The 71778-nt window shown below is 44.1% G+C and overlaps 1 protein-coding gene and 1 pseudogene across 2 annotated transcripts; one reads left to right on the plus strand and one right to left on the minus strand.

Annotated features, from left to right (window-relative positions):
- Positions 1-26220: 26220 nt before the first annotated feature.
- Positions 26221-57098, plus strand: CD34 (CD34 molecule). Of its 2 annotated transcripts, XM_066261466.1 has the most exons (9): positions 26221-26353; positions 36052-36234; positions 37647-37900; positions 38943-39023; positions 47155-47290; positions 47517-47569; positions 47887-48051; positions 48714-51992; positions 56470-57098. In XM_066261466.1, exons 1-8 carry the CDS (start codon positions 26275-26277, stop codon positions 48897-48899), a joined length of 1137 nt encoding a protein of 378 aa, XP_066117563.1. In that variant the 5' UTR covers positions 26221-26274; the 3' UTR covers positions 48900-51992; positions 56470-57098. The 2 variants fall into 2 exon arrangements, with proteins under 2 accessions (XP_066117563.1, XP_066117564.1); XM_066261467.1 differs by lacking the exon at positions 56470-57098 and having other exon boundaries at positions 48581-48856.
- On the minus strand, positions 35847-35944 carry LOC136327363 (U6 spliceosomal RNA; annotated as a pseudogene).
- Positions 57099-71778: the final 14680 nt, after the last annotated feature.

Genomic DNA, 71778 nt, shown 5'->3' on the forward strand with positions numbered 1-71778 from the left:
CATCATACATATATTACAACTAGAAAGCCCGGCGGTCATACGAAATGACCGCTGTTCTAGATATTATAAATTGTAATTAAAATGATTTGTGCAAAGGTGTCTGCTAATTCAAACTGAATTACCCAGGGCAGGCGGCGAGGACGCCCCTTTGCTTACTGCCCCACGGGGTTTCCCCCTTCTACTTGCTTAATTGCTTAAAGTAGAGTGCAATGAAGGAAACCACTGGCGGTACATTTCTTAAGAGCCACCACTAGCTCAATAAATAAAGGTGATTTAAATAATAAAATATTAATTCATATGTCAAAGATCTCTTTGTACACAACATTTCTTGTGTAGATCTTTCCATCATTTTTAAGCTCGCCTTGCAGAGGACCATCAGTTATTTTTAATTTTACGTCCATTCTTTCACGAACTCTTGAACAGGCAACATAAAGTTGACCGTGTCCAAATGCAGGCTCAGGTAAAAAAATGCCAACACACTTAAGCGTTTGGCCCTGAGACTTATTGATGGTCATAGCAAAGGCAAGTTTTACAGGAAATTATCTCCGTCTCAATTGAAACGGCAACCCTGTTTGAGATGGAGCCAAATCAATTCTTGGAATGACATGTATTTCACCTTTAGAGGAGCCAGTCAAAGATTTAGCTATTATGACATTATTTTTCAACTGGAGAACTTCTAGTCTTGTACCATTGCAAAGACCCCTTCTGGTGTTAAGATTTCTTAACAGCATAATAATTGCTCCAATCTTTAACCTCAATTTGTGAGGTGGCATGCCAGAAGGTGGGACTATTTAAATGCTGTGGCAACTTCACCCCATTGGCTAGTATAGTTATGCAAGCAACTAATAAGCTATCGGCGACAAACAGACACTTAAGCCGCATATAATAAAGATATTAGTGACTATATTCCCTATGCTGCACTTTACATCCCAATGACTATTTTGTTACAACAAATTTGTAATTCTTAATCTCTTCACCTTTTTCACCCATTCCCCCAAACCCACTCCCATCTAGCAACTGTCAAAATGTTCTATCTACTAGTATGTTTCTGTTCTGCTTGTTTACTTTGTTTTGTTGATAGATATGTATTTATTGACATTTTATTGTTCATATTTTTATATTTTCTTCTTCTCTTCCTTCTCCTCCTCCTTCTCTTTCTTAAAGAAGACCCTTTAACATTTTATGTAATACTAATACAGTGGTGGTGAACTCCTTTAGCCTTTTCTTGTCTGGGAAGCTCTTTTTATGTTCTTCAATTCTAAATGACAGCTTTGCTGGGTAGAGTAATCTTGGTTCACCTATAAATAGAGTTTGTATAGTTAGTTTAATACGGGAAATAGAATATATAGAACAATATTGGAATAGAACTACACAAAATAAACTACTCATTGTCTTTCCTGGAACTAACCTTGTGGGGACCAGAGTGAATGGGATAATGGAGGAAGTGGAGTGAAAGACAGCTAAGTCTCGTCTGCGTACCCAGGGAATTGATGTGTAATGACTAAAATGAGAAGTCTGGAAGGAGGAATGCAAACATGTTGTTTAGAAACATGGAATTAAATACCAATTGAATTAGTGAAAAGAGAGGAGGATGCCTGATCTGAAGAGGAGAAATAGAAGGCAAGCTACACTTCTTCCTCCATTTTGTTCCTTTATTTTTGGCAATAAGCCCTATGAAATACCAGGAATCTTTAAACTATGTAGAGATATATTTTGATAAAATCTTTGTGTGTTTGTGTTTATATATACATGTAGGTATGTACATATATTTATACATGTGTACATGTATGTGCAGTTTGATTGATCTATTTCAACTTCTATTTCTATCAGCTTATATACAAATAGAAATTATAGGAGAATTTTTCTATTTCTCCTGGACTTTGAGTCTTGTTGGGGTAGGGGTAGGATGGACCAAAAAAGAAATTTTTTTTCCTAAAATGCTTAACTATAGGCCTATGTTTGTAAGGATTTGGAGTAAGAAAATTCTTATTTTGGAAAATTTTTCTTACTGATATATTTTGGAATATTTTGCTTACTGGTATATTTCATGTTACTAGAAGAGTGTTGCAAATAATAAATGCTCAATATATTTTCTGAATAAATGAATAAATCTATGAAGATAAAATTAAATTACTATATATAACATGTAAGACAAAAGGGGAAATGCTTATACATACACTTTTTAAAAAATTAATATAATTGTTAAAAATTTAATGTTAACTTCTTAAAATAGTTAAAATAGATTCTAAACCTTCCAAATTAGTATACAAGATAAAATTGAATTAAGAAAAATTATCATTCTAAAAGAATGAGAAAAAAAGTAGTCCAAAACCAAGAAAAAGTAAGACAAATCAAAAATATAAAAAATGATTGCAGAAATAAATCCCAATAGATAAATAATCTTAATATAAGGGTTAAAGGACAAATGTACCAGTTAAAGGACAGAGATTATTAAAATGAACTTTTAAAAATTCAATATTATACTGTTTAGAAAAGACAGGTCTTAAAGTAAGGACACATGTATGACCTGTGGTGGCATGGTGGATAAAGCGTTGACCTGGAACACTGAGGTCATTGGTTTGAAACCCTGGGCTTGCCTGGTCAAGGCACATATGGAAGTTAATGCTTCCTGCTCCTCCCCTTCTCTCTTTCTCTTTTCTCTAAAATGAATAAATAAAATCTTTTTTAAAAAAAAGGACACAAAAATGCCAGAAGTAAAAGGATGAAAAATGATATTTCAGGCAAATACTAACACTGTTGAAAGAAAGCTCATGTAGCTACATTAATATCAAGCAAAATTCATGTTAATGCAAAAACATTACTGAAGAATTAATATCACTAAATATTGATGTTTTCATGTATAATGAAAATATAACAAGTCTTTTCCATATCTAATAGTTTCAAATACATAAAGCAAAAGGTATTACTACAAAAAATGGCAAAAATCCACCTATTCATTGGAAGATTTTAATATAATCCCCTCCAAAATAATAGACCAAATAGGCAAAAATTATCTTAAAAAGGAACATTTAAATTACATAATTAACACTTATTTCAGTCCTTATATATAGAACTCTGAATCCAACAGTGGCTAATAACACATTGTGTTCAAGCACAATGGAACACCTATAAAGTAAACTTGTATTATGAGATCATTAAGCAAGTCTCTATAAGTAGGAAACTTGTTATATCACAGACACTATTATTTTGACTAAAATTAAATTGTGTAGTCTTTTTTTAAATAACATAACAAACCCCATATGTTTGAAAATTTTAAAACATACTTCTAAAAAACATTCATGAATCAAAGACAAATCATGGTAAAATTTGGAAAATACACAAATTCAAAAGGTAATAAAATAATACTTATTAAAATATGTGTCAAGTGCAAAGGTGATATCAGTGGAAATTTTATAGACTTAAATATTTATATTAGAAAATAAGAAAGAATAAAAATGAATGAGCTATGTGTCTTAAGAAATTGCAAAAAAAAAGCCCACAAGAGAATGCATATAAAGAACAAAGCCAAAGTTGATGTTTATAAAAATTTTAAAACTAATTCTCTTTTGACTAGATTGATTTTTTAAAAAGAAGGAAAAAATTAATATTAAGATTTAAAAATCATTTATAACTATAAATATAAGACATATTTAAACTATTAAGAGAATAGTATGAACACTTATATCCCTTTAAATTTGAAAACTTAAATTAAGGGGAAAACTGAAATACTAAAACTTACTCAAGAAGAAAAAGAAATTCTTCATATTACTATTAAGTAAATTGAATGAAGAGTTAAAAATTGACCTACACACATACTCACTCTCCTCCAGACTCAGACATTTCTATAGAACATTCAAGGAAAAAATAATTCCAATTTTATATAAACACTTTTAGATAATAGATAAAGAGGAAATACTAACCAACTTATTATATATTTTCTAGTATAACTTTAAAGCAAAAGTATACTACTACAACAGTAAGAGAAAGAAAAATAACATATTAACCTATTAATAAATACAGGTATAAAATTTAAGATAAAAATACTAGCAGACCAGAGCTAGCAATATATTAAAAACTTGCACTCACCCTCACATAGACACACCCACCCACCTGAAAAAACCATTAACATCATTTTTTATGTTAATCCATTAAAGAATAAACATAATATTACCTCAGTAGATGCTGGAAAGAATTTAATAAAAGTCAACAAAGGCCTGACCTGTGGTGGCGCAGTGGATAAAGCGTCGACCTGGAAATGCTGAGGTCACCGGTTCGAAACCCTGGGCTTGCCTGGTCAAGGCACATATGGGAGTTGATGCTTCTAGCTCCTCCCCACCTTCTCTCTCTGTCTCTCTCTCCTCTCTCTCTCCCTCTCTGTCTCCCTTTCTCTCTCCTCTCTAAAATGAATAAATAAAATTTAAAAAAAAGAAAAAAAATATTTAAAAAAAAATAAAAAATAAAAAATAAAAGTCAACAAAGATCCATGAGAAAAAGAGAGGTGAATTTCCTCAGGCTACTAAAGTGGGACTATGCTGAGACCACCATGGTGTGATACGGCCAAGCCTTGTAGAACAGCCCTAGAGGAGGAGATACCCTGTGAAGAGAACCCAAGGAGCACAGAAGTTCCGGACATATGAATGAAGGCACCATCTTGTAGTAGATGCTCCAGATCTCCTAGAACCAAACCCTTCTTGAATCCCTGACCCACAAAATGTGAGCCAAGTGACATATTGGCTTTAATCCACTATGCTTATTGGTGTGCTCAACAGCAATATATACTCTGAGCACTTCTCTTTGAAGGAGCTTTCCCACACAACTCACACGAACTTGGATTTATATTTTGTGTCCCTCACTTAGTCACGTGATAACACCTAGCTGTAAGGGAGTCTGGGAAGTGGCAGCTTTTCTCTGGGCTGCAATATTCCCAACCAAACATTGGAGTCTTGTTACTAAGGAGGGAGGGTAGAATAGATGACAGGATCTTAAATAACATTCTCTGACAAAAGTTATGTCTAAATCAGTGATTTACAAAATCTGCTCCCAAGACAGCAGCATCAGTATCACCTGGAAACTCGCTAGAAATGCGAATTCTCAAATCCCGCCCCAGATCTACTGAATCAGAAATGCGGGGGGGTGGGCCCAGTGTTCTGTGATTGCTCCAAGTAATTTTGAAGTTTGAGAACTATTGGCTTAAATTAAGAGAAAATGATTCTTCCTTGCACAATGTCAGAAGTATTTCTTTTAAAATAAGAAACAGAGCAAAGAAAGATGTCTAGTATCGCTGCTTCTACTGAACACTGTTCTTGTTCTGGCCCGTGCAGCAAGTAAAGAGAAATAAATAAATATTATAAGAAATCTAAAGAAAGAGATAAAACTGTCATATTTACAGTTGATATGATTGTTTATATAAAAAGTATATATAATTAAAAACCCAAAATATTTTTTCTGGGTAAGCTAATTCTAAAATTTATATGTAAGAGTAAAAGTTCAAGAATAGTCAAGATGTTTTTGAAAGACAAGAAAGAAGTGGAGGAGATGAGCTCTACCATTTCTACATCAAAGTTTATTTTGAAAGTATAGTCATTAGGAGAGTGAGGTATTGGCACAAGAATAGAAATATAAGTGGTGAAACAGAGAACCCAGAAATTCATATATATAGAGAGAGTCTGTATCGAAGATTGAAGTGGCATTTAAGGTAAAGGAAAGAGAGACAATTAATTAGTGTTGTGTCAGTTGGCTTTATGCAAAATAACAATACTGGGTCTTAATATCAATACAACACCAATATCAATTTCAATTGGATTAAAGACTCAATGTGAAAAGCAAAATTTAAGATGGTTGGACAAAAGTATAGGAAGATGTCTTTAAGACTATAATGTAGAGAAGAATTTCTTATACAAAATATAGGGTGAAAATGATAAAGAAAAATATCAATAAGTTAAACTACTTTACAAATTAAAAGTTCTATACAACAAAAGAAACCATTAAAATAAAAGGACAAATTATATAGACTGGGAGAGATATTATAACACATAAGCAATGAGCAGTTATGATACTGAAAATATTCTCTTGAAGCAACCCAATGATTCTCTGTGCTGGTATATTTACAACATAAAAATAAAAGCTTGAAATTATTAAATATATAAATCTATATACTTTAAATATATAAATCTATATCCATAGTAATTTAAAATAAGATGCAGCTATATTTTTATGAATAAGTGTTTTCAAATTTTTTGAGAAGATACTCAGAAGAGGGGTTGCTGGATCATTGGTAACTCTTGTCTTAATATTTTTAGTAGCCTGCATACTGTTTTCCATAGTGGCTGTATCAGTTTATATCACACCAGCAATGAGTGAGGGTTCCTTTTTCTCCACAGCCTCTCTAATTCTTGTTGTTACCTGTCTTGTTGATGATAGCCATTCTAACAGGTGAGAGGTGGCATCTCATTATAGTTTTGATTTGTATTTCCCTAATAGCCAGTGAAGTTGAGTATCTTTTCATGTATCTGTTGGCCATTTGTATGTCTTCTTGGGAGAAGTGTCTGTTCTGGACTGTTTGTTTGTTTGGTGTTGAGTTGTGTGAGTTCTTTATGTGGGATATAAAGCTAAAACAAATGAACAAGGAAAATAAACAAAAACTCACAGACACAGACAACAGTATAGTGGTTACCAGAGGGAAGGAAGTGGGGTTAGTAAAGGATAAAGGGGGTCAAATACATGGTGACAGAGAAGATTTGACTTTAAGTGGTGGGTACACCATGCAATATACAGATGATGTATCATAGATTTCTATACCTGAAACCTATAGAATCTTATTAACCAATATCAACCCAATAAATTTTTAAAACTTCAATAAAATAAGATGCAGCTAAAGAGAGAATTAATGAAACTAATTGAATGATAAACTATAACTTAAAAATGGTTTAAATGCAGCTCAGAGATTTAGAGAGTTAGAAATATGAAAGAAAAATTGATAAATTAATTAGTTCTGATAAGTAGCTAATCAGAACTTGAGAAAGAAAGAACGGAGCATATGGGATAGGGGAAATATTTAAAGAGTGAATAGCTGAGACTTTCCCAAAACTCTTAGATAAGAACAATCACACTGGAGAACAATTTTCTGATATTTACTGAAGTGGAGCATGCTTATTTCACAATAATCCAGCAATCTTACCCCTAGGTATGTCTGTATGTACCATAAATAACTTCTTGCACATGTGTACAAGGTAACGTGTAAGGATGTTCATCATGTCAGTGCTTATAATTAGAAAATACTTGAAATATTCATCAGTAATAGAAAAGATAAATAAATTATGACATAGCCATATAATGGAATACTATATATTACTAAAATATAATCAACTAGAGTTACATGTATCAACACAAATAAATGTCACAAACGTATTGAAAGACAAAACCAAGTTACAGAATACATATGATACAATGTCATTTATCTAAAATATAAAAACTGAGGGTTTCCAGATGGGGGTGTTAGGGACTGGGTGAAAAAGGTGAATGGATTAAGAAATACAAATTGGTAGTTATAAAACAGTCATGTGGAGGTTAAGTTAGCATAGGGAACAGAGTCAATAATATTACAGTAACTATGTATAGTGTCAGATGGGTACTAGACTGTTGGGGATAGATCACTTTGTAAAATATATAATTGTCTAACCGCTATGCTGTATACCTGAAACTAATTATAAAATAATATTCAATATCAACTTTAATTTAAAAATATTTTAATAGGTAAAATAAAATATACAGATGTGTAAAACAATATTTATTACTTAGAGATCAATACACATGCATTATAAGTACGAAGAAATGCTCAGCAATAATAAACACCAAACTCAGGATGGTGATTTCTTTTGGAGAAAGCAGGGAGGGAGGAGTTATGATCAGAAATGGAGTCCTAAGGGATTTTTAATTCCATTGATAGTGTTCTATTTCTTAAGGTGAGTAGAAGAAGTCCCTTACACTACTCTTTATAGCCTTTTTTTTATACCTGAAATATTTCAAAATATATTTTTAAACCGATAAAAGGCCGTTGAGATATAACTGAAGATGTCTAATAATTGGAGCTATTTTAACTAAAATGTCAATAGTTTCTGGAGACATTTAAAGATTCATAAAACGCAGTTTAACCTTGTGTTATTCTTGACACTTAATCTTCCTTCCTCTCCTGGAATCCAGTGAATTTCCTCTGGACTAGCAATATAATTTATCTCCATGCATGTCTGTTCTACTTTTTCCTGTCAACTTTCACTGTGCTCTCAGCTTTTAGACATACACAAATTTCTACTATCCTTAATAAATAAATAGGGAACACTTGCCGTGAATTCCTTGCCTTTCCTTCCCCAGAGTTCTTGGAGGAGCAGCCTAATACTTTCTATCTCTAACCCATCATTTCGACTTGTTCTGTAAACCACTGCTATCTGGTTCATAACTGCACTGCCGGAAGAACTCACACTTGAGTTACAACAATCACTTGAAAGTCAAATTCAAAGTAACTTTTTAGTTTAAAGGACAACTGCTATACTTGACATTGTCTATTTCTTCCTCTTCCCTGAAGCTCTTTTGTCCTTTGGTTCTGAGATACTGATACTCTTTTCCATATTCTTCATCATCTCTAAGTTGTCACCCTTGTTACAAATCAGGTGACCAAATGCGTGTGGGTGCATTTCTGAACTCTCCCTTTGTTTCAGTTCATGACTTTGCCTCTCCTTGTTCCAAAACCACAGGATTGTAATTACTACTTCTTTATCATTTATTTTGCTTTTGTTTTTCTCCAAGATTGTGTTGGCTATTGACTCTTTGAATTTACATATACATTTAGAAAACTGCCTTGTTTTCTTGTTTGATTTTTTTTTGTTTTGATTCTTCCTAAATCTGTCCCCCAAAGTTTTTTGGAAAGTTTTTAAAATTCTGAAGTTTGAGAATAACTAAGCTAGTTATTCTTATTTATTTTATTTTTTATTTTTTTATTTTTATTTTTTGTTTGTTTTTTGTATTTTTCTGAAGCTGGAAACGGGGAGAGACAGTCAGTCAGACAGACTCCCGCATGCGCCGGACCCGGGATCCACCCAGCACGCCCACCATGGGGCGACGCTCTGCCCACCAGGGGGTGATGCTCTGCCCATCCTGGGCTTCGCCATGTTGCAACCAGAGCCACTCTAGCACCTGAGGCAGAGGCCACAGAGCCATCCCCAGCGCCCAGGCCATTTTTGCTCCAATGGAGCCTTGGCTGCGGGAGGGGAAGAGAGAGACAGAGAGGAAGGTGCGGCGGAGGGGTGGAGAAGCAAATGGGCGCTTCTCCTGTGTGCCCTGGCCAGGAATCAAACCTGGGTCCTCCGCACGCTAGGCCGACGCTCTACCGCTGAGCCAACCGGCCAGGGCCTTCTTATTTATTTTAAAGATTAAGTTAAGGGCACCTTGTTCATAAACTTTCCTATCTCTCCTACCACAAGTTGCTTATATGCACTTATAATTCCCAAGGCACATTTTTCTCCAGAAATCTTTTTTTTTTACATAATAACTATTATTTATGTGCTATAATTATTTTCATTCTGTATCTTCTACAACCCCTAGTCAGTAGGCATTATTATCCCATTTCATAGATTAGACAACTGAGATATAGAAAAGTAAGCCCACCTACCTTTCACACAACAAGCAACTTTGAAATTTAGAATTTAAATCCACATCTGCCTAATTCCAAAGCCTATTTTTTTTTCTTTCACTATTCACTCCTCTTCTAATGGCATGATATTTAATCACAGAATTCAAATTTAATATGTTGGAGAGTTGATGTTTACTATTTAAAACCTAATAAATTATTAATTTTACAGCAAATAACATTTAACATCTGTAAATAAAGGTTCATGATAATATTTAATTTTTAAATCTTTCTGTATTTTCTTTTTCTAAATAAAAAATGTTGCTTATGTTTGAATTATTTATTGCTGAGTAACAAATCCCCCCAGAACAAACTGGTACTAAACAACTAGCATTCTACAGTATTTGCGAGCTCTGTGGCTTCTCTGTGGCTTAAGGCCCAGCAGGAAGGGCTTGCCCCTGCTGCACCATGTGTGGGGCCTCAGCTGGGAAACAGGAATGGCTGGAGGCTCCTTCATTCCTATGCCCAGTGCCTGATCCAGAATGACTGAGAGGCTGGGCTCAGCTGAGGCTGCTACCCGCCAGTCTAAATAGCCTGTCCCCCCGCATGGCAGCTGTGTTCCAAGGGAGGGAGCATGTTAGAGAAGCAAACATTCCAAGAGAAAAAGGGAAAAGTTACAGGCTGTTTTCTGATCGGGTCTCAGAAGTCAAACAGAAGCACTGCCATCATACTCTATTGGTCAAAGCAGTCACATCAAGAGGCAGGCTCCATGTCCCTTCCCTTTGAATCTGAGCTAGCTTATGAAAAGGACTGGCCTACCTCACATGGTACCCAACAGATGTAACAGGAAGTGTTTCTCCCACGTATGAAATTTTCTTTAAATTATGGTAATAAGTAATCTCGGAAGATATTGAAATGAAGATAAGTGAACATTTTAACATTTCATTTGAATAGTAACAGTACAGTTATTGCATTTATTTAACATTTATTAGCACTGTGCTCAGCACTTATATTTGATCCTTTTTAAATTGAATTTATTGGGTGACTTTGATTAATAAAGTTCTATAGTTTTCAAGTGTACAATTCTCTAATACATGACCTGTATATTGTGTTATGCGTCCACCACCCCAAGTCAAGTTTCCTTTCATCACCACTTACTCCCCCTTTACCTCTCCTACCTCTCTCAACCCCTTTTCCCTCTTGTAATTTCCATTCTGTTGTCTGTGCCTATGAGTTTTATTCTTTGCTTAATCCCTTCACCTTTCTCACCCAGCCCCTCCAACCCCCAACCTCTCTGACTGACAGCTGTCAGTCTGCTCTCAGTGTCTATGAGTCTATTTCTATTTTGTTTGTTAGTTTATTTTGTTCATTAGGATCCAAGTGAAATCATAAGTACTATGTTTGATCTTTAAACGTTCTATGCCCCTGCTGCTCAAACTGCGGTCCTCAGACCAACAGCATCGACACCACCTGCGAGCCTGTTACAAATGCAGAATTTTGGGCCCCAGCCCAGACCTCTTGAATCAGAATCTGTATTTTAACAAGATCCCCAGACGATTTGTGTGCACATTAAAGTTTTAGAGATCTTGCATTCTGAAATCGGCACTATTCCTCTCTGCCTAAGGAAACATGCAGAAGAGTGCACACCATGTGAGCTAGCATAACCAGAACCCGAACCCAGGCCTGACTGCCTCCCAAACCCACTTTCTAAGAAATACTGCAAAATGCCTCTTGGTAAATTTCATCATCATATTAGCAAGGATTATGCTCTGTGGAAAACTGTCATCAGTTTAAAGGGATGTTGTGTAAGTTTCAGTGATTCTGAAAAAGAGGTTCCAGAACAGGGTTTCTCCACCAAAGCAGCATTGGGCATCGCTCGGCATGCCCTTAGCCCAGGTCCCCCTGCTAAATTTGAGAGTTCCTTAAGAGGTAAGACCATCGCCCTGTTTGTTTTTACCTTCCCAGAAATTAACACAGAAGCTGGCACATAACATAAGGATCTATTCCTGATGTGCTCATTAAATGCATCAGCAATGGACCTGTCTGTTCAAGTGAACAGTAGAGACTGTGGACAGTTCTCTGGGAGCTGACGTTATTTGGGAACTGAAGAAGGTGCAGGTGTTATCTTCGAGGCTGGCTACAAGCTCAGGATTTCAGCTTCAGGAAAACAACGAACAAGGCTGCTCTTGGCTTGTCCGTGCAGCTTCTCTCTCCATCCAGGCAGCCCCCGCCCCAGCTGCGCAATGATCTTCCTGAGAAAGGTCCTGCTTTCTTTACCAGTTGTGGAGCCTGGCTCCTTTGAGATTATAATTAACTTCCACTTGACTTAAGAAAAAAGGGACCTGTGAAATGAAACGAAGCTTGATCATCATCTCCTGATTTCTATAGTCCCTCAATTTCTTTTTCTTTCCTTGTGTGTGTGTGTGTGTGTGTGTGTGTGTGTGTGACAGAGACAGAGATAGTCAGAGAGAGGGACAGATAGGAAGGGAGAGAGATGAGAAGCATCAATTCTTCGTTTCAGTTTTCTCGTATGTGCCTTTACCCGGGGGGCTACAGCAGACTGAGTGACCCCTTGCTTGAGCCAGCAACCTTGGGCCCAAGCTGGTGAGCTTTGCTCAAACCAGATGAGCCCGCGCTCAAGCTAGCGATCTCGGGGTCTCGAACCTGGGTCCTCGGCATCCCGTCCGAAGTTCTATCTACTGCGCCACCGCCTGGTCAGGCAGGCTGTAGTCCCTCAATTTCTAAAGCTTCTTTTTAATCTATTCCATCTCATCTCTTTTTCTGGGGAAATGTAGGGAGAGGGACATGTGGACATCCAAGCTGTTGGAGCAACCAGACGTCCTGATTTTCCAGGGACAGTCTCTTCTCTTGCTTGTTGCCCTGCTGTGGTTATTAACAATGTCCTTTTTCGCTGTCAAAAACGTTCGTATTTGGGTGATAAATTATATGCTCACTCAGTCACTGGGTATGTGTGTGCAATGGTCTTGGAGTCACCTCAGGAGTCCGAATGATGGACTGGCCAGTCCATCACACGGCAATCTGTTTTCTGGACTGGTGACCATCCATGGTTGGTTGTTTCACTGGGCCAACTGCTCAGGCATCCGTGGAGCTGGGTGTCCTGCAGGTGCCCAGGCCCCACCAGGTCCGCTCAGTCAGAACCAGGAGCTTCTGTTCCCTCAGGGTGCTAGTGTGACATGCTCTGCTGGGAGTTAGCTTACCTGGAAGACCCCTGATAACCTTCTCTTCCCGCAAACACACATACTCTCAACCCTTGGCACCTAGATCGGTCGTTTCCAGTTCCAAGGCTCCCAGCTTCCCAACACCCTTCGGCCGTGGCCTGAAAGCACAGCGCAGCACTATTATTAGGTGGTAGCATCAGAAACTGGAACAGCAATCCTTAGCAGCCCTTTGATCCCCGGAGCGGAGGAGAGAATCGCCGGAAGGGACAGCCCAGCCTGGGGTTAGATAGTCCAGCTCGCTTTCCTCTGGGCTCCGGAGGAGTGCGGGCCAGCAGGAAGGAGCTGAGCTATTCTTAGCCAAGGTGTGGGAGCCTGGCTGGAGACACAGGCGCTGCCCCAAGGGTCAGAGGCAGGAATTAGCCACCCACTCTGGCTGCTTCCCCTCTCTCCCTTGTCTGCCCCTCACACAAGGAAATGACCACCACGTGCCCTCACCCAGCAGCAGCTTAGGGCTCAGACACAGACCACCCTTTTGGTCCCCTCAGCAGCCAACATGGCTCAACCTCCCTCTTGGAGGTCAGTTTGTGCATACAGGTGGAGCTGGGAGGCGCCTTAGCAACCACCTCAGCTCTGTCATAGAATGCTATCATTCCACAGACGCCCGGACTGAGCCCCAGAGAGGAGAAGTGATCTGTGAAGATCCAACCGGGAGATCTAGGGTCTGACTCAGAACTCAACCACTGCTGCCTGGGAATAAAGGTCGTAGGAGCAGTAAGATTGGGCTCAGGTTTCCAAATGCCAGACGGAGGTCGTGGGCTGCCTGTGAAAACGTTTCCACAAGTTTTCGGTAAAATAAAAGAAATTAGGATAAGATCACCAACTTTGCTTTTGTAGAAAGGACTATCTTTTGAGTTTATGCTCTTCTTACCTTGAGGTAGTAAAAATAACCTTGTTTTTTATTAAATGACTATAATAGTATATGATAATCTTATGTTAGTCTCTAACATTAAAACATTGTCTTCCTGACCAGGTGGTGACGTGGATAGAGCGTTGGACTGGGATGCGGAGGACCCAGGTTCGAGACCCCAAGGTGCGCAAGCTTAAGCACAGGCTCATCTGGTTTGAGCAAAGCTCACCAGCTTGGACCCAAGGTCGCTGGCTCGAGCAAGGGGTTACTCGGTCTGCTGAAGGCCCACGGTCAAGGCACATATGAGAAAGCAATCAATGAACAACTAAGGTGTTGCAATGAAAAACTGATGATTGATGCTTCTCATCTCTCTCCATTACTGTCTGTCCCTATCTATCCCTCTTTCTGACTCTCTCTCTCTGTCCCTGTAAAAAACAAACAAACAAACAAAAAACCAAAATAAAAACCATTTTCTTTTACTGATGTGTAAGAAAATAAACCAATAAAGTGGAGAATATTTAAAGCAAATAAGGATATTCTTTATCTATTTATTCAGTAAATATTCAGAGTGCCTATTTGCACAGGGCACAGAATACACGTGATTCTGCTGTCATGTTGTTCACAGTCACATGGGGGTGAAAAGTAACAAAAAGTAAACATATGACTATAAAACGTGATTTGCACGATAAGTAAGCTTTTAACAGGGGTGCTATGAGACAGAATAGAGGGGACTGGAAAGGGACTTATTTTCATGGGGTGACCAGGAAAGACCGCAGGATGAGTAGCCAGTTTACAAAAAGTGAACAGGGAAGAGGAGGAGCTGTGACAAGGGACAGCAAAGGGTAAAGACTCAAGGTTGACAAAGACCTAGGCAGCCTGAGGAATCGAAACAGCCAGCATGGTGAAAGACTGGGCAAGGAGGTGAGTGAGCCTAGAAGAGGAGTTGAGAGGCAAGGTGGGGTCCAGCCCCTTCACGTCTTTTTGGGCATGGGGAGGGGTTTGGATTTTATTTTGGAGCAAAGGGAAGTCACTGAAGAGTTGTCAGCAGGAATTGGAATGGCCCAGTTTTAATTCTGAGCACTTCATTTTTGCCTGCTATCTGAAGAATGCGAAGGAGAAACTTAAGAATGGTCACAGGGAGGTCATATTAGAAGTAACTAATCTTTCAGGTAAAATGCAGGAGCAATGGAGTGCAGAGAAGTGACAGGCTCAAGACCTCCCTAGAGAAGACTATGTTCCACTTTTCAAGCAAACACACACATGTATACACATACATGCACACAAAACACGATGCACACACATGAACGTATGCAGACACACATGCACACACACATATATACCTACATGTATACTCACTTGCACTTGCACACATACACATACACATACATACACATGCATGCTTATACACACACATACCCACATGCCCACACACTAAATAAGTTAGTCTTCTGGCAAATGTTATAAAGTCATATGTTTGGACTCAGATTTTTGGAGAGAAAAACTGAGAACACTCCCAGACCCTCCCATTCCCTCTCCAGTTCTAACCCTCTGGCTTTACTTTGGGGTCTTCAGCCGCCACTGCGCTCACTCCCCTTGGTCAGAATATGCTCACAGGACTCTCCCAGGCCCTGTCCTCACTGAACCCAGCCACTTTTCCTGAAGTTCCTCAGTTTGAATATGACCAACTCTGGAGAAAACACACATCTGGGAAGCAGCTGCCTGGCCACTCTCACAAAATCATCTTCGTCTAATCCAGTTGAAGCTGGAAGAGAGAGGAGGCATGGAAAACTAAGGGAAAACATGAAGCCTGTCCAATATGCAATCTGGGTAGAGCGTCAGGGCACCACCCCAAATCTTTGGAGACATGCCTCCAGGGTGGCCATTGGGATTTCAACTGGCCTTTGCGCCTTCTTCCGATTCCTGCAAGACCAGATGTGTCCCACAGCTGTATACCATCTGCTACCTCCACCCCAGAGGAAGCTACAGTTTGGAAGGTGCAGAGATACTTCATTGGCTCTGGAGTGCGAGTTGTGGGTATAAGGAGTCTAGACTTCCCACAAAGTAGGCCAACGGCCTGGCATCTGTCCGCACAGTGAATGGCTCCCCCAAAACTCTCCTGGCATGGGAAGAATTTTCAAAGAAAACTCAATGTTCTGAAGCTTCCAAAGTCCTCCCCTACTAAATGTTTCACAGACTCTAGCTTAGAAACTTCATCTTCCTTATTTACTCCACTCCCTGCTCTCTCCCTTCCTCCACACCCCAAACACTTGCACCCCGAGTTCCCAACCTGGGTCACCCTGAGTCTGACAGAATCTACTCGAGCGGACATGTAATCTTCCCCAAAGGAAGAGAGCTGTACTCCCATCCAGCAGATGATGTTATCGGCCGCCTCCCTGAGCTCAGAAGTTTGGTGCAGCCCAGACATATGGATCTTTTTAGAGACTCATGCAATTTGGCAGCCCTGTTTCACACCCTCCGTGTCCTGCTGTTCTCCACTGCTTCGCTGGGAGTGCACCAAGAGCGGGAAGGGAAGGAGTGGGTCCGTGTGGGCTCTTTGCTTCTTCTCTTCTCTTGTCATTTCTCCTGGCAACTCTCTACTCAATCTGGAAAACAAAAATCGTTTCTCTCCTGGCCCAGACTTTGGCTGAAAACAGGGTGGGGGAGAGAGAGAGAGAAAGAAAGAACACAGAACTAATCTGGTCAGTTTTCCAAGGCAAAGACAAACATGGGATCCCCTTAACCATCTACACACTTGTCTTGCTCTTCTGCCTCTTCTTCACCAGCTCCAGCCACTCGAGGGGGAGCCATTTACAAGCCAGTGTCTGTGAATCTGCTGCTGAACCCGTGCAGTGCACAGCCTGCGTGCTATCTGCTGCAACCTTGCCTCCTCCTTCAGGGAATCCATCCTGAGCTTCTGACAGGTAGATTTAGCCTAGCTCTGTGAGCTCAGAAACAATGGGAAATGCTTCTGCTAAGGTAAAAAGATGTCTCTGGAATATTGCAGGCTCACACTGGCCCCTCTTTCTCCAGCCAGACACACAGGAGGCTGGCATGTCTGGAGGAGAGGGTCCTTTCTTCCTGTCCCTGCAGAAAGAACAACTGCTCAGAGACCAGCAACCAGAACCGTCAAGGAAGTGTCTGGAACTCAGAGGTCCTTTTGTCCCTGCATGAGGTTTCTGGTGACCCTGAGCTGGGGAGTCTGCAAAATTTAAACCCTAAAGGGTGGTGCCATCTTGGATGAAGATGCTGAACTAGGAGGGGTTCAAACTTTCAATGGAATTGGGCTGTGCTTGAGCCATCCCCCACCCTGTGCCTCCTAGGCGGTCACTCCCGGGTCATGGTCCAACTTTGAAGATAAGAAATGGGAGAAACAAAAAGTGAGGAACACTTTGCCTTTTTCTTCCAGAACCAGGCCTGGCCAACCACCTTATTTTATTTTTGATGGTTTCAAGACAGAGAAGACCTCTATTTAAAGCACAGGAGTCAATAGTTTGGGACAGATGTTTCCTTTCCAGCCACTTTTTCCTGCCCCAAGTTAAAAATAACCACCCTCTTTGCTTTGACGTCCATAAAATATATGTCATTAAAGCTCTGCATTTGGGTTTCCAGAGGCAAAGACTGATAGGGCCTTGGATTTTATAACCTGTTGGCTCATGAGTTAGATGCAGTGTCAGGTACAAGATGACCCAGCCCCTTGAGGTGAATTCCTGGACTGTCTAAGTGAGGGAAATCGCTTCCCTACACATACCTTCAGGTAGCACCAGAGAGAGTTTCCAAGTGAGGAAAGACAGTTTGTCAAGTAGATCTACTTTTGTTGCTCCGAATTAATCCTTCATCTTGGAATTTTATTGAGTCAATTATTCCTCCAGTCCTAGCGCAGCCTGGACCCCCTTTGATACTCTGGCTTTAATGGAAATACAAACGCTGTAGGGTAGCACTCATGAGCAATGGTGAGGTAGGCAGGCACAGTCAGGAAGATTTATTGAAAGCCTAGAAAAGGCACAAGGGAAACAAGCAGGGACAATACCAGAAGGTACAGACAGTCTTGCATGCACAAACAATGGGTTTCTGATCCATTCTCAGAGCTGCTTCCGGAGGCTTAATGGATCTTCTCCCAAGTCACCCTCATGGCTGACTTTTTCACTCTGCAGCCCAGATGTTCTCAGCTATCACACTGCTGCTCCCACAGACAGCCCAGGTCCTGACAAATCTAAAAAAAATGACTACAATAACTAATAGACGCCACATCTTTTTCCTTTTCAAAATGAAAATACCTTTATTTTTCCTTTTTTTTTCTTTTTTTAGCAAGCGAGAGACAGATGGACAGACAGGTAGACAGGAACAGTAGACAGGGACAGACAGATAAGAAGGGAGAGAAATGAGAAGCATAAGTTTGTAACTGTAACTCCTTAGCTGCTCACGGGTTGCTTCTCATATGTGCCTTAATGGGGCTGGGGGAGGTTCCAGCTGAGCCAGTGACCCCTTGCTCAAGCCAGTGACTTTGGGCTCAAGCCAGCGACCATGGGGTCATGCCTATGATCCCACACTCTAGCTGGTGACCCATGCTCAAGCTGGTGAACCCACACTCAAGCCAAATGAGCCTGTGCTCAAGCCAGCAACCTCGGGGTTTTGAACCTGGGTCCTCAGCATCCCATGTCGACACTGCCACCACCTGGTCAAGTGAAAATAGTATTATTAATTATTTTTATTTGTAAAAGTAACACACAGTTACTGTGAAGAAAAATGGATGCGCTATATACAGAAGTGAAGAAGGAAGGGAAATGTACCCACAACTCCACCACTCAAATATAATCATTGTGTGTGTATGTGATGCTTATTATCACATCATCATATGACAGCCTTTTCTCCCTTCCCACAACAAAACAGCATCATACTGTGGTATGCTTTCCCCCCACTCATATATCATAGCACCAGTTTCTAATAGCTATAGCAAGGCACAGAAAAGCCTTGTGTGTAATTCTAGCTGAAATGTCACAGCTTTCTCTCTCATCAGAAGCTTGTCTCTTAAGGGACAAAACTGGGATAATAAACCTGGGCCAATGTTTGAGGGGAGGGGGAAATGAGGTATTCCTTCTCTGCTGCTTTTCTGAACATCATTACATTTTTGTCTTTAATGATCTCCCAAGGGGCCTGTGGAAGACGCCAGCAGATTATCGTGAGTGTCCGCACTGATGATCAGCCCAAGCTCACTCCCTTCTAAGAAACAGCCCAACCCACCAAAGGTCAAGAGGGGGATATCCCGACCTAAGAATAATCTCCAACCCACTTGAAGTTACATATAGGTATATTTAAATACACACACACACACACATCTATACTTTGAAAACTTTTGTAATTTAAATATTTGTAACAAATTAAGAAAAATTATTCACAAATAAATCATGAGATAGATAAAAAAAGGGAGGGGACAGACTAGATAAAGTACAGATTAATGAGATGAAAGAAATTTTATCCACAACAATTTGAAAACTTTGATAAGCACATAATTTCCTAGGAAAATAACAAAATTTACCCAACAGGAAATGAAAAAAAAAAAAAAAAACAACCCAAAAACCTGAGAGGTCTTAGAACAATTACAAAAATAAAAACAGTATTTCAAAAGAGTCCCACACTAAATACCCAGCCTAAATGACTTCATAGGCAAGCTCCAACAAAACTTAGAGGAAGTGATCATCCCAATCTTATAAAAACCTTTCCTAAGAACAGAAAGAAAAAATACTCTCCAACTCATTTTATAAGGGCTTCATATCATAGTCATTTTATAAGGACTACCAAAATCAGACAATGACACAGTGATGAAAGAAAAAATACAGATCCATTTCATTTATGAATATAGAAGTAATACTCATAGGTAGAAGATTGTATTAGAGAAATAAATTCTACAGTGTATAGAAATGATAATAAGTCATGACAATGTTAAGTTGAATGCAAAGTTGGTTTAATGTCAACAAAAAAATAAATGCAATGCACTATACTACCATATTAAAAGAGAAAAAACATATATTTCAATAAATATAGATAAGACCTTTAAAAATTATTAAAGAAAGGAATATTTTGATAAATTAGAAGTAGAAAGGACTTACTTTAGAATGATAAAAAGCACATATAAAATTAAGTAAATGTAGTCCTAAATAGGGAAACATTAGAATTTTTACTTTTAAGATTTGGAATGAGGCAAAGACATACAGGATCACCACATCTGTCATCCTTGAAGTGAATGTTCTTGCCAGTATATAAACTTAAAACAAAATAATTCAAAGGGAAAAGGATTGGAAAGAAAAGCTACAACTAACACTATTTGCAATTGCTTATAATCACTTTCATAGAAACCCCCCAAAGGATCTACAAATACTTAGAAATAATAGAATTTAACACAGTAGCTTAGTAAGATTAAATAAAACAATAAACTGTATTTTCATACACTAGCAACAAAAATAATTAAAAATAAGGTGCTATTTACAATAACATTAGAAGAAGACATCAGTTAGCTGGAAATGAATCTAACAAATAATGAATTAAAACCACTATAGGTAAAATCATAAACTTTAAAGAAAACTCAAACAGAGGAGACCTATGTCACACTGATTGAATGAAAGATTCAGTTCTCTCCAAATAAATTTACAGAGAAATTTTAATCAAAACCCAAAAATATTTTGGGGAAGAACCTGATAAGCAGATTGTAACATACAAGAAAGGGAAGAGTAAAGGGTCAAGAATAACCAACCCACTTTCCTGAAGAAAATGAGTTTTCACTTTCCCAACCCATATTAGGACTGATTTGAAACATCAGTAAACAAGGCAATGATAAAGGCACTGGGGTATACATGGTGACCAATGGATAAAGAGCCCAGAAACAGTCATACACAGGTACGAAATGTTGGCACATGACAAAAATGGCATTTTAGATTACTAGAGAAAAGACAGACTACTGAGTAAAGAGAACTGTTGAAGTGGTTATATCTTTATGAAAAATATATGAAACTGGATCAGGTCCAGTTATAAATAACTAGTGTCTCCCAGTCCTAACCCCATGCTTCTATACTCTTCTCTGAAATGCTGGATAGAATGTGTGTTTGCTTTATTATGTGAGAATATTCAACCCTGCTACAGAGGACAAGGAAAGCAAACAAGATGGGCAAAATTTATCATATGTACTAACTATAGATAATAAGTTAGCAACTCCCTTGTGAGACATAGGCAGGATTCAGATGTGCTAAAAATAGGTAGTAAGTTTGTAATGGGTAAGACATGTAAGAATAAGTGGAATAGATTATAAAGAAAATAGAGTGAACAAGAGTGTTCATTACAGGTAGAAAAGGATGGAAAAATCAAGCCATAAGTTATATAGTACATGCCACTTCAGTGCTGATAGCCAGGTCATCCCTAAGTCTTCTACCTGTTAGTGACACCATTCTGGCCTCGGTATACTCTGTCCCAGAAATGCTGACAAAAAGGATAGCTGCCCAGAACACTGGTGTGAATAGACCTGTGGCCAGTCTTACTCATCCTTCCAATAGAGTGAGTACAATGGTGGGATTCAGCCAGTCACACTGGTTCGGCAGAACCGAAACCTAATTTTTTGTTGAGTTTGGTGAACCAGTTGTTAACATGACACTTGTAATCAGGGTTCTCTCTAAGGTGATCCTACCTCTAAAAAAAATGGGATCCTACTCCTACAGTGAAAAGATGGTTAAGAATAAATCACACAGCCGATGGTGCTTGGAAAAAAGCTAAGAAAATTGCAAGTAAGGACATCAATCAAGAAGCAATATGGAAATACCTTAAAAACAATTTTATTGTTTTCTGTCAGGTATTATTTAATATTTTTTCATTAATATTTTAAAACTCTTTCTTATAACATAATCTAGTTTTTTTCTGTACCTCTTTTATTGTTCTTATTTAAGTATTAAATGCATAAAATAATAAACTTCCTTTTGGTATATCTTTTTTATACTTAAAACAGTCATCAGGGCAGAGAATTGGTTGTTAAATTATTTGAATCCCACCAATGAATAAGTATACATTGGTTTCAAACAGCTTCCATCTATAGATCCCTTATTTAACCTCAATTCCGTCCTTATGACTGCACTATAAGAGCACAACACAAGATTCAGATAGTGTGGTCTTTTCACCCTTCTTGCACCCTTGCCAAATGTGCTAACCTACCCCAACTCCTTCCTCTTGGCTCTGGATGTATGTTTTAAATAGGCTCAATAACCTTTGTGCTTTAATCAGCATGTTTTGGGTTGAGCCTTCTTAGTCTGTGGCCATTACAGCTCGCCTATAGTGTACTTGGAGGCTACCACTTCATGGAGCTAATTTCCCACAGGACACAGGGGCTGGGAATCTCCATGCCACATTTCTCAGACTCCCTTGTCAGCTGGTTTCTGATTAGGTTCCAGCAAGAGGAGGCACTGGCGAGAGTTTGGAAGGCAGGGAGAGGAAAGAAGAGACTAACTTCTGACTTCAAGTCCTCCTTGCCTCCCTCTAGCATCTGAACATCTCTGCTGCCAGACACCCCTCCCTGCCAAACTGGGAGCCAAACCCTCAGAGCTTTCAAAGACCCAAAGCAAGTTTGCAACGTGGGGGAAAAAAAAAGTCTTCGTTCCAAAATATGAACTTGAAAAATCAAAATGAACAAAAGTTTTATTAAATGCTTTCAAATGGCAAACTTAGCCAACTTGTAAACTGCAATTCAACTCTTTAACAGTTTTATATAAATGTAATAAAGTTTGAATTACAAGAACAAAATGAAGAATATATTTTAAAACTCAAAAAAATTTAAAATCATTTCCCTTAATGTTTTTTACGTCAAAGTTATATTTAACATGGGATTAGAATCTATTTTAAATTGATCCATATGACATGTGTGTGCTTGGGGGCTGGGGTGGGAGGATGTTCAATGGTAAGGGTAATCATGACCTGGAGATCTATAAAGAGCCTGAAAGAGCCTCACACTCTATATATTTCTGTTGCACCATCCACTATGTGCAGTGTAGTTAACATCTTATTCTGGCAACAGCTTATGTAATGAAGTAGGAAAGCAGAGACTTTGAGGATCAGCCAAGAAAGGCTAGAGCTTTGAAGAGAGTTGCTAATTCAACTCTATACGGCCTATGAGGAAACATAAGGCTGGGCTCCCAGGGTGGACTTATGTCCAGTGGCCAAAACCTGAGTTCATGGGTGGCTGTGTTACTGGCAATGTCAGCTTTCAGTTCTTGAGTTTGGCAAAGAAAGAATTCAGAGCCAAGAACTCTAGCTCAAAAGGAATTTTTATTTAGCATACAAAATGAATGTACACTCAAGGAGAAGATTTGAACAGGCTGCTCAGAAAGCTGCCTTGGCCTCTTAGAAAGAAAGTCAGAGAGACAGAAGAAGTGAGCCAGATGTGCTGTGTGGATTCAGGAAACAAGTTACAGAGGCAGTAGAAGGGCCATTAGAGTTTAGGAGAAAGAAAGCAAAAATACACATCTGAAGAAGGAAGGCATGGGTATGCTCTGGAGAGAGAGCACACACTGGGTTCTTTGTCTTAAGGGTTTTTATCTGCTTTTCAAAGGCAAACATTTTAGGGGAGATCTCAGGAGAAGATCTCAGTAGAATATTCATCAGCTTTCCAGGAGTGTCCTTTCAGGGAAGTGGCCTGTGCTGATGGGTCAGCCCTAGTGTAGGGTGTCACTGGTCATTGCATCTGGTCCTAATGTCAGCCATTGCTTCACTTCATCTGGTTCAGTTGCTTTTCTATGCCTGGAGCTAAAACACAACGGAAGCCTAGAAGTCCCTCTAGTTTAACCAAAACTCTGTCTTTGTGGTCAACAGGCCCAAGACTTTGTTCCTAAGATGATCAGATGCTGATCAAAACCTCATTGTCCTGAGGGCTTACTGCTTAAGAGAGTGGTCATGGAGGGGAGAAAGAGGCGGGTGTCACAGTGCTGGATGAAGCCTGTTTGAATCAGCTATCTTTCTCAGTTTCCCCATTCCACTTGCCAAGGAATTCTCCTGGTTTCTTTTTTTTTTTTTTTAACCTTTTTTTTTTTAAATTTTTTTTTATTCATTTTAGAGAGGAGAGGGAGAGACAGAAAGAGAGAGGAGAGACAGAGAGAGAAGTGGGGAGGAGCTGGAAGCATCAACTCCCAAATGTGCCTTGACCAGGCAAGCCCAGGGTTCCGAACCGGCGACCTCAGCATTTCCAGGTCGATGCTTTATCCACTGCGCCACCACAGATCAGGCTCCTGGTTTCTTACTATCCTGCCTCAGCTGGTGATAAGTTGTGTGTGCTTCGAGTGATGAGTCTGAGGGGCCCCAGAAAATAGGCAGAGTAGCCAGTTATCACCCAGGGGCATCCATAGCCTTGCAGGCCAGAGAAAATCAGTCCTAGCTCTTAGAAGAGGGGATTTGTCAGACTCCCTTCTCCCACTTCTACTTTCCCTCCCTGAAGTCCGGCCTCCACTTAGTACCTCGTATAGCTTCTTTCTATGCCAGGGCTTCGGAAACTTTAGGGTGCATAAGAATCACGGAGAGTGCGTATTAAAAGTGCAGATTCTTGGACCAGACCGTCCCCTTGATTCTGCACATACCATGGTTTGAGAAGTTCTGCTCAATAGATTATCCACTCTCTCTGTCCTCTGTCCTCAAAGCTAGTTAAGAAATTTGGGAGCTAGAGACAACTTCTTTCCTGCTTCCCGTGGTCCAGCTAGGGAAGACAAATGGCATTTGAAGTAACCAGGAGAAATTTTATGGAGAAGGAAGGAATAGGCAAGTGGACCAAACTGCTTTGCAGTGTGAAGCAGATCCAGCAGCCCCCTGGAGCTCAAGTGTGTGTGTGTGTGTGTGTGTGTGTGTGTGTGTGTGTGTGTGTTTCGGGAAGCTGGGAGCTAAATTGGGAGTCCCAAGGACAAAGGCCTTGGGATTTAAAATGTATACTGCTCACAAAAATTAGGGGATATTTTATCACTTCATATTCATTTTGAAATACCCTCTAATTTTTGTGAGCACTATATTTTGCAGCTCTTTTTGCCCCAGGCTGCAGGCCCTTGAGATCACAATGTGGTCTGATTGGAATCACCACTTGCACTTTGAAACAGAATTATACCATACCAATGTTCTATCAAATTTGCATCTTTAAGCCTTTGGTTATATTGTGTAATTGAAGTCTTTGTTTCCTATTTAAAGGAAAGTTGAGGAAGAGGATCAGAATAGGGAGTTTGGGGGTTTGTTTTTAGACCTTGGACACCCTTCTCCTGTGCAAACTCAATTTATAGTAGGTCAGACAAGGACCACCAAGATAAACCTACTTTCCTAACGCAAGGGAGTCTGCAGAGAAGTACATCAGAAAGGATCGGAGGGCGCTGGTCGGCTTTCTTTCTCCCCCTTTGGGTTATGTGGCACAGACTTCATGAAAGAGACTGGCCTGGGTGTTTGTAATCCTGTGACCCCACTCAGGATCCCCGAGTGTGTTCTCCCAGACTGCACCTTATCTAGTCCCCTCCCTGCTGCCGTCATCTGCTCCTCCTGGCTCCTCTCTCCTCCAGTCTCCACCTCTCCAGTCCAATCTGTAACTAGGCTGCCTGCCCAGCTCAGTATCTGCAGTTCGGTTTACCGACATCCTGAAGACTAATGAGGAACAGGGCACTCCCGGAACAACCAGGTAGTGGAGGAAGGAGTCAGGGAAGTCCTGTTTCTGATGGGAGAGCAGGATGAAGCCCCTAGAGTCTGGGACAGAGGGCTGGGCAGGGGATGTCTGGAGAGCGGCACCCAGGTGCTGAGGGAGTCCTTTGTCAGTTAGGATGCAACCATGTGAGAGAATATTTTTCTGTCCCTGAAAAAATCCTTCAAAAGAACACAAATAGACACATTTTGTAGGGGGGGGGGGGAAGAAAAATCGACAAGGACGGTTTGGATGGGTAAAATGCATAATTACAGTCATTTATGTGTCCTTCCCACTCATTATGCCTCATTAACATGCAGCAGTCTCCAGATGACTATCATTAAATGCATCGGACTGGACACGTGGCAAGTTTTACCTGATTAGCAAAATGCTCACACTTGTAAACTCAGGTTCTCACGGTAGATTCCTTCCGTAAGATTGTTCTTGGCATTAAACTTTAAAATAAAGAAAAGCAAAAGAGAATGGAAAGTCAAAAAAAAAAAAAAAAAAAAAAAAGCACAAAGGAAACTTACCCCTGTCCTGGCCACCGGCAAGACTGACACAAAGGGGTTAAAAGTTAAGGAGAAGTCGAACTTGAAGTAAGATGGGGCCTCTATGTAAAGTTGAACAAGGCATCTGGGGCCCCCATAAACCTCCACCTTTTTTGGCCTCGAAGGCAGTAACCCCAGCCTCCCTTCTAAAGTCCTCCGCCTTTGGGACTAAGCAGGGAAGCTCACGTTAGTGGCAGCCAAGGAGAGGGGCTGGCCTTGCCAGTTCTCGAGAAGGAGGGGAGGGGAAAAGCAAGAATCGCCCACCCCGCTCCCGGGCGGAGGGGCGGGAGCAGCGGCCCCCGAGCGCGCAGTGTCTCGGGCTCTGTGCATCTCTCCGGAGCCGCGCGGGAAGGATGCTGGGCCGCAGGAGCGCGCGCGCGGAGCGCGGGATGCCGCGGGGCTGGACCGCGCTCTGCCTGCTGAGTCTGCTGCGTGAGTACCCGCCGCGCGCGCGGCCCGCGGGGCTGGGCGGGGAGGGTCGCCGCTCCCCCGGAGGCCGAGCGCGCTCAGCCAGCTACAAGGAGGGAAGGGACCTCTGCTTCAACCCACGCTCCCACGCCCAGGGCTGCTCCAGGCTTTGGTGGGACGAGGGCCGTATGAACCGGCTCCGGTCCCTCACCTGTGAATCGGCGGGGGTGGGACGGGGAGAGAAGGCGACCACGCCGCCAGTGTGAACTAGCCCAGGTGTGAGCCGAGGCGAGCCCTAGGCGTCTCGGAGTCCGACAACACTCCTTGCAGGAGTTGTCGCTAATATAAACCGCTTTGAAGGTGCCAGGGTCTTCGTTTTACCAAAGGCGCGGAGCGCAAAGTTAGAGCCACAACCAGGAGAGGGGGGAAGAGAGAAGCAGCAGAGTTTTGCGGCTGGTGGTTGATTCAGAAATCCGGGGTATGGGCGCGCGTTGTGGCGAAGGGAGCCAGGTGCCCACCGACCCCCGGGACAGGGGGAGCCAGAATTGTACATTTAAGGAAAAGGAGCAAAGCCGGTGGGGCGAGGCCGCAGGAGGCCCAGGAGACAGGCTGAGATAGGTGACCAGGGGAGTTTGGAGCAGAGAACAATCCGTGCAAAAATCCTCGCATTTAGGATAGCAAAGCTAAGTTACAACACGCTCTTCCGACACCCACACCCATTCCACTGGAGAGAAGGTGGTGGTGAATGGAGTTTGTTCTCCACACTGCCTTCCTCTCCCTGGCACCAACTCAAGATTGTTAGGTTGTCAGGTTTTCTTTCCCAGCTTCCCTCCAAGTTCTAAAACTAGTGGACAGGTCAGAAAACCCTCCTTCTCATCTACAATGCTTACATTCTTGCTCTCACTTTTCGTTAAAAAAAAAAAAAAAAAAAGAAGCACTCAAATAACATTTATTCGTTATTACTTTCATTTGGGGATAACAGTCTCCATCTCATTTCATTGCACTTAGAAGGTTTTAAATATTGTAAGTTGTCCTCCCTTTTGCTCAAGTTTCTGCTTTTAGCCCTCTAGGGCTCCCGCTTTCCTACTCTTACTAAAGGCCACCCAGCTTGGCCCCGCACAGCGATCTCCCCCAGCCAGCTAGGCCTCTTTGCTCTTACACTCCTCTGCTGTCCCCCTTTGGATCCACCCGGTTGGAGAGCGACTCATTCAGGGCTGGAGGAAGCTCTAGGTTAGGCTCTGGGTTGACCTGTGTGGCAGCCTCAGACTTGCGCGTTGGGGTAAGGAAAAAGCTGTCACTGAGGCGACAGATCCCTAGAAAGGGGGACTTGACTATTCTGGGGGCTAGCCTGTGCCTTCCTAGCAGGGGTGGGTTGACCAGAGGCTCTGGTTCGGATCAGGTGCTCCTCTGTGCTTTGACTACACAGCTTGTGCTGGTGACCTGGTCCTGGGCCGAGCGAGGCCCACCCTTTGCTTATTTCCTCAGCTGGCCAGTCTCAGTCTCGCCTGCAGCAGTTGTGGTGGGAGAGCGATTTAACCTTTTCAAAACCTTAGGTTGATACGTTGAGAGTTCCAGTATCTCAGCTTGGGGGTGAGGGGTGGGACATGGATCCGAAGTCTCCATCTTGCCAGGCTGCGTGGGCCAGTTTGTTAACTCTATGCCTTTGTTGAGAACTTTCTAGGGTGTGTATTTTTTTAATACTAGGAGTCGTTTTCTGTCCTGGGATATAATGTGGAATAAATGAAATGAGTGACTGTAGCTTGAAATGCTAACAAAGGGACATTGCAGAAACTCTGTGCTTTTACTACTATGAAATTTAGGGCAGAAAGGAGCTCTGTGGATTCTCATCACTTACCCCAACACAAAGCTTTGTTCTGGGAAGGTATTTTTTTCTGTCCCTGGGAGAAGTTGTCATAGGGGTGGGCATAGCAGCCAATCAAAAGTAGACTCTTTCTCTGTGGGAAATGGGGAGGCTCTGGGTGGTCACCAGAGTCAGGGTGGTGATGAGAGGCCACCCGGTACCATTGCCACACCGCACCTGAGACGAGGAGCCTTTCAGATCATTAGGGAATCTCGTCTGTCAGACTCAGGGTTTCCTCCAAGCCCTCCGTAGCCTGTCCTTCTGATCTCCCCAACGACACCCGCCAGTCCCACCCCTTCACATTCCTCTCCTTCCTTTGGGTCCTTCGTGCCTGCAGACCCCACACCCATATCCTGTCTGGGGCTACGTGTGTAGGGGGAAAGAAGAAAAGGGAAAAGAATTTTATCAGCTATTTTCCAGAGGAGAGAGGACTCCACCCTTTGAATCTCTGCCACATGGCAACTGAGGAGCAGCCTTGGGGACCGCTGACTAATCCAGTGGCCCCCAGTATTCTGGCTTGTAGGGCCAACCCTGATGGCCAACCTTTGCAAATGCAAGTCTTCAGCAGCCTTGCTGTTTGACTGAGAAAACATGCCACCAGGGCCTCTTTTTCTCATCCCTCTGGCTCCACCTCCTGGGAGCCTCATTCACTTGTCCCCATCTCCTTCATTCTCTGAGTCTTTGTCTTCAAAAGCTCAGGGCAAAGAGTGCCAAACTGCAGCAGATAAACCCCTGCGCAGTCTTACAAAAACAAATAAGAGGGAGGAACGAGTTCTACGTTTTCTGGTCTCACTGCCTGATTTCCTTTAGACCCCGGGCAGGCAAGCCTGGGCTGACTTTCAGAGCTGGATGCTTACCCAGCTCCACCCGCCCTCAGGGTGCTGGGCCTCCCTGTCTCATTGACTTTGCTTGATCTAACTAAATGGCCCGAGTGTGGAGAACCGAAAATGTGAGGTATGGAAAAGGAACAAAACACCACCCTGCAGAAGAAAATGCTCAAGAGTTGCCAGGGTAGAATTTCCATAGTTTTCTGGCTTTGACTTCTCTAATGAGAACATTTCCTTCCCTCCTTCGCAAAGAGATAAAAAACACATTATCTATGACTTTACTCCCAAGGGCCTACGATTTTGCTAAAGAGAAAGATGCATCTTGGAAGGATGAGATACAAATGAATGGGGATGGATCTCAGGACCTCTAAAGCCTGCTCTTTGTTGATTTCAAGGAGTAAAAAAAAAAAAAAAACTACCAGAGGACCCATAACTCATACCTTCTAGGGAGGCAGCATCTCTAGATAGCCAGTTCTGTTTAAGAAAATTTCTCAAATAGTCTTTGGGTAAGAAGGCCTAGACCCCTGGACAGACTTTGGATGTGCAAGTTAACAAGAGGTTGAATTGCTGAGCGTGATCAAAGAAAGTGTAATTTTGCATTTGATGAGCCCAAGAGACAAAAGGCTGAAAGAGTCCAGAGCCCAAGAACATAGAGATGAGCAGGGGAGGTGCCTGGCACAGTAGAAGGACAGTGGTGAGTGCAAGGTGGAAAAGACGTGGCTAGGAGAAATTCCTTATGGTACAGCATGGATGTTTAGCACAGTAGTGTCTAGAATTTCAAAGTTGTGCCATCTTCCCTTCTGGGCTGGGCTGTGATCTGGCTCCAGGCTCTCAAACCTTCAGTAAGCACACACCAGCCCTGTGTTAGCAGTGCTCTTGGGAGAATAAAAGGATGGGTACTTGGTTAGCCCACAGTGAAGTGGTGCAGACCAACTGTGGCCTGAGGAGGGAGAGGCAGGGAACTTCCATCCGGGAGTCAGTGGCATCCAGGAAAGTGGAGAAAGAGGTGACTAGGAGAAATGTAGGCCCCCCAAAGAAAGCTCAGGTTATTGGGGTTTTGGTACAAGACACTCTCTGAATAGTAAAGGGAAGTCTCAGGACACTGGGAGTACTCAGGCCACAGACACTTGGTTTACACTTACACTTCAGCTTAGCCTCTGAGGCGTCGGAAGGCATTAGCCCAGTTCTTTGTTCTCATCCAACAAGGCCCAGACTCCCCGAGACCCATAACAAGGATGCTTCCTGAATGCTCCCAGGAAAGATGGGTGGCTTGTTCCATTTTAAAAAAATTAACCCCATTATTTTAAGCTTTTCTTTGAATTATAGTGAAATTAGCCTTCCTGTAACTCACTTCATTTTTAAAAAACTAACTACGTTATTTAAAGCTTTTCTTTGTATTGTAGTGAAATTAGCTTTTCTGTAACTTTTAGTCATTAATTCCAATTCTATTCTTTCTATTAGTTCACAGAATTATTCTGATCTTTCTTCATGACAATCTTTAAGGAATTTTCTAGTTACCCCACTAGATTATAAACTCCTTGAGGGCAGGAATACATTTAAATTCTAATGACATTCACAACTAATACTGGGAAAGAAACTTCTCTTATTTTGTGCTTCCCACAGCGCTGAGTGTGGACCTTTGCACATCACTCACTAGAACTTATGAAAAATAAGAATGAATAAATAAGAGAAATGTACCTTGAAGAAAGTGATTTATTCTCCCTTCCCAAATTCATCTCTTCTAGATCAGAGATCTGCAAACTTTTATAGCAAAGGGCCAGACAGTAAATATTTTAGACTCTCAGGCATGGTGGTCTCTGCTGCATATTCTACTTTATTTTATTTTACAACACTTTAAACACATAAAAGTTCCATTTGCAGTTACCCCACTGTACAATAAACAGTCTACGGGTGGGATTTGGTTCACCATCTATAGTTGCCAACCCTATTTGATCTAGATGAAATACTGGAACCTGAGGCCCTCAGCATATGGCTTGGCTTCTAGAACTCTCCGAATTCTGGTTATCTTCCCATGGACACTCCCTAATTTAATAAATGTGTCTTAAAATATAGTATTGAATGAGATCCCTCTACCTGGAGGTGATTGGTGTAAACATACTTGACACAGTGGCCATTCAGTCTAAGTGTTTGTTGTGAAATCACAGGACTGTGCTAAGTGCCCTAAGTGAAACAGACAAGGAGAAGAGATGGTCTGGCACTCAAGACATTTATAATGCATCCAAGAACATAGAGAGTTCTTGTACAAGACCTATACTCAGGAAGCAGCATGCATGATTTGTGCCAGATAAGTGATGGAGACACACGTGTTAAGGCCCTAGGGCCCACACTAAAGATAACCACTGGTGCTTGAGCGTGCTTACCAGACAAACTGCTTTACATCCCTTTTCTCCTTTATTCCTCAAAACAGCTAGGAAGTGGGACTGTTTTTATCCCCATTTTACAGATGAGCTTTAAAGAGCGCAGGCGGCTCCCCGAGGCCACGCTGTAGAGCACGGTAGAGAAGCCTGCCTTCCTTCACGGTCTGACAGCAGGGCCCGGGCCCTTTGTTTCTAGGCTCTGCCACCTTCTTCTCAACATGGGCGTGGGCTCCCAGACGAGGCCACTGTGTTCCTTCTTCCTAGGACTGTGTCTTGTGGGCTAAGACACCCAGGAACTCCTCCCAAGAAATTCCTCTTGGGGAGGGTGCAAGAACTTAAAATGTTGGGCAGAGTGGGACTGACTGGCTAGGAGATCAGAAAACAACACCAGCAAAAGCATAAAACTACAGGTCTATGAACAGCAAGCCCAAGTACAGGAAAACCTCGTCTCCTAAAGTACAGAACTGGAGTTCTTTAGGTAGCAGACCTTTCTGGATCGCTGAGGGTTTGCAACCCTGCCCCCTCTCCCCGTTGAAGAGAAGCAGTACCTTCAATTCACTGGTTGTAGGTAGAAATCTTATAAAAGTGTATTTAATCCACCTCTGCCTCCTTAAGTGTACCAAAAAAGAAGACTTTAACTGTCATGACTCAGATGTATCGTGAAACAAATTTGGTCATGATGCAACTCACGGACATCGTAATGCTTATTGAGGTGTATATATTTATTTACTTCTGCCATAAATGATTCCAGACTAGTGTGAGTGTTGATACTCCTGTCTGTTTTTCATTTATTTCTGTTTCTTCCTTTTTAGCTGCTGCTTCTCCTTATTGTTTGTTTCTAAGTCTCTTTCTAGCTTTTAGCGTTAGCCAGTCTATCAGATAACCTAGCTTGATAGCATTGTGTGTAAAACAAGCATACCTGCCGCTGAATAAGCACCTATAAGTTAAACGGGTGACTTTTACTACATAAATTTTGTGACATTTATTTTGTCTTCAAAGAATCCTCATTTTGCTAACTTCCTGAGACCTTGTCTTCTCTCCTTGCTCCAAGTTCAAGAGTGGAGACCAAATAGGGTACCCAGGGTCAAATAGGGCACTTAAGGAGACACAGTTAATAAAGACGGAATGAGAAGTCAACAAGAGCTTATAGCTCTTATAGCTATAATATAGCTTTCCCTTCTGTTTTTCAAAGAATTTTTTAAATTTTTAAACAGATCTATTTATCTTACAGAGGAGAGAGAAGGGGGTGGGGAGAGAAGAGGGGAGGAACAGGAAGCATTAACTCCCATATGTGCCTTGACCGGGCAAGCTCAGGGTTTTGAACTGGAGACCTCAGCATTTCCTTCTGTTTTAAATTGTATTCTCATGTGGTCCGTTAGGCGGGAGGGGGGGGGGGCTGGGCCTCCAGTCTACAGTGGAATGGAGTGCAGGTTTTATCGATCACTCTTTAGAATTAGACTGGGAGGCTGCCATTCCTCCCTTGCGGAGTAGAGGACCAGAAGGTCAGGTCTGCAGGTCTGATGGGTTTAATGCTATGGATGTGTGTGGAAAGTAGGACTGAAAAGAGGTCTGTGGCCCATCTTGATAATTATGAATGCCGTTCTTCAAGACCCCAGTCTCGTCATGGGAATGAACTCTATCAAGGGGCTCTAGAGACGATGAAACCAAGAGGCTCCCTCACTGATAGTCCCTATATTGTAGTATCTGGGCCAGGGTGGCCTCCCAGGGCCCTGCCAAGGTGTCCCTGAGCCCTACACAAGCTTATATTTATACATACCCCACGCTCAGCCTTGCCTTTCTGCCCTCCCTCTCTGTCTAGTTTCTCTAGTCTCAGAAGCTTCCCCCCTCACCTTAGGTTCAGGGATATGGAACTGAGGGTGTCATTTGCAGATGGATCCGCTAGGAACTCGTCAGTGCTGGGCTGGGTGGCGGGTGGGAGGAGGCTGCTGCAGCCGGGAGCCCGACCCTAGTGGGTTGGTAGCTGGCCTGGGCCCAGGGTTGCTTCACTCATCTGGCATGGGCACCTCTGTCCTCATAACTAGCAGCAGGTCTCTCTACACATCTGGAAAAGTTCAAAACTGTTTGTCTGGGTGAAGGAGGCCCTGGGGGAGGGGGCTCAAAAGCATGACATCACCTCAGCCAGGCCCAGCTTCCTTTGGGAAGAGAAAAGGGCTGAGCCAGGCTGGGCCAGATGGGATTCCCAGGAATTGACGTACTGGGAGAGAGAAGAGGAAAGGGTGGGCAGGAAGAGTGATGTCAGTGGGGAGTTCCAGCGGTGCCCTGGCTTGCTACCTTAAGAGGATGAGCCTTCAACTCAGTTCCTTCCATCTGCCCCCTAAAATGAACCCAAACATTAGGGTCAGACTGCTGAGAGGGTCCTACTTCAGGACAGAAGAAGACTGAATCTGCTTTCTCACCTCTTTTATTTTTGTTAAACTCACCCCCTACCTAAGTCAGACAGGAGCCTCTCCTTTTCTCTCCGGGGTGTGGGAGATGCATGCTGGTCCTTAGCAGTTTAGTCCGCCGACCCTCTACTCAACCAGCTAACCCCCCGTGGCCCGACCGCTCCTCGCCCCGAATGCACTATGCCCTTCCCTCTCTGCCTCACCCCTGGTGACTCAGGCTCTCATCTCTGAACTGCAGGTAACTATTACTTTGTCCTCCTGCTCAGCTTCCACCTAAGATTAAGATGATTGATGTTCTTACCCTTAATAACAATCTTCTTGCATCAGGTTGGGGAGGGAGGCAGATATGGGACAAGGAGATCTGTCACCACCTTTAGGGAAAACATTCCTGGCTTCAAGCTAATTGCCTTGCAACTGAAGACTAGCCTCCCTTTAGCTGCTGAGGGAAAGACTGGGTGTCGTTCTACATTGCTTTTTACCTGGAAAGCTCTGAAAAAGGCACACCTGCGTCTCAGGAGCCTTTCCTTGAGGACGGTTCTGTTGGGTATGAGCTCTGGATACCAAGTCCGGCCCAAACATTTATAGGGTCCAAGCCGAGATAGTACAATACTATATGTCTAAATACTTCAAAGCTATAAATCAGGTCAACTAATTGATAAATAAAATATCTCCTATTCTCATACATTGTAAAACATACCGTCATGGCCACTGGAAGGCCAGCTGGAAGGCCAGGTTGGAATTTGAGGCCCTTACAGTCCTGGAATTCGGTTCTACAATGTGGCTAAGCAGGAAGAGATTGCCCTTGGCCCACCACCCATCTCTTAACCATGACTCTCCCATCCCATAGCGGGTCGTACCTGCATGTGAGGATACCCCATCCACCCGCTTACGCTCTAACCCTTTTCCCTGCGAGGAGTCACCGCTTGGCTGCCCTTGAGCCTTGGAGGTGGACACTCTGGTGTTGCAGTTCACCCTTGGAAGGATGGGCTAAGAAAAAAAAGGCCCACGCAGGTTCTCCAGTGGGTGAGAAGTTCTAGGACTTCTGGTCCCCAATGTACAATCTAGAAGAGAGGATACATCTCTGTTGGCTTCATGGATTCCTCATAGTTTGGGGAAAGACAGGGCAGGAGGAGGAACAGAGTGTGGGCTCTAAAGTTCAGGGTCTAGGCAGGAAACTTCTCCTCCAGAGCTAAGTGTGGCGCTGTTGGGTACTCCAAAAACACGGAAGGACAAGGGCCCTTGTGAAAAGCTTCAGAGAACTAGATCCAGGAACATTAGACTATAGAAATTTAACATTTATCTCATTGATTCTCCCAAGAATCTATGTAAGGAAAATCTCTCACTTTAGAGGTTTGTAAACACACACACACACACACACACTAAATTGCAGAGTTACTGATGAGCCAAAACGAACCTCCCTATCTTCCACAACATCTGGTGAGGAGCCAGGCCTGGTGCTCTCCAGTTCATCAGCTGATTTCTAGGCAGAGCTCCCTGAAAGAAACCTTGGGGTTGCTTCCCGCAGTTCTTCCACCAAAAGGAAAGCAGGACAGGTTTAAAGGGCATGGGGGAAAGAATGAGGAGAGTTTGGGAATGGGAAAGTCTAGGAGGGAGAAATTTTTAAAGGGGTTGCTAGCAAATGATGTGAACCTAATGATTATTCCAAGAATTAATAGGGTGGGTGGAGAGTGACAAAAAGAGAAAATATATTAAAAAGGGAATAGAGATACATCCTCTCCAGAGTTTAGATCTTTGTAATATTTATTCTGGTATAATTTGATGTAATATTTTACTTAACCTGTTCTGAACATAGCCTCATATACTCATGTTGCTATAGTTTTTCCATAATTTTTTATTTGTAATGATTATGGTGTCTTAGGTGCATATGCCATTTATCCTATCATAATTCATTCAGTTGCTTGCAACTTTCCCTTCCTGTAGATAGTCCTCCTATAGATACAATATACTAGATATGAGCTTTTCCTTCCCTATTTCCTTAGGAACAATCTAGTAATAGGTAATTAGTTTCCTATCCAGGGACAGCAGGAGATGTTCTAACACGTCATGAATTTGTGTGTCATCCTTGCACAGGGGCCATGCTATCTTCTCTGTTTTGTCCCAATGTGTACTGCCGAAGTGAGCACAGGGTGTTCTAGACAAATTCTCCTTGAGGTCAAGAAATTGAGTCAGGCGATGTCATGAGGCTCCAGGACAATTTAGGTTCTCACTTTTCCTCCTTGTTTCCCTACAGCCTCTGGATTCACAGATATGGATAACTTGACTACTGTTACCATGGGGTCATCTACTCCAGAAATATATTCAGCTGTTTCTACAACTGGACGCAACAAGGAATTCGTAATACCAAGTACTCTGGAAACTACCACGCTCTACTCTGTCTCTCAGGGCAGCAGTGGGACCACAGCAGCCATTCCAGGTACAAAGTATTGTCTTGGGCCCCAGAAGGATGCTGCTGATGCTTGGGTAATACATCAGGACATTTGAAGACCACCCTTCCTGCCCCTGCTTACTCCCATAGATGGAAACATACAAGCCCTTTATTTTTGTTTGTTTATTTCCTTCTTTCCAAGTGAGAGGAGGGGACATAGAGAGACAGACTCCCACTTGTGCCCAAGCCAGTACCCACCCAGCAACCCCCATCTGGGGCTGATGCTCTGCCCATCTTTGGCTATGTTTAGCAACTGAGCCATTTTTAGCACCTGAGGTGGAGGCTCCATGGAGTCTTCTTTAGCTCCTGGGGCCGATGCACTTGCACCAATCAAGCTATGGCTGTAGGAGAGGAAGGAGAGGGGGAAAGGGAAGGGGGGGGGTGGAGAAGCAAATGGTTGCTTTTGCTGTGTGTCCTAACAAGAAATCGAACCTGGAATTTCCACATACCCGCCAACGCTCTACTACTGAGCCAACTGGGCAGGGCCAACAAGCCCCTTGTAATAATGGCTTGGGCATCATGTTTAGGGTACCCTGAAGTAAGTTCTAGGTAACTCTTCCTACAGTGACAGCTAATGCCTTGGCCGCCAATCTTGATCAGCAATGCTTCTTGTACCTTGTTGTCATGCAGAGTTCAGTTTAGTGATAAAATAAGGATCTGATGAGAATTCCCTGGAGATCTTGGGTCTCTTCTAAGTAAAAGAAGGTGTGTACAGGTTCAAATTGGGGATCTTTGACTTCTGTAGGAGGCACTAGCATCCAATTAAATTTCATAATTTTTTTTTTTTGTATTTTTCCAAAGTTATAATCAGGGAGGCAGTCAGACAGACTCCCACATGCACTCGACCAGGATCCACCTGGCATGACCACCAGGGGACAATGCTCTTCCCTTATTGGGCATTGCTCAGTTGAGGTCGGAGCCATTCTAGAGTCTGAGGTGGAGGCCATGGAGCCGTCCTCAGCGCCCAGGACAACTTTGCTCCAAAGGAGCCTTGGCTGTGGGAGAGGAAGAGAGAGACAGAGAGGAAGGAAAGAGAGAAGGGTTGAGAAGCAGGTGGGCACTTCTCCTGTGTGCCCTGGCTGGGAATTGAACCTGGGACATCCATACACCAGGCTGACACTCTACCTCTGACCCAACCAGCCAGGACCAAATTTCAGAATTCTGAGGGCACCTCTCATACATTCTAGATTACAACTATGCTTCCAACAGCTGGCTTGAAATGCATCTGGTGAGGGTTAGGACATGCGGTAACTTTTAGAGCCCTAAATTCCCTTTTCTGAGTTGAAGTCCATGCCTATATCATTATCTATAAGGTGTTTTCTCAAGACAGTGAACTGAGATATGTGTGTGTATTTATGCAAATGTGCCCAAATGCACACTTGTGTTTTGGTCTTTTTCAGAGTCTGCAGTCAACTTCACATCTACCTCTGGGATCACCCCAGTTCCTGGAACCATGAACTCTTCTATCCAAACACAGACCTCCTTAGCCACCATAGTGTCTTCCACCCTAACCAACTTTTCGACTTCAGAGATGACCTTGAAGCCCAGCATGTCACCTGGAAATATTTCAGAGCTCCCATACAATAGCACCAGTCTTGTGACATTTACCACTAAACCCTATACATCATTTTCTCTTATCCCAAGTACCAACAAGGTGGGTGAACTGGGCCAACAATGGCAGCTTAATATGCATACAAGCTCTCTGTTCCCCCTAACCTCTTTTCATTCCAACCAACGAGGTTTGGGTCATTAAGAATTAGCACTGAAAATATGCAGCTTAAATATTGGTGAAAGGGGTAGAAAGAGGAAGTAAAGGGTGGAGTCGGGTGGCGAAGGGATCTGTGCCGTGGGAATTGCGTTTCTAGGAAGTAGAGAGTAAAGGGGCTTTTCTGAGATCCATCCAATCCTAGGTGGTTCTTCCTAGTACCTCTTGGTCTGGGCTTTGACCAGGGTACCATTCCTCTTTGGCCATATTTAAAAACCATCTTCCATTGACTGGGGCTGTTCTTCCCAAATGTTTAGGACAAATACCATTCCCTCTGTGTAAGAGGGTTTGGTAGTTATGCCAAGCATGGAGAGGCAGTGAGTGAGGAACTGAGTAGACCAGTGATGGTAAGCTCAACCTGCCCTTCTCAGCCTTGGGGCCAGTGGCTGTCAACAGCTTTCAACATGAAGGGTAGAAAATATGAGGACATGGAACCTTGGAGCAGGCATTTGGGGGCCTGCCTGGTTTCTGTTTTCATAGAAGCCAGGAAAGGAATCTGGGTGAGCGCCCAGGAAGAAAGTGAGCGCCACCAGGATCTACCCAGGCACCCCATTATCTGTTTGCCTATATGGTATGGCATTACTGTAAGTACATAATTCACTGGAGGAAAAACAGTCCAAATGGGATAAGAATGGTGCCCACTTTCATCTCTGCACCATCCAAGCCAGTGTTTACCAAGTTTGCAAATAGCTACTTGCTTACAAGTCCAGGCTAGTAACAAAGGTTTTAATTATCTGTTGAGGATAGGGTAAGATGGAGGAAGAGTGTATGATTATTATAAAGCTCTTTTTGTCCTCTAACAAATTTAAAAAAATTTTTTTTCCTCTAAAATCTAAGAGAATACTTCACAGAAATCAAACTGGAAAAGAAGTGGAGAAGAAATGAGAGGCAAGGATTCTGGCTTATTTACTTTGTTTTTGGTTTAATACAGGGAGAAATCAAATGTTCCACAGTCAGAGAAGTGAAATTGACCCAGGCTATCTGCCTGGAGCTAAATGAGACCTCCAGCTGTGTAAGTCAAACTCCCCTCTCAACCTAACCCCTTCTTTTTTCCCCCCTCCCTCCTCCCACAATCCTTTCTCCATAAGCCATTTGGACTAGAAGGACTTGGTCGGATGGAGGGAGTTTAGCAAGCTCAGGCTATTTCCAATGTGGAGCTTTGTATTTAGGGAGTAAGAGGCCCCATCTGGTGGACAAAGGAGGCAAAGACAGTTTTATTTAAATTGAGTTGTTACTTTTTATCTCTTATAATACATTTATTATGTATAGTCAGATTTAAGTTTACTTTTATATTAAGAAGGTCCTTCATGAAATACAAAATAGTCACCTAAAATATTAGTCCTTTTCTTATATTTACAGTATTTATATATAACTTTATATACACAGCAATGTTGTATTTTCTATGTAGCCATTTTTCCTAATATTACTTCTTTCTTTGTTGATTGGAATGCTTCTTTTAGCTTATATTAAGTTTTTATATACCGTGGGCCATATTCTTGATAGATATATAAATACATATATTTTCTTTTTTCTTTTTTCTTTTTTTTATAATTTTATTTTTTTAATGGGGTGACATCAATAAATCAGGATACATATATTCAAAGATAACAAGTCCAGGTTATCTTGTCGTTCAATTATGTTGCATACCCACCACCCAAAGTCAGATTGTCCTCTGTCACCTTCTATCTTGTTTTCTTTGTGCCCCTCCCCACCCCCTATCCCTCTCCCATTCCCCCCTCCCCCCCGTAACCACCACACTCTTGTCAATGTCTCTTAGTTTCAGTATTAATACATATATTTTCTTTGTTCAGTTTGGTATTTTTTTCCCTGTTTTAAATTTTAAAAAATTATTATACCTTTACATTACAGTACTTTTAATATCTATATTGGCAGGTCTTTACTCTTTACACTTTAAAAAATTAGAAGTACTAAAGGTACAAAACAAAATGAGATATAAAGACTTGATAAAAAAACACATGTGCTTATGACTCACCCTCTTCGTTATTAGCTGGCAGATAATAACTTAAGGTCAAATAAATATAAATATTCATTTAAAAATAAAAATAAATAAATAATAAAAAGTTTTTTTTTAATCTATTCTTTTAGAAAAAATTTAGGAACACCTTGTGAAGATCCAAAAAATTCAAAATTTTAATTGAAACTCTCTAAATTTCTTTATTTTTTTTAAGTTTATTGGCCTTCTCTTGTATCATTCAGCATCTGTTTTTTTTCTTTTTTTAGTTTAAATTTTTTATAGGTTACTTAAAGTTATTTATAATATAGACTTCTCATTATGTGTTCCAATTGATGATTGCTGGTGTATTAGAAAGTTAACTGAGTTTTGAATGTTTATCTTGAGTTTAGCCATATTGTTCAACTTGCTTATAAATTCCAGGAGCTTTTTCAATGGATTCATTTCTGTTTTTAAGATTAGTTATCATGTTACGTTCCAGAATATATTGTTTTCCTCCTCCTTTTTAGTAGTTATGCCTCATTTCAGTTTCATGTCTTATTGCATTGGTGAGATCATGCAGCATAGTATTAATTTTTAATGATGATAGCAGACCCCCTTGCTATGTTTTAGTAAATCCAGTTTCTGATAGTAACAAGGCTCTGGATAAAAAGATGGGATGACAGGAAGGGTGGTATTTACTTATAGGGGAAAAAAATTTCTTACAAGTTGAGAATTTATTTAAAAGAACCATATATGTGATGTGTGACATAAGGACTGGAAAAGGGCTAGGAAAGGACTATTCTGAGGGCATCAAGTTACTTATTATGTCCATTCTGAGTATTGATATCTACCTGTGATTATCAGTTGGGTGGCTCTGACTCACAGATATTTTAAAATTATACCTAAGAGAATTATTTAACTTAGGACTTTTTAAAAGAAAAGAAATTGGCTCTGGCCAGTTGGCTTAGTGGTAGAGCATCAGCCTGGCACGTGGAAGTCCCAGGTTCGATTCCCAGCCAGGGCATACAGGAGAAGCACCCATCTGCTTCTCCACCCTACCCCCTCTCCTTTCTCTCTCTCTCTCTCTCTCTTCCCCTCCTGCAGCCAAGGCTCCACTGGAGCAAAGTTGGCCTGGGTGCTGAGGATGGCTCTGTGGCCTCTGCCTCAGGCACTAGAATGGCTCTGGTTGCAACAGAGCAACAGCCCCAGATGGGCAGAGCATCGCTCCCTAGTGGGCTTGCAGGTGGATCCCAGTTGGGCACATGTGGGAGTCTGTCTCTCTGCCTCCCCACTTCTCACTTCAGAAAAATATAAAAATAAGAAGAAGAAGAAGAAGAAAAGAAATTATGAAAACATAAGTTCCCACAATTGAATAATGAAGTGCAATTTGCAAAATAGTTAACTTAGACATGATTATAAAATGCACAAGTAACACCCTGTGTGTTTCTGATATTGACTTTCAACTCTATTCATTTTTTTATGTGAAACCCTTTGCTAATTATAGCTAAGGAAAAGAACCATCTTCTCTCTCTTTTTTCCCTATTGTCTTGGTTGAGCACTTATTTTCCTGTGTATCACAAGGGTCTGTGCGAGACGCTCATTCTCTGTACCAACAATTTATATCTCATTTGCAAAGCCTCCTAGGTGTCTGTCCATTGCTCTTCAAAGTTCACATTTAAGTAGGGTCATCATACAAGACAAGTGCCAGGAAATTACTGCTACTCCATAAATAACTCTTCTTCTGCTACGATGGCCTCTTTCACCCTGTGGTCTTTGCTGTTTAATCTATTTTGCGGCACATCTGAGAAGACCTGCACTGTCCTGTGAGATCTGGGGAGGATCTGTGAGTATCAGTGTGGAAACAGAGCAGCTCCTTCAACATCCTAGAGAAGGCTTCGGCTCTGCCTGCAATGCATCAACTCCGGTAGCCTCTGTGTAGTGCTATTGTTTCCCTGGTCATTCCACTACTGTTGATCCCCTTTCCTTGCTGAGGTCCCCTCTCCCAAGACCCCAAGCAGCAGTACCTCATATGACTCCCTAAGGTCATTTTTCCTCCACAGCCATCCTTTTTCCACAGTTTTTAGCCATAGTTCCTGATTGTGTCCCAGATTCCTTTTCTTCAATCCTATGTGATTGTTTACATAGTCTGTTCCAAAGACTGAGTGGCACAGGTTAATTTTCCTTAGGTTACATTTGTACTGTTGGTGTCAGAAGGCCTTTAAGGGGCTGGTTCTAACCATGGGAAACTTAGGCCCTACTTACAGCCTAATGAGAAGCATAAGTGTTTGGATTCCCCTAACATCACACCCTTGAATACTTATGTAATGTTGACATGCGCTGGCATCTATATTACAGAAATACACAGGTATTGTTCTCAGATATCGAGATACTCATTCTGCACTGGTACACACTGAATGCCCAGCATGTTAGCTCCCTCTGTGTGGATTCCTTAGACTTGTCTTCTGTACATGCATTCTGAACACGTTTGTATCCCAACCACTCTTCTTTTGCTCCTCATCCTTCTTCTCATCACCTGTATCATCACCTGTACCACCTAGGTAAAGAAAGGGCAATCTGCACAGTCTTCTCAAACACCGGGTACTGCATCTCAGAGTTCCAGAACCCTCATTAGCAGAACATGTCACCCCAAATCTGACATTCATTTTCTCTGCTGAAACGTCAGGTTAATTAATTTTTTGTGGTTTCTCAAACTGTTTTTTAAATGTGGGGTTACTTTATTCTTTTATGCTATACCCATTTGTCCAGGGGAATCCACCCCTTCAAAAAAGGCAGTAAAATACACATAACATAAAATGTACCATTTTAAAGTATACAGCTCAGCAGTGTTAAGTAGATTCACATCATTAGGAAGCCAATCTTCAGAACCTTTTTCATCTTCTAGAACTAAAACTATACACCCATTAAACAATTCCGCAACCACGCACCTTTCCTAGCCCCTGGTGACCACTACCTACTTTTTGTCATTATGAATTTGATTACTCTAGCTATGTCATATGAGTGGAATCATATACTGTTTATCTTTTTATGACTGGCTTAGATCACTTAGCGCAATGACCTCAAGTTTCATGACATTTTACGTTCTCATCAACAGTACAATTTCTCTCCATCTTTGCCAACACTTGTTATTTTCTGGGGGTTTTTTGTTGTTGTTGTTTTTATTTTCTTTGACAGTAGCCATCCCAATGGGCATGAAGTGATATCTCATTGTGGTTTTGGTTAGCATTTCTTAATGATCAATGATGTTGAACATCTCTTCGTGTGTTTATTGGCTATTTGTATATCTTATTGGAGAAATCTCTATTTAGATCCTTTAGTTACCAATTTGTTTTTTAGAAATACTTTTTTTTAGAGCCATGTCTGTTTCTATGCCGAGGTTTTATTTATTCAGCTAGCTCGCATCACCCTTATTCTGTTGCATGGACTTCATGTGAGGCAGACTCCCTCCAGCCTCCACATTGTATCCCTCAGCCCACGCCTTCCTTGCCTGGTGCCCAAACACTGGAGGTCAGTTTCCATGCAGAACAGTAACTCACAAATGGAGGACAATGTGCATCTTGGAAAAAGCCTAAAATTTGGAGACAGTCTCACTTTTCACCCTTGATCAGCTACCCACTTGTGTGACTTGCAGTTGGTCCTTTAATTAGTCCAGAACCTCTTTGAACATAGAGGTTTTGCCTGAGTTGTCAAACTCACACCAGAGTAGATAAAATTATTTACAAAGAAAGAGAGATGGTGGAAGAGAAAGAGAGGTTGAGTCAGCATTGGGAAATATCAGTGTTTTTCAACCACCAGTCCACAAACTGGTCCACCAGAAATTTTGTGCCAGTCTGCAAAAGAGTTAATCACCCTGATAGTATATAAAAATTATAGACCCAATTCACTTAGGCTCAGGATGATTTCTGCCTTAGAGATTTCCAATATAATTCTCCTCTTTCCCCAGTCCCCAAGTGTAAAAAGGTTGAAAACCACTGTCTTAAAGGTCATTTAGAAAAATACCTGCCTTTCTTTCTCTCCCCACTTTAATGCTTAACATGCTTCTTTCACATCTTAAGAGTCTTTGCTTAAAATGTGAAAGAAAACTTGAGGGTGCTCCTCTAGTAAGGTGGGATGGTTTCATCATTGTGGTTATTATTTTTGTAAAGTAACTATGCAAGCTGATGTAGTTAGGGGCTCACAAATCTGATTCTTATGAGCAAAATGGTGAGGCTGTGGCTTCTTCCTGCCCACTCTCCCATGATGTCTGCCCACAGCCTCTCTTGGGGGAGGATGTTTATATTTCAAGCATCCGGAGAAGCATTGTGCTTTGTTCAGGATCTACCTGCTCCTCTCCAGGCCCAAACACAATTCACTGATGCTGTTGGATTCCAGAGTGGGAGGCTGGCCGCTGTTATACCCTTGAATTTAGTCCAAGAAACAAAGCAAGGGGCGGAGGGACTCAGTGTGAAGGCCAAACCAGTTGGGATGCTAGGATGAACAACAATTCACTGAGTTGTTTTGTTTATTTGATGCTATGCTTAGTTCAGTCTGAGTTCCAAATTATGTAATAGACACCTGCTCCCCACACTAAGGCATCTTACAGTCTAGTCACAGAGAAATGACAATAACAGCAAGGCAGAATATGATGAAACATCAAAATGTGGGTTTTAGATGATATAGTGTATAAGGCATTGCTATTATTCATAGTAATAGTGATAGCGGCCGTTTTTTCAGTGCCCATGGCATTTCAAACACCTTTTGGACACTCTTCCTATGATACCTCCTTACTCACCTCAACAGCTCAGTCTTCAGCGAAGGAACTTGACACTCAGACAAGCTGCATGACGTGCAAAGAATCTAGTAAATAGCAGAGCAAAGGTTGATGCCCATTCTGGTGAGGGTGGGACCGGCTTTATGGAGGAGGTGGGATTTGAGTGGAGTCCTGAAGGATGGAGAGTCCACGGGAGACGGCAGTGCTCATTCGCCTGGAACTAGGGTTGTGACAGTCGCCGGCTGTCACACCGCCAAGCTTCCTCATGGGGACGCCCCCAGTGAAAGGCCTTTTCCCGCCAGCTTGTCCTGGACACTTTCTACTCATTCTTTAATGCCTGTAATGAGATGGTTCTGAAAACCCCAAACCAGGTGCGTCCTCATCCCCCTCTGAACAGCCATAGCATCTTAATTGTACCTTTCTTTGGTGAACTAGCTCTGTGACCTCTTGGTCTCTTTGTGCCTCAGTTTTCTTTCCCTATGAAATGGGGAGAATGATAATATCCATTTCATAGGGTTGTGCGAGACCTGAATGAATCAATATGTGTAAAACACTTAAAACAGTGCCTGCAGTATAGTAAACTTTGTTTATTTTCACCACCGTGCACACAAACCGATCACTTGGGCATGTAGAATTCATGCTGCTCCCCCCCCCCCCACACACACACACCACATGACACACACAGAGGTTTTCACATGGTGTTTTATATTCAGGGCCAGATGAATGCCAGAGCAGTTGAACCGGCTTGAGATGCAGCTTCCCAGGACCCAGCAGGCTGAAAACGGGCTACCTCATTTGATTGTTTAGATTATGCAGGGGTCCTGTCCGTCTGCCCCTCTCGGGAAGGAGATGTGTTTCAGCCGGAGGTATATCAGGGGGCCGGTCATTCAGGCAGCACTCCCCTCCATGGCATTCAGAAGGCGTGGTGCCAGGAGGGTGTAGTGCCCAGGACAAGCCACGTGCGCTTCTCGGAAGAGGAATGGGCCCAAGAGAGGACGGAGACTGCTGGTTATAGCCAATGTGATGTCCACACTACCTCTGCAGCAAATGAGGTTTTAAAGAGCCAGGTTTTCCCAAAAGCAGAAGCACAGCCTCCATCCAAGGCCCTGAAGAATTAATGCTTTTCCTGAGGAGTAAAGCAGCAATGGCCTGAGAATTCATTTCTCTGAGGCCTTGGCTCTGGGAGGCCTCCCAAAGCTACCACTGGACTCAGCTCTCTGTGACGCGGGGGCCAGCTAGCGCTGTTCTCCTGCCTCCTTCAAGCCCAGTGCATTTCACTCAACTCCCAAAAACTTCAGCTGATGGAAGAAACCTGGGGCCTGAGGCCAGTCTTGACCTTGCCTTGTGGAAGAGCGAAGGAGCCTGGGTTTTCCTGCGCTGGGCCAGAGCGTTTGGAAAATACCCAGGCTGCTTTCCAAGCTAGGAGGGCCCCTAGCCACAGAAGCAGTCCTGCCTACAAACAGGAAGCTCTCTCCTCCACGTAGGCTTGGTTCTGATGGCCCTCACATGCCCCAGCAGTGTTCGCCAAACAGGAAAGTTGTTGGAGCTGTTCAGGCATTTCCTCCTCTGCCATCTGCCATCCGGACGGAGGAGAAGGTCTTGGTTTCTGTTCCTTTCCCGTGCTGGGGAGGCCCTTGTGGCGGGAGGCTGCTGGGAAACATCCTGGGAGGCTCGAGAACAGGGTGTTGGAAAGACACAGCCCGGGCCCTTTCCTGGAACTCGGGGTTGAAGAATGATCAGAGTTCATCTGAGTCTGACTTCCTGAGTAGGACTCTGTTTCTGAGTATGGACCAGTCACTAAACTGGAGGAAGATCTATGAACCTCAAAAGCATGGACTCCACACTTTTCGTGGGAAAGGGGGATGGACGACTAGACAGAAAGATCATCGGTTTGAGCCATGATCTTTGTGAGACCCTTGGAAGAGTAAGAGGGAAGGGCCTGAGGATCCCACTGAGTCTCTCTGTAGTCATAGATCTGGTCTCCACCTTCACCTCTCTTGGCTTTTCTTCCAACATTTGGGGTTTTTGTAACCTTGAAAAAAAGATTTTCTCCTCAGTATTGCACTATTAATATTTTTTGTTATTGGCAATTTCTTTTGAATTTACCTTGAATAGTCTATGTGGACCTGAGCAATCCTTAAGCTAAGATGATAACTTTGTACATTTTTTTTTCCTCTGGCATCTAAACCCGAGACACTAATAGATAGGTGTTTAGGTGATGAGAAATCTTTGAGTGTTTTTTGTTACTGTGTTCTTGTACACATATAGTTCACCGTTGTTGTTGTTTTCAGTTGGAATTTTAGGGGGAAAAATGATCCTTCTTGTGGAGGACTTAACCAGAATTATTGTCGAGGCTCTCAATGCAGTTGAGGGCATACTAGTATTTTCACTCTTGCTCGTCATTGTTCTCTGTCTTCCCAGGAGGACTTTAAGAAGGACAGTGGAGAGGAACTGATCCGAGTCCTGTGTGGTCAGGATCAGGCCGAGGCGTGCTCCCTGCTCCTCGCCCCATCTGAGCTGAATCCTCGCTGCTTGCTACTCTTGATCAACAAAACAGGTACGGAGCACATCTGTCTTGGGGGCTAGGGACGGAGTGGGGAGGAGGCTAGAGGATGCTGGCTGGAAGCCTTAGTGTAGAATGCAGGTGCTGGGGAGCACGGCTGGGCTGATTTTGACAGAGGAGCTCCTGACATGAGCCATCCTGGCCATCAGAGCATCTTCTAAAGCAGCTTAGGGGGATAGAACAGGATGAGCTGATCCAACAACCCTGTTTCTAATTCTAGATCTTTCCAGCAAGTTCAGTTTTCTGCAAAGTCACCAGTCTGACCTTGAGAAGGTAAGTTCTCTAAGATTATGGGTCAGGGGTGTTCACTGGAGTAGGGAAGAAAGCGATACTCATCCCCAGACCTGCCCTCCCTTCTTCTCCATCCTTCTCTGACTGTCTCGAACACCTTTCTCTGCTCGAACCCAAAGTTTATAGTGCAGCTTAACTAAGAGATGTCAGTATCAAATCCTACATAGAAAACCCCTGAGCTCAATGTATTGTATTTATTCACTGTTGGGTCCCATACAGGCGTGTAGTGTGGGTTGGGCTCCTTTCTGGAATCCACATTCTACAAGTGACTAGGCTCTTTTCTGTGTCTTCTCTTCAAGCTGGGGATCCTGGGCTTAACTAAAGAAAACATTAAGGACCATCAGAACTATTCCCGCAAGACCCTGATTGCACTGGTCACCTCGGGGATCCTGCTGGCTGTCTTGGGTACCACTGGCTACTTCCTGATGAACCGCCGCAGTTGGAGCCCCACAGGAGAAAGGCTGGTTAGTTCTGGGGTCCAGGTCAAAGGAAATGAGAAAGACAGTAGTCTTCTGGAGATGGCCATGGCTGTCATGTGGGAGGAGAAATACCAGAAAAGGCACTTCTGTGCTCTTCCATAGGGACATGTGTGCCCACACATACCGTGTCCTCGGTTAAGTCAAAACAACATTGTATTGTGGATTGGGGAGGGACACTAGCTGGGACCAGCCACCTCACTGTGGTAATATATGGTTCACATCATTGATTTATTATTTTGCTGGGATAGTTCACCTGGGTACACCAGAACAGGCTACTACATCATCCACTTCTTTGCAAACATATTAAAAGGCCACAGACACCACTTGGCTTGCAAGGGGTCATGGGGAGGGAAAACCCATTTTTGAAGTGTCTGGATGAGGAAGGACAAGGCTGGGGTTTGCCTCTCGGCCTCCGGCCTGGGAACGTCCCCAGCCTGGGGACTGCCTGGTTCGGCGGGAGCTGGCCGCTGAGCTGCGGCATGGTGTGGTGCCTCTCCTGTCCTTTCTCCTCTAGGAGCTGGAACCCTGACCGCCCTTCAGGAAGAAAGGAGTCTGCACATGCAGCTGCAACCACCCCCTTTCTTCCCCCGCCAGTGTCTCACTCCCCTGCTTACCCGATAATGCTCCTTTATTTATACACCGTCTAGGGCGAAGACCCTTATTACACGGAGAACGGTGGAGGCCAGGGCTATAGCTCAGGCCCTGGGGCCTCCCCTGAGGCCCAGGGCAAGGCCAGTGTGAACCGAGGGGCTCAGGAGAACGGGACCGGCCAGGCCACATCCAGAAACGGCCATTCAGCGAGACAACACGTGGTGGCTGATACCGAATTGTGACTCGGCTGGGTGGGGCAAGGCCAGGCATTGTATGAAGTAGGGGGTCCTCCCTGCATCTGGCCACCTGCTGCCTCCACGCTGGAGATGCCACCCTTACCTCCCTCCTTTTGCCACTGCACACACCCTCCAGTGCCATTCCGGGGCCCTGCTCTGCACCATAGAAGGGTTCTCTCCACCTTGAGGAGAGGCAGGTAACCCTGCCCGTTACACATCAGCTCCCTGAACAGACTCTGTCTCCTCTGAGTAGGGGTGTGAGGGCAGCTCAGAGAGGCTCCCCGTCAGGCTGATGGTCTTGCACCATTCACACGTGGCCCTTCCCTCTCCCTCCTCTCTGCCTCGTTACGGGCACTGCCGGGAGAAAGCGTGGGCTTTTCTGGGCTACAATTTCCTTCCAGGAGTCTTTGCCTTTTAACTGTTTCTTCCTTTATTTTCTTTCTTTACTTTAGGGAAACCAAAGCAACCCACTACACCGGCTCCTTTTTAGTGGCATAGGCAGAACAACTTGTTGTCTTATACCATGTACCTTACGCCCCCTGCAAGTCACTGTGGATTCAGTCACCAGCTTCCCTCTTGCTAAGTTTCCCCCGAGCTCCATGGGTTCCTCCCACACACGAGTGCCGAGGCCTGCACAGCTTTCTGGCGGAGCCCGGATTGGGCTCCAAGTGTTGGAACGATGTCTGTGTTTGGGAGATAGGGTGGAGCTGCATGGACACATGTGTCCCCCCTCCCCGCTGTGGGGGCAAACGGAGGAGAGCAAACAGCTCTGTTCTGGTCTTCTGGGAACCTCGCACAGCCTCTGCTTGGGCTCCCCTCTCCCTGTGGTCAGAGTGGACAGGAACACGGGACCACATCTTTGAGCCAAACCTCTTGACCTGTGTGCATCTCAGGAAGCCTCTTGTCTTGGGCTAGGTCCTGGCCTTATCCTCTGATCTCAATGGCTTCCTCCTTCCTCCTCGATTCCTGGGCTGAGCTGTGTCTTCAGTCCCCCAGCAAACTCCCTTCTGTCCCTGCCTCCCCCATCCTGACTCCCTTCACTGTGACCCCTGTGGTCAGAGCCCCATGACATCTCCAAAGGACCCTCACCACCTCCTCTCTGGGTGACCCAGGGCCTCTTTTTTTTTTTCCTTTTTTCCAGAGGGGTGATAAGGGATCCTGATTTCAATGACGGTTGGAAATAGAACTTTCCAGAGATAGGAAGATTGAGTGGGGTTTTTTTTTCCTGAATAAAAAGTGGTGTGTGAATACTGTAATTAAAGTGATAGTGAAATCCATTTCTCTGTGGCTCTGACCCAGCTGGGTGTGTCTGAATGCCAGGGCGGTCTCTCCCCATCAGATCTGGCCGGACTGTGCAGTGATGTGGTGGGGAAGGCCCTGCCAGGGAAGAGAGGGGCCGTCTCAGGGGACGCAGGTTCCCACCAGGATGCTGCCTCTTGGGATGCCTACTAACTTCTCTCCTGTCTGGGGTGGGGGTGGGGGGCCAGGAGAGGCTCACAGGGAAGCTGGACACCTCTCGTCATAGAAAGAAAGGCAAACCGAATGCAGCGGGGGACTTAGAAGCCAGATCTTTGATGAATACCTTTCCGAGAAGAGGTGCATTATGGTAACTGTATGCAAAATATGCAAAACCAAGGGAGAGAGCCAGGCCTCATAACCTTTTATTGTATCTTCCCTGCCCCTGGCTGAGAGCAGAACAGTGGGGAGCTTCTGCTTTAAAGATCTGGCTGCCCAGTCCAGGAGCAGGGGGTGGGGGGTTGGTTTCCACCCTCGGCATGAAGACATCAGTCCAACTGCAAAACCTAAGCATCCCCACCTCCGTGCCCAGACACCCCCACCCTCACCGCAGCCGTAGGAAGTGGGGGAGGGCGGGCTGCGGACACAACTGAGCAGCTTCAGGAAACGCTCCCAAGTGTGTCAACAGCAGCAGAGGTAGCTGGGGCCAAACAAAGGATCTTTCCATTCTTATCTGACTGAAGCCAGACCTTTCCCTTCAGCACCGCCCTATGCCCACTTCCCCCTTGCTTTCTCCAACCGCTCTAGCCAGGGGTCCTCCCCCGTAAGACAAGGGGGGAGGTCTAGAGCCTTCCCCAGAAGGTGATGGCTGATGGTGGGGAGCTGGAGGAAGAAAAGATGGTAATCTGAAAGGAGGAATCAGGTTGGCTTTCATCTGTCTAGTCACACATCCGGCCATGAGAATGACCAGATGAGGGTCTGGCCAAGTGGAGGTGGCAGGGAGAAGGGGTGGTACCAGGTACAGACTCCCAGGAAACATGGGAAGAGGAGAAAAGGCAACTGAGTCTTTTAAAGGCCTCCAGCCTCAGGTCCAGCAACCTAAATAGTATTTTACCCTGAATCTGTCAGAGTGTACAAGCTTTGGGAGGAAGGGGTGCATGTGTGTGTACTTGAGGGATGGTGTGGGTTGGTGAGTAAGAACTCTGATGGCTAGACTGCTTAAACTGAAGGGCCTCCTAGCGTTCCAGACACTTTCCCCTTTGGCCTAAGCTTCCTGGTGCAGCAATGGCTCCCCCTGCTGGCCTTGCTGGGCTCCTACCACTCAGTTTCAGTTCAGTTGCCTCCATGTTGGGTTTTCTCTGCTGCTGCTTCACCCTTGAACAGCTCTAGTGCAATTGGTCTCATAGGAGAAGCTCATATACCTGCAGAAGACATTCAAATTCAACTCAACTTTCTTGTGGTACTGGTAAAGACAAAGTAAGGTCCAGGGAGTGCATATGGCTTCCCCAGATCACCTGGAATTCAGGTGTCCTGAATTCAAAGCTTGCCTCTCCACCATCTCGCCTCACTCTTCTGCTGGGGCCTCAGGGCTCCTCCGGTCGGATGTTACAGAGCTGGTGAGGGCGGTGTCAAGACACTTTTGGGGCTTCACCTATGGAGCATCTCGCCAGCATTGCTCTTCCAGGCCGTCTGGCCTTGCAGAACTCAAGGCCTTGGGACAAAGTGGAAGCTGAAGACCGTGGGAGGCCGGGAGGCCCAGCTACCTCTGCGGTGCCTGCAGCCCGCCGCAGAGGATGACCTCTGAGAAACAACACAGTTCGTTATGGAACGCATACCTGGAAGTGTCTTCTGCCAGACTTGCATGTAAGTGGATAAATACGAATGTCCTCTAAACCTGCATAAATGGGTCTTCCCTGTCCTGTCCTCCTTAGGTAGAACAGCCCACTATTCCTCTTCACAGAGACCCAGAGTAGGTAAGCAATTGTGTGCGACGAGATGTTGCTTCTGTCCCTATAGTCTCCATCTGAGGAACTCACAGCCAGCAACTTGTCATTCGGCAGGTCTTAGGGAACACCCACTATGTGCCAGATACTGTTCTAGAGCAGGGGTCTCAAACTCGCGGCCCGCCGAACAATTTTGTGTGGCCCGCAAACTAATCCACGAAGTTCAAAATATTTTGGATAAAATTAAGTAAGCCTAGGGGCCTACTTGTATTTTCCATTTCTCTAGCATCCTAGCTAGATATTAGCTTAGTTAACAGCAGTTGTGATGTGAACTACAGTTTCTGGTCGTTTTGTGACACTGAGTAACTGCATGTACGATTGTGCTTGTTGTACTGATTTTTTTTTGTTTTCAACTGCAGTGAGAAAAGTGTTGCGTAACAGTTGCCTTTTGTAGACCTAGTGCAGCCCCGCCGAAGGGCTGTGATCTTGCTCTGTGGCCCACATGCTGAGTTGAGTTTGAGACCCCTGTTCTAGAGGCTGGGGACAGAGCAGTGAACAAATCCTTATGGAGCTTGCAATTCTGGTGGAAGAGAAGACAACAAGCCAACACGGTTTTCTAAGTAAATCCACGTGTTTTCAGGTGGTATTAAGAGGTATGAAAAATATAAAATAGATGGAGAGTAACGTTTACACATATTGGTAACTCTCAAGGAGGTAAAAGTGGAGAGCATCGCCTACTTGAATGAAGTAAGGAAGAGATTATGCTACACAGAGGAAACAGCAAGTTCAGAGCCCTGTGGTGCAAAGCCTGGCAAGTGCGAGAAGCATAAAGGGAGTGAGGGCGAGAACGACACGGCCAGACATGGTAGGCCTTTCAGTCCTCAGCAAGGAGTTTGGCTTTTATTAGTAGATCGGGAAACCATTAGAGGATTTTGAGCAGGGAAGTAATATGATCTTCTTTGTTGTGAAAGATCACGCTGAGTGGAGAACAGAGGCTGAGAGGCAAGAGAGGGAAAGGAAGGTAAGCAGGTAGACCACAGTGATAATGGCAAGAGCACTGTTCCTGCCGGGGGCAGAGCGGTAAGAATGGGAGTGGTGAGATGAAGCAGAATTTCAGTGACGTTCCAAGGTAGAGCTTAAAGGGGTTTGCTCTGTCCATTTATTTCTTCAGATACTCATCGTGCTAACAACAATGATAGCTAACATTGAGTACTTATTGTAGCAAAATTGAGACGCTACCAAAATTTAAATAGTGTATTTTATTTAATATTCACAGAAGCCTGATGAAGTAGGTAGGTACAATTATCTCGGAATAAGAAACTGAAACTCAGAGAGTAGCAGGGAGCTGTGCTAGGAGGGTCCATGGCACAGACAAAGAGGAGGAAGCTGTGGGTTTAATTCAATGGTTCTCAAAGTGTGTACCAGGGCGCACTGGTACGCCCTAGAAGATTTCCAGGTGCACCCTGTGGTATTCCAGAGAAATATGTTCTTGTTGGGGATCAAAAAACCAACAGGGTTTTTGGAGTTTAGATTTTGGGGGGACAGAGGTATGGGGAATTGGCTGTAAGCTGACAGTCTGCCCAACCCCCTACCTCACTTGCCTGATTACGTTGCAAAAGGCTGTTAAGCTGTGGTGCTGGATTGTTCACACTACCCTCCATGGTCCCCAGAAAGACTGGAGGCAAGTTTCTTCTATCCTTTGTTTGGTGTAAAGTTAAGATGATATGTATGGTGGGGGTTTTCTGCACTTAACACAATTAAGAGTAAAAAAAGAGGAAATCTTTAATGTATTGACAAGGAAATGAGAGTTTGCCTTTCAAATATATGCCCAAACATTGAAGAAATCGCTAGGACACATCAGGCTCATGTTTCTCATAAACACAAGAATGAAAAACTTAACACATTCTTGCTGGGACCTGCTGAATTTACTAAATCTTACTAAGAATGTATCTATATATGTAAAAAGATAACTTTTTTGTCTTTTTAAAAATTTTTTAACCCCTTTTTTACAAATTCTGAAAAGCATAACTCAAAAAGTGTAACATAAAAATGTTTTTTAATGTCTGAATGAATTTAATTTTGTCGTATTTATTTCACTTAATTACCATAAAAGCATGCTTGGACTTTATATTTTTTTCTTTAATATTTGACTTAATTATTATAACATATGTCTCAGAAATTTGTATATAGAGTGTGCCTACAATTATTTGTAGGATTTTAAATGCACCCTGACTTCAAAAAGTTTGAGAACTACTGGTTTAATTGAATGCAAAATACTACAAGTGCATTAATGCAAACAGACAGAACCAACAACAAAAACAAATGTGAGGCAGAAAGTGAGAAATAACATGAGAAAAGACTAAACATTCTGTGTATCCAGAGGTGGGCGGAACTCCTAGTGGCGGGCAAGGTCTGGGGCTGGGTGATGGAGAAGTATCTGAGTGGGGCTGTAAAAGTGGCTACGACCTGGATGATAAAAATGTGTGAGGACATTTGAGGCTGATAGAAAGAGCAGGTGTGATGTGTTGTGAGATAGGGACTATAAAGAACTTGAGGAAAACAATGTGTTTCCAGTGTGGCAGAGAAGAAGGATGTGTGAGAGGAAGCTGAGAATCAAGAAGATGTGCGTTGGTTTGTGTAGGGCATTGAATGGCAGGCCACAGAGTTCAATTTCTTTCAACGGGAAAGGGGAGAGCCACTGAAGAGTTTCCAGTTATCCATTGATTTATTCATTTATTCAACAAATAATTTTTGAGTGCTTATTATAAGCCAGACACCTGGGATATGACACAGTCTCTTCTGTCAAGTCTTTTGTTGTTGTTAAATCTTTAATACTGTGGTGGGAGGGACAGCTGACAGAACAATTAGCACTGAGTGTAAGTACTATGGTTTAGGGAGCTTTACATGGGAGGGGCATGGAAGCCATGGAAGGCTTCCCATCTCAGCTGCCCCTAGGGAACAAGTAGGATTTAAAAGGAAGAAAAGGGTAGGGATGGGTGTTTCAGAGAAAGAGGAGAACATTGGCCCACATGCAAAGTGACAGTGGTCATTCCAGAAATGCAAGTGGTTCTGTTTAAGGTCCAACCAAAGAATATGGTACTTCTTTCTATCTGCTACTTGTGTCTGAGAGTTTCTCTTTGTACTTTTATATCAAGCATGTTATAATTGCTCATTGAAGCTTTTTTATGATAGCTGTTGTAAAATCCTTGTCAGTTCATTGAACCATCTCTGTCATCTCAGTGTTGTATCTGTTAATTATCTTTTCTCATTCGAGTTGAGATTTTCCTGGTTCTTGGTATTATGCGAGTGATTTTAAATTGTATCCTGGACACTTGGGGTATTATATTCAGTCCTCTGTTTTGGCAGTCCCTCTGTGATACGGCATTGTTGGGATGCCTCCTACTTACCACCAGGTCGGGTAGAAGTCCGAACTCCCCATTCAGCCATTGACAATGGTATCGGGGTGAGTGCCTCATAGTTTCTGGGGCAGAGTGGAAGTTTAGGATCTCCACTAGTTCTCTGCTGATGCCCATCCTGGTGACATGTCATTCCTTGAGTCCTAAGGTCCCTAACTGCCTTCTCTTACTTTTCAGTGTCTTATTTTTTTTTTTTCTTTTCTGAAGCTGGAAACGGGGAGAGACAGTCAGACAGACTCCCGCATGCGCCCGACGGGGATCCACCCAGCACGCCCACCAGGGGCGACGTTCTGCCCACCAGGGGGCGATGCTCTGCCCCTCCGGGTCGTCGCTCTGCCGCGACCAGAGCCACTCCAGTGCCTGGGGCAGAGGCCAAGGAGCCATCCCCAGCGCCCGGGCCATCTTTGCTCCAATGGAGCCTTGGCTGCGGGAGGGGAAGAGAGAGAGAGAGGAAGGAGGGGGGGCGGTGGAGAAGCAAATGGGCGCTTCTCCAATGTGCCCTGGCCGGGAATCGAACCCGGGTCCCCCGCACGCCAGGCCGACGCTCTACCACTGAGCCAACCGGCCAGGGCCTCAGTGTCTTCTTATATTTGTTTTCTATATAATGTCCTGGGTTTTTAGAAGCACTTAACCAGAGAAATAGGGAGAAATGTGTCTGTTTCATCTTGTCTGAAACAAACTGGAAATTCATGCAAAAAATATGAGGGGGCAGGGTAGAATTACTAGTCATGAGGCTGCAGGGTTAGGTAGGCTCTATCTAGCCCAGCTGTTCTTAAAGCCCTCTTACACCATTACAAATTATTGAAGACTTCGGAGGGCTTTTACTTTTGAGAGTTATATCTGTTAATAATTACTGTCTCAGAAATTAAAACTAAGAAAAATTTAAACGATTCATTAAAGCTAATATTCATTAAAAATAATATCTCATTATGTGAGTATATCAATAACACATTTTAATTTTTTTTAAATGCGATTTTCCAGAGCAGACTCAGTCAGCTAGAAGAGTGGGATTGTTCTACATTTTGGCACATCTCTTCACCATCTGGCTTCGTAGAAGACGCTGATGCTCCTGTGTGTTTCTGTGTTCAATCTGTTGTCACATGGCACGTCATGTGAGAGAAGCACAGCGAAAAAAGCAAATACCACTTTAGTAGTATGATGAAGAGAGTTTTGACTTTACAGACCCTTGGAAGTATTTTGAAGACCCACAGAGAGGCCCTGGATGCTTTGCTGAGACGTGCTGCCCCGGAATTGTACTCTTTCAGTCCCCACAAGTCCTCTGTGACTACCAAGCACCTGAAATGTGGCTAGCGTGAGAAACAAAACTTTTCATTTCATTTTAATTAATTGAAAATTTAAAAGTGGAACAGTATAAAAAAATTTTTTGTTGTTAACTACAACCTTGATGTTTTGGTAAAAATACATTTCACTTAAGCCCTTGAAAATATAGCATCTGAATTAAAGTTAACATGATATACAAGTTAACTATATATATATATGCATTATAGTTAACATGATATACATGTTAACTATGGATCAGATTTTGAGGACTTAGAAAAGAAACTGCAATAATGATTTCTTCACATTTGGTTTATGTTGCTACAATAGTATCAGGTTCAATAAAGTTTATTTTTTAAAGTAATATCACCTGTATTTTTTTTTTTTACTTTAAAAAATGTGGCTACTAAAATTTTCAGCTACATATATAGCTCATTTTATATTTCTACTGGGCAGTGCTCTTCCAGATGCATCTGGATGAGGAAAGCTTTGTAGACCACGTGAAGTATGTTCTTCATTTTGAAGGTAATAAATGGTAATGTGGGGCCATTGAGAAGTCTGAAGTAGGGAAGTGACATAGTCAGATATGCATTTTAGAAAGTTCTCTTTAGCAGAAGTGTGGCGCAGGGGTTGAAGGAGGGGCCCGTTAGAAGGTAACTGCACTATGGAAGAGAAGGGAAACTTGTGGCCTGAAGAAAAGCGGCTACACTGGAGACACAGTGGGCAGATGTAATCAACTGGCTCTGGTTTGGGGTTGTAATAATGGCATTGTGGTTGTAGAGGAGATGTCCTTATTCTTAGGAGATGCATGCAGAAATATTCAGGGGTGAAGTGTCACAACTTCCATAAATCCCTTTTAAATACAGCATATTCACATAGAGACTTTATATACACACACTGTACATCTGAGGAAATGAGAGTGAAAAGGCAATAGCATCTCAGTACTATTATGAAAGATACTTGTAGGTGGAGAGAGGAGGAGGGGAGAGAGAGCAAATGTGCCACAGAAGAACCAGCAACCGTGAATCTAGATGAAGTAAGCTAGTCAAGAGGGCAGCATTTTACCCTTCTTTTTTTTTATTTATTTATTCATTTTAGAGAGGAGAGGGAGAGACAGAGAGAGAGAGAGAGAGAGAGAGAGGAGAGACAGAGAGAGAGAAGGAGGGGAGGAGCTGGAAGCATCAACTCCCATATGTGCCTTGACCAGGCAAGCCCAGGGTTTCGAACCGGCGACCTCAGCATTTCCAGGTTGACACTTTATCCACTGTGCCACCACAGGTCAGGCAGCATTTTACCCTTCTTTTAACCTTTCTGTAGGTTTGAAATTTTTCAAAAGAAAAAGATGGGGGAAATAATGAAAAAAACAGAGAAACTGAACACACTGATTGGATGTGAAAGAAAGAAGGACAGAGAAGAACGATCTTCGGGTCTCTTGCTTGACAACAGAGCGGACAGTGTTGTTGCTGTGGGATAGAAACACAGGAGGAGAAACAGGACGGCGAGGCTGATGAGTCACTATGGAAGATGTGGGCTGTGAGGTGCCTCTGGGATACAATAGGCAGTGCACCAGCTGGAGTTCCAAAAGGGAACTGTGCTTGACTTGCAGACTGGGTGTCTTTAGAATCTAGTAAAAGTAACGGAAGGTATTGAGTGCACTGTGGTATCAAGGGTGTGTGTAGAAAATGAGAGGAGAGGAAGTATGAGGATGCAGCCCTGGGGAACACTGACTTTTAAGAATCAGCCCAGAAGGATGACTTGGTAGACAGCCTCCAGGATGGCCCCCCGTAGGGCCCCTTCTATTCACACCCCTGTGTAATCCCGTCCCACAGTGCACCAGCCTTGGTCTGTGTGACAAGGACATAAGTGGTAGTGTGTCACTCTGAGATTAGGTTATAAAAGACACTGTGGCTTTCATCATGGCCACATACACTCATTTTTCTTGGATCACTCACTTTAGGGGAAGCCATCTGTCATGTTCTGAGCAGCTCTGTAGAGAGGTCCAGGTGGTTAAAACCTGAAACCTTCTGCCAAAAGCCATGCGAGGGAGCTGGGAAGAGCTTGGACGGAGACCTTCATGAACGAATGGACGAATAGGACAGCAATCTCCTGAGAGATTCAGAGCAGAACAGCCCAGCTAAAACTCTCCACCCGGCTAATCTGCTCCAGAATACCTGAGTTTAAGAAACTACGTAAAATAATCAATACTGTTTCAAACTGTTAAATTTGGGGGCAATTTGTTATACAGCATCAGATAACTAATAAGGATGCCTCAATGTAGACTTAGCCTGGTGGTCAAGGAGCTAGGAAGCCAGGGGAGAGAACATGGTGTGGAGGAAAGCCTGGTTTACAGTGTGAAATGCTACCCAGCAGTAGAGGAAAGGTATTTTCAAAAGAGGGGTGGTTGGTAACCTTGAAAGTGGTGAAAGTGGTCAGTGGCATGTCAGAGGGCTGAAACCAGATTATAGTAGGCTAAAGAATAAGTAATAATAAAAGCTATAAATTTCCCATCACCACACTCATCTGGGAGGAAAACATCATGTGATAAGCATCATAACCCCCATTTTAGAGATGAGAAAAAGTCACACTGCTACTTTGTGATAAAATCTGCCCCCCTCCATTTTGGTAGCCTCACCATTTCCAGTGAGGCCCTTTATAATTTTGGTACTTCAGCTGGCTTCCCAGCTGGGAAGATGTGCCTTCATCTGGCTCTGCCGAACTCACCCCTCCTGCTTTAGATTCTGGGTGGAAAACTGACACAGTGAGTGAAGAGCCATTTTCATTCGTTCCTCAGCTATTTCTCAAGCTCTTTTTAGGCAGAGCCTCAGCTACCAGGCCAGCCTTCTTCATTAACATGGATGGGCTATGTTTTACGAGTGAAGTCAGCATTCTGTAAGCAAAAGAAATCCACCCTTGTCTTTCTAGAGAGGGGACCCCTACCCAAGGTTGACTAGAGCAAGCAAAAATCAGCAACTGCAGCAGCATCGAAGGAGGCAATCAGAGTCATCACTCAGTGGAGACGCATAGCAACAACTCGTCTTGGGTCTCATACATGAAGCTAGATACATGGCTATTTCTAGCTCTAACTCTGTTTTCATGCCTTTGGCCTTCAGTCAATCCATTCACCTCCCTCTGACCCACACCGCCTCCCCCACAGACAGATTTCCTGAGGATGGTGTTCTCTGTGAGTGGAACCTACATCACAGCTGCTTGAGCTGCATTAAGTGACCACATGGTGTCGTGGTCAGTCTCTGGTTTTGGAATCAGACAGGACGGTATTGAGAATCCAGCTCTGATACGACCTATATGACTCTGAGTGAGTTATTTTTTTTAAAAAAAACCTTTTTCAATTTTAGTCTCTTCATCTGGAAAAAAAAAATAAGGATAATAATATCTACTTCATAGCATTACCATAAGTATAAGGAGGAAGAAAAAAAATTGTGTAAAAATATGACTGCCACATTCCCTCATTCCGGGGTGGGACAGGACTCATCTCAGAGGTGCTTGGCTCCTTTGTGGAGGAAAACACTTCGGGAAACTTTGGTGGCTAAGAAAGCAGCCACGCACCCACATGCTCGCCTATCTCCTCAGCTCCTTCTCTGACCCCTGATTGAAAAGAGCTCAGAGTGGAGATGTTTGTCCCAAAGAGCTAAATTTTATTTGTGTTATAAAGTAATAACAACCTGATGTGTTCAGATTGAGGTGGGGCACAGTAGAGAGAGAGAGGAGAAGAATGCTGGGAGGGAAAATGGCCGCAGGAAGGGCTCTGAGCGGCAGACAGCCAGGAGCGCCGGCACCAGGGTGAAAGGGGGGTAGGGGTTTACTGGTGATTTCCAGCTTTCCCTTGCTCTAAGTCAGCAGTTCTCAGCCTGTGGGTCGCGACCCCGGCGGGGGTCGAATGACCAAAACACAAGGGTCGCCTAAAGCCATCGGAAAATACATATTATACAATACATTTTAAAATAAAATATGTATTTCCTATGGCTTTAGGCAACTCCTGTGTTTTGGTCTTTGGACCCCCGCCGGGGTCCCGACCCACAGGTTGAGAACCGCTGCTCTAAGTGGTGCTATAACTATCCTTTATTGCCTCAGACCTTTGGCTAATCTTCCACCCACAATGGCCCTATGTTCTAGGGGCTTTAGGGATAGAAGGGAGGACAAGAGGGACGGGCTCAGCTTGCTATGAGTGAGAATGAGGGACGGGAGGATGGTATTGTCGGGAGGCAGGTGAAAGAGCTGGAATTCGGCCAGAGCAGAAATTCATAAGGGAACGTGATCATGAAAATGTCAGCCCATCCCCCAAGAGTCCTTGGAAATCTTGGGGAAAGACAGACATCCCTCAAAATTTGATGTGGGGACTGAGGCTATTTAAGGAAAACATGATCCAAAAAAGCTGGTAAAAAATCAGGCTATATAGGGATTAAATGAAATAATAAAGCAATTAGTTCACAGCCTAGCCCAGGAAAAGCGCTCAACTAAAGGCAGCTTCTTATGATTTAGAGAGCAATTTCCTCTTTTCTTCACCTATTTGAACTTCAAGGGCTCACAATCTACTTGCACATTATGACATAGTCATTCATTTACTCTACTAACATTTATCAAGTTCCTTCTATGCATTAGATAAGTTAAATAATTTCAGACAGTACTGATTATCATAGCTAACATTATAGAAGATTGAGTTGTTCCTGCGTACGTGCTAGGCATTGTGTTAAGTGCTTTAGCTGGCTTGTTTCATTTAATACTAGGGAGGAACAACTATATTCCCACATTCCCAATGAGAAAACTGAGGCACAGTGAAGTTAGCTGCCCAGATCACATAGCTGGCCAGTGGGACAGTCAAGGTTTGAACCCAGGTAGTCAATTTCAGTGCATGCTTTTAAGTTTCATACCAGGCTGTGTTTGAATGTAACTGACACACGTGTAAGTTATGGCATACCAAGAGAGAAGAATCAAGAAGGGAGAGGCAGGAGGAGGTAAGCCAATACGATGGGTAGGATTTTCTTTCTTTTTTCCAATATGTATTCCCTTTCTATTCCCTTTCGAACTCTGATCTTTCACGTTTGTGGGGCACCAGAGTCCCAACATGTATTTGTGCAGAGCTGCTTGTGGGCTGGTTTGGGTTCTCCTATTATGCCTGGGCTGACCATTAGCAAGGGGAAGGGGAAGAGGGAGGAGAGGAAAACTCCCATTGAACCAACCAATCAATAATTAGAAGCTGACTATTGTGCCATAATGCGGCACAACAGCAATAAAGAAATCGATCACTTGGGGGGTGGGGTGGGGAATGACTTTCCTATAATCAGCTATTAAAGGCTTGTACCACTAATTAGTCTATTAATTAGAACTGTTCTCATCTTTCCACATGTTATCAGGCTGCCAAGGCAGAGAAAATTCAGCCCCCAGGGCAGAAGATAAGAGAAATAAGAAGTAGCAGATTCAAACAGCTGGGCATGTGTGTGTTTTAAAAGCACAGCTCTTAGTGCCTGGGGCAAATCCACCTGCTAGTAGGAAAGGAACAGTTATCAAAAACCAAAGGGTTGTTGTCTTTGTTGAGCAGAAAAAGGGGAAAAAATGATTTAATCTTTAAAGAGAAAAACCACCATAACCACACACAGGGGATCTGTGAAGGGCAGTTCCACTGGGTGTTCCCTGGGGCACCGGACACAGTGAGAAACAAACACGCTTTGTGCAAAGGCAGCGATACTGGAAGACCCAGGAGCGCGGGGACTCTACTTCCTGATGCCTAAGAGCGTGCATTTTAGGGAACTAACACATACTGAGTTCCTACTATGTGCCAGGCACCACCTTTATTCTTTATGTGGCTAACATCTTTTTTGATGTTTTCACCAACATTCTTAAGAGTGCCCTAGAGCTATTTCTGGGAGACCCCCAAAAGGAGCCTCGTATGAGCCCTCACCACTGGGGTCAGCAAAAGATGTGGCTGCTCTGCTCTAGTCCACCTTCTTGGCTCTCAGGGGCCCAAGGCTGTTGTCCACCGAGAGCTTGGAAAAATTCTCATCACTGGGGCTGAACATGTCATAGAAACTCAAAGGGTCCAGAAACACACAAGTCATTATGGAACAGCTCAAATAAAATAGGCTCTGAGCCCCACTGCTCTTCGTATCCCTGAGAGGAGAATGGTGGGGAAGGGCATGGTGGGAGGAGTGTGCCCTTCGTAGTCCTTCCCTTTCTTTTCCAGCCCCTCAGCTCCTCTCCATCCTTCCCAGAGCACCAAACGAACATTCCCATGCACTTGAATGAAAACTAGCAGACACAAGGTGGGGTGTTGGAGGCAGTGTCCCCACTCGTGATGGCCCATCAACCACGGTTAGGTTATCTCATTTAATCCTCACCACAGCCGTGTGAGATGAGGGATTATCAATCCCACTTTGCAGAACGGCGGCTCATAGGGGTTAAGTCATTTGGCCAGGCTTCCACAGGCAGTGACAAAGCACTTAACAAGAGCTCAGGAAATATCTGCTGACAGACAGCATTGGAAATAGGGAGGCCATAGAAGGTCTCCAGCTCCTGGGAACCTCAGAACCCACAAAGGTTCAACTATGTGGTGAAAGGGGGCTGTCAAACCAGGTAATCCTCCTGGGTGGGAGAAGGGGCAGAGATGGGGAGTGTAGGGTCAGCCACAAGGTCAATTGCTCCTGACCCCACTCCTTTCTGCCCTGATACCTGTTGTTATAAACTTTGTTTTATATTAACAACTCATCACCCCCCAGCAAAAAGAAAAAAAAAAAACCTTCAGAAATGGTAAGCACTGACATTTGTGAGCTACATGATCCACAGGATGTCAACATGCATGTGTCCCAACATTACTTCCTACTTTGGGGATAAAGGGAGGGGCAATGGTGATGCATGGAGAGAGTAGGGCTTGGGACATAGTGACAAGCCTTTGTTCCCTGGCAACTAACTAGGTGACCCTATGCAAATTGCTTTACATTGTCTACCTTCAGTTTCCTCATATGCAAAATAGGAAATGACAGTGGCCTACCTCAAAATGTTATTGTGAGGATCAAGTGAAGTAATACAATACTGCTATTATATAGGTAATATATTATTTGTAACATATAATATATAACATATAAATATGTACATGAAAGAGAGAACTTCAAAATTACAAGTGCTTTTACATATCTCTGGCAACCTTTGAAGCAATCCTATCATTATATCCATTTTTCAGTTGAGGAAACCAGAGACTCAGAAAGACTTGAAAACACTGAGCGGCACTATTATTCGAAAGCAGAAGGGCTGGCCCCACCGCAGCTGAGTGTCTGATCCTGCAACACCACTGCATTTGCCCCAAAGTCTCTCAACACAGTCTGTGTCATGTTCAAAGCCTTCATTCATTCAATAATTATTTGTTGTGTCCCTACCTGACACTTGGTATTGTGCTAGGGATTGAGGATACTATTGCAGAGCTCCTAGTGTGACAGGGAAAGAAGGCATTACATAAGGGAGGCATAATACTATGCAATGAATGTTATGGCAGGGAAGGGCAGGGTGGCCTAAGAGGAGACAGTAGGGACACCTGAAGAATGAGTAGGACATAACCTCATAAAAAGTCGAGGAAGGAGTCTCACCTCAAGTGGGAAAGAACATGATGTTTAGGACAAGGGAACTGTAAGAGGTAAGAGGAAAGTGGCAAGAGAGGAGGCTGGTGGGGTGGCTGAGGGTCAGAGCTTATAGGCCTAGTGAGCTGGGCGAAGGAGTTTGGGTCTTGTCAAGCCAGTAGCTGCGGCCACCATCACAGCCGCCTGGCCCGTGCAGGTTTGCATTTGATTCAGACAGATGGTAATGAAACATTGGGGCCAAGAACTGGTGGGCCATTACCTTTAATCAGGGGTCGGGAACCTAAAGCTCGCGAGCCAGATGTGGCTCTTTTGATGGCTGCATCTGGTTCACAGACAAATCTTTAATAAAAAAAATAATAACATTAAAAATATAAAACATTTTCATGTATTACAATCCATTCATTTCCTACCGCTCATGTTCATGGTTGGGGGTGGCTGGAGCCAGTCACAGCTGTCCTCCGGGACAACACCAAATTTTTATTGAATAATGTGAAACGTACATGGGTTGTTGTATGGCTCTCATGGAATTACATTTTAAAATCTGTGGCGTTCATGGCTCTCTGTCTTTAATCCTAGCTTGCACCCGGCAGGCAAGAAAATACACAGTGGGAAAACACTTCCCTTTCCATTCAGGGCTCCTAAAGCCACTGACTCATCCAAGTATTCCTAGAATCAAAGGTTTCTACCTCACCAGCCTTATTCACCTCTGTTCCTCATCTCCTTCTCTCTGCACAAACTCTACACAAACTGGTTTCTCCTTTAGCACTCTGCTATCTTAGCTGCCTCTCCTCTGCAATGCTGATGGCAGGATCTGAGCGAAAGTGCCCCCAGTCTGCATCATTTTATAGTGAAGAAATTAAGGCCTTTAAGCCAGTATACAAATAAGGAGGTCTCTGATATAAAGCCACTTATCTGAGGCATAATGGGATTCCTCATAAGAGTGCACCAGCCCCTATCATGCAACAGTCAAGGGTGTGGAGAAAAGCTTAGTTTTGAAAAGACCTTAGTATTAGAAGGGAGGGAAAGTCTTACTCTTAAAACTAAGCCTTAGGCTATAATGACTTTGCTAGCTTACAGCCTATCTCCCACACCCAAAGCGAGCAAACATATACATCATATTTACAAACTTATTTGACAAACAGTCCTCATCCATAGTAAATGTGGCACTACCTAAGGGTTCTAAACATGGAAGTGACTGACATTTTTGGAAGATCCTTCTGGCTGGGATGTGCAGACTGTATTGAACTGGTGAGACAGGAGGCATGTAAACCCAGTTAGGATGGAGACAGATGCAGAAATTCAGGCAAGAAATAATGATGGTCTGAGTTCATGATGGGGCCATCAGGCTGGAGAGAAGGACAACCTTTGAAATGGATTGAATCTGTAAAGTCCTGCTGGGAGGATGATTGATGGGAAATGCATATGGAGGGAGGAAGATGAGATGGAGGAGTCAAGGATGACATCTAGCTTATTCCTGACGTGTGCCACTGGCTGGTGGTGGTGTTCCTTACTGGATAAGGGGACACTGGGAGTAACACACCTGTTATCTGGTCGGTGTATCCTGCATGAACTTCTATCCCAACTTCATCCAGGGACCTCTAAATTATGCCTGCCTTGTCCAGAGGAGGAAGAATATATGAAAAGAATTTGCCAACTTGAGAACTATGTTTGCCAGGTGCCGAGGTGTGTCTGTGATGGATAAGTGTTGGTAGTGGAGCATCAAGGCAGAGAAGGAGTGTTGGGTTCCCCTGGAACAAAGGCATTCATCTCCCTGGGCTTCCTGTTTTCTCAACCCAACTTCCTTGATTATTTAAAAGCTATTTGTCAACAGTATACTATGTAAGGCACCTTAGTAGCTGCAGAGGGGAAAACTGACCTTAAAAGAGTTTATAATTTAAAAGAAGCAATAACTCAACCAATCACAAAAATAACTATAGGTCCTCTATAGCATTCAAAGACATAAATGGCATAAAGAACATAGTCCCCAAGAATACAGGTCAGTGATGGAACTTCTGAATGGGAAAGTCAGGGAGGAAAGGCTGAGAACTGGTCTTAAAGGAGAAGTGGGGTTTCTATAGGTAGAAATGCAGGACTAGGGTATTCAGGAGGAGATAGTCTTGAAAGAGGAAACAGCAGGAGCAAAGACGGCAGCAGATTCAGGTAATCACCATCTCAGTTTCTGCTGCCTTAGGGTACCTGCAGAGAAAAAGTTCTTAAGTTGGTGTCCATGGAGCTTTGAGATGTCTGAGAATTCCGGCTATGCAAAACTGTATTTATGTATGCATGTGCACGATCCTGGAGAGAGGGCCCGCAGCTCTTTTCCAGTTCTCAAAAGGGTCTATATGTGAGAAAAGGTTAAAAAACAGTACTCCAGATCTCCCAAATTAGAACTTACAGGTGAGCTGGGGCGTCTTTTTTATTTTTAAACAAGCTAGCTCGGGAAGTGATCGGTGCACACCTCGTATTTCTATACAGTACCAAGGAGGCCTTGGAATGCCAGCCTCCAGAGTTTCCTGCCCTTTGCCCATCCCTGATCCACCACCCCCATTTCACAACAGTAGTCACCACCGTCACCACAGTCTCTATTGCCCAGGGAGAACTATAGAAACAAGGACAGAGGAAGAGGGCGGCGGGTGGGGGGGAGGGGGGGTCAGGGAGTCATGCAAAGACTTGGAACCTCCTACAGACCTAGGGTTGGTGGAAGACGTTGTGCATGAGGCTGGAGATGGTCAGAACGGTCTGTCAGCCCCCCACTCCGCAACAAATCTATGGTCAAATTCTGGGAATTTCCGAATCAGTCGGCTGGACTGCGTCAGATTTTCCCGGACGCCGGCGTGCCGTGCCCTCCACGGCCGCTGGGTGGCGCGGCGCCGGCCGCCGGCGGCGGAGCGTGGGAAGCGCGGGCGCGCGGGCGAGCTGAGCTCACACGCCCGGGAAGCGGCGGCGGTGGGGCCAGCGTCTGCAGCGGCTGCGCATCTCGCACCTCCCGCGGGGCGCTCGCGGGACGGCCGAGCGAGTGGCGCAGTCCCCCAGGAAGGAAGCCGCCGCGGGAGGTAAGAGCAACGCTCAGGCCAGGTGGGAGCGTGCACCGCGGGCCAGGCCTGCAGGCGGTCCCATAGAGCCCGGGGCAAGGGTGGGCCCCTGGGGGCGATGCACCCGCCCGGCCGCGCTCCGGTCGCGCCCCACCCCCGCTGCGGCGCGGCCTCCGGGCACAACTGCCCTCGCCGCGTGGGTGGCAGCGGATCCGGGCCCGGAGCAGCCCCGAGCGGTCCCGGGGAATCTGGGGAAAGGGCCGGCGAGGCGGGGGAGGTGGAGGAGCAGCCCCCTGGGGTGGCCGGGGAGCTCATACCCACTCCCCACCTTGCGTTTCTCCGCTCCGCAGTGGGCGTGGTGCCCCTGTGCTGCAGAGAGGGCGCCGGGAGTTGTGGAAGGCTGTGGGGGATGGCGAACGCAGAGACAGGTGGTTGAGGGGGCGAGCGATGGTGCGCAAAGGCTGGTGATATTAATGCTTATTTCTTTCTCTCCGCTTCTTTGGGGGGCGCGGAGGTGCGAGTGGAGGAGGAAGCGGGAAGGCCAAAGGCTTAGCTCAGGAGAGGGCAGGCCCTGCAGGAGATACCACTGGGGCTCTGTCTCTGTTCAGTCTCTACTCCCCTCAACCCCCAAATAATAAAGGGGGTGTGGTGATGAGGGTGGAGGAGTTTGACGAAGACCTGGCCCAGAACTGCCCAGGCCAGCCGCCTGACTGCTGCATGCCTGCCTGGAAGCCCCATATTCAGAGCACTTTGTAGAGACTTGGGGTTTGGAGTTGGGGATGCCAGAAATTGCAGCTCCAGCAATAGAGGCAACTCTAGATTGTAGATTGGGGCTGGAGGGAAGGAGGGAGGTCAGGAGGCAAGGAGGAGTCTCCAGGCCTATAGCTCAAGTCAAGAGGTGGTGGGTTGGTCAAAATATGGTGGGAAGTGAGGGCTTAGGGAAATTGTGTAATGTCCTTAGCCACCACCACCACCACCATCCATTTAGCTTTATTTGCAGCCATAGACGAAAATTTGGGACTCATCATTTGCCAAATGTGCACAATTTTTTTTTCTTTCCCTTTCGGTTTGTTTTGTTTTTTAGAGGAACAACAAATGGCAGAACAGAAGGACAGAGGGATGGCTGGCCCAGCCAATCCTGGAGGAGCTGCTGCAGCACTTTTCCCCAGACAAACCCATTCTGGTACCAGGACGGAGTGGAGGGGGCTGCTGGTGCACACCCCTCCCCTGCTGTGGCCCCTTGCTGCTTCTCTATGGGGAGGGCAGCCTGGCCGACTTCCGATGCCTGGATAGAGGCTGCCGTGGGCCCGGGTGGCGATGGTGCTGCACTCCTCCCTGTTGCCCGACGTGGGAAGAAGAATGCAGAGCCAGGCAAGTCTCTCTCTGTGTCCTCTGGGGTGGAAGGAGCAGGTATAGACAGGGCTGGGGCAGCCAGGGCCTGGTGTGCTTTGGCACTGGTGGTGAAAGAGCTGTTACCTCCAGCCCCTTGGGTTTCATTCCACCCCTGGCCTGTCCCTGGCATTACGTGCTTATTGGTGCTACTGTGTTATATAACGCTTATATAATCTCCCAGGGCAAGCACTCTGTCTCCACTTGCAGGTCACCGAGACACGGTGACCGGTGACCGTTGGGGAGGCAGGATCTGTGGAAGCTTGTGGGTAGACCTCCTCCCCCCATTCTCATCCTGGCTCTTTCTCCTGATCCTGAGCATAGGAGGGGGAATAGAGAACAGGGCCCTACTCCGTACCAGCTTCCTGGGACTGAGACAGAAGGGTTGGCTGGGCAGCCTTCCCTACCTCCTTGCTCTCTAATTCCTGTTGCCCAAGGGACTGTCTGGTGGAATGGATACCACTCTTGTGCTTTGAGGTCAGCTTTTTGTTTTGGGGGGCCCCCTGGTATGGCAGATGGGTATGGCAAGATGACCCCCAGAATGTTGCAGTGGAAGAATACATGGTACATAGTGTTGGATAAAGAGGCAGGAATTAGCTCTGCCTTTGAGGTTTTAAGGAAGAGGTACCAGAAGGATGTTGGTGGCATTATAAGAAATTTGGTGCAGGCCTGGGAGCTAGGGGATGGTCAGGGAAGGGTGTACAGGGAAGTGGATCGGAAAGCAAAGATAAACATGGTGTTCTTTTACTGTACTCTCCACTGGGCTGGCCCTGGTTACCAGGGCAACAGAAGCAGTGATGAAAATCATGCCTTTCTGTTCAGTGGAAAAATCTGGCTCCTCCCCCCACCTCTTCCTTCTCTAATCGCCTGCGACTCATTGGGAAGGTGATGGCTCCATGGATCAGAGACCTCAGCAGATCCCTGTCATGTCCTCTTTCCCCAGTCTTTTAAAATGATTTCCGCACTTCCTACATCTCTTTTCTCCCTTAGAGCTCAGCAGTTGCATAGGAGTTGGAGTGGATGAAGGGGGAAGGGCATGGACGTCATTACAGAGCAGGGTGAGCAGAGCATGGGCAGAGATGTGGATGCAGGAATGACTGGCACATGAGGAGGGTCAGGCATTGATCAGCTGGGGTAGAGCTTGTTTCTGAGATGGTAGGAACTCCGGGTGGGAAGGGTGGGTGGATAATGGAGGCCTGCAGAGCCTGGCAGTCTGGGCTTGCAGTAGTAGGAATAGGAGGGCCCTGAGGTTTCTCGTACGATCATGGCTCCTGATGAAAGCTAGGGTTCATTCATTAAGCAGTTTTTGGGCTCCTGCCATATTAGGTCAGGTTCTGGGAGCTGGGAAGACAGGTCAAGGACTGGGCCTTAACCTTGAAGAGATTGTGGTGGATGGGAGGAGGATGGGGATATGGGGGAAGATCAGCCTGGTCTTGTTACAAGCTTAGAATCTGGGCCCCAGGCAGGGGACTGGCGTTATTCCAAGCTGGAGGTGATGGATGAGAGTGGAGCTTGTGGGAATGCAGAGAAAGAGCCACTTTGGCTTGGGGACAGGATGTGGGGAAGAGAAGGTGCTGAAATTTTGAGCCTTAGTGATTGACAAAATAGAAAAATCAGGGTTCAAATTTGTTTGAGGGAGTCATGCTTGTTTTAGATTTAGACATAATACCTTCAAGTCGATGGCGGGGTATCTGGATAAATATGTTTATGGTCAGGCAAATAAAGTTTTCAAGGGAAATCAATTTTGAAAAGAGATTTGGAGAAAAGTGTTGTGAAGCCTTGAAGGTGTGCGGTTGCTGAGAAGGTATGTAGAGGGAGATCCCTGGGCCTGGGGCATCGGCCAAGCTGGGTGAGGCTGTATGTCTTGTACTTGTTTATTATCCCAGGGCCCGCCCAGACTGCTGGACCAGTTTCTGCTAGTGAACACCCACGTCTTCTAGCAAACCACACCCCTTTTTCAAGTTCAGGTTTCTGTTTAAGTTTTCTCTAATAACTATACCAGGAGGATATGTTCTGGAAAGAGGTGCGTGTGCACGAGCACATGTATGTGTGTTTGTATATATGTATATGTAGGTACCTTTCCAAGCTCTCTCCTAGACCTTTGCTCTACCATTCACTTAGAAGTTACTGAGAGTTCCCAGGACATGCTATAGAGATGCCTCGTAGGTCCTTCGTCTCCACCAGTAAGGCTGTTGGTTTTGGTTCCTTTTTAGCCATCAGTCTAGAGCAGTGATTTTCAACTGGTGTGCCACAGGATTTTTAAAACATGCAATACTGTGATTGTTTAGTCAGGATCACTGACCTCTTTTCCCTTAAGATTGTCAAATGAAAATAATGACAACAGCCAACACAACAGTAGCTGTCTGGCGTGAATGCGCTGTCTTGAACCATAAACATATAGGTCATATAACAGAGTTGCATCATATTGGTCATGCTGCATAATAAGGTTGTGTCTGATCGGTTCATTCTTGGTACCGGAAATCCCTATATACAAGTAGAGGCACCTGACTTTTCAAAAAGTCACTTTGGAGCAAAAAAGGGTAGGTAATTACTGTTATTATTATTTTGTAAATCAATCAAAATTATACCTATTATTTTCTGATCAGCAAGAATATATTTTTGGTGTGCTACAGAATTTTAGTAATTAGTTTATGTGCGCCATGAGATGAAAAAGGTTGAAAACCACTGCTCTGGAGGATGAAGAGCCCTGGACAGAGTCAGGAAGCCTTTGCCAACTACATGGTCTTGGGCAGGTCACTTCCTTTTCCAGACCTTGGTGCCTGGTCTAAGGAGTCTAGTTATTTCCAGCCCTAAAGCCTTTGGCTTTGTTGTCCCCAGAGTAGGCCCCTAGCTCCAGAGGGGGTGGGAGCCCTCCTGGTGGAGGGTGGCCTCTGTTCCTGTTGGGATTTGAAAATGCTAGAAGGGCAAGAAGAGCAGGAGTTTGCAAACTACAGCCTGTGGGCCAGGTGCCTGCTTTTGTAAATAAAGCTTTATTGAAACATAGATATGCC

Source organism: Saccopteryx bilineata, chromosome 2, assembly GCF_036850765.1.
Source record: "Saccopteryx bilineata isolate mSacBil1 chromosome 2, mSacBil1_pri_phased_curated, whole genome shotgun sequence".
NCBI lineage: Eukaryota > Metazoa > Chordata > Mammalia > Chiroptera > Emballonuridae > Saccopteryx > Saccopteryx bilineata.

Excerpts from the sequence above, each read along its gene's own strand:
- CD34 (XM_066261466.1), top strand. The coding sequence starts at position 26,275 with ATGCTGGGCCGCAGGAGCGCGCGCGCGGAGCGCGGGATGCCGCGGGGC. Across the intron at positions 36,235-37,646 it reads GACCACAGCAGCCATTCCAG|AGTCTGCAGTCAACTTCACA; the intron begins GTACAAAGTATT and ends GGTCTTTTTCAG. Across the intron at positions 47,570-47,886 it reads ACCAGTCTGACCTTGAGAAG|CTGGGGATCCTGGGCTTAAC; the intron begins GTAAGTTCTCTA and ends CTTCTCTTCAAG.